We start from the raw sequence: 72089 nt of genomic DNA, 5'->3' as shown, positions 1-72089 counted from the left end.
CAGACGAACCATACATTCAATGATGTCTCCTTCAGGCGATTGTAGCACAATGCCGGCCCCTGCAGCTTGTCTGTTGGACAATCTGTCCGTATATATGCTCCATTGAGGGGACTCTGTTGCTCCCTTGCCTTCGTCATGAGTGAATTCAGCTATAAAGTCGGCGACAATCTGTCCCTTGATGGCGGTCCGTGGTTGGTACTGAATATCAAACTCGCTCAGCTCTATGGCCCATAACGCCAATCGTCCTGCGGCCTCGAGACTACTCATTGCCCGCCGTAAGGGTTTGTCAGTCAGGACATTCACCGTATGAGCTTGGAAGTATGGTTTGAGCTTGCGGGCTGCCACAACTAATGCAAAGGCAAGTTTCTCCATGGGCGGGTATCTTTCTTCGGCACCATGAAGCGCTCGGCTTGCGTAGTACACGGGCTTTTGTATTTTCTCTTCTTCTCTGACCAAGGCGCGCTAACGGCTGCAGGAGAGACGGCTAGATAGAGAAAAAGCTCTTCTCCCGGCTGCGACGGGCTTCGTAATGGTGGGGATGAGAGGTAAGCCTTCAATTCTTCGAATGCTTGCTGGCATTCGTCAGTCCACTCAAAGGATTTCTTCAATGTTCGGAAGAAGGGTAAACACTTGTCCGTGGCCCTTGATACGAACCTGTTTAGTGCCACTATCTTTCCGTTAAGGCTTTGCACCTCCTTCACATTTCTTGGTGGTGCCATATCCAAGATGGCTCGGATCTTGTCCGGATTTGCTTCGATGCCCCTCTGAGACACCATGAATCCTAAGAATTTTCCTGCCGTTACTCCAAAGGCACACTTTCCTGGATTGAGCTTCATATTGTAGGAGCGAAGTGTGTCAAATGTTTCTTTGAGATCTCCTAAATGATCTTCCTCCCTTCGGCTCTTTACCAACATGTCGTCCACATAGACTTGGACATTCCTCCCAATCTGCTGCGCGAACATTTTGTTCATGAGTCTCTGGTACGTTGCGCCTGCATTCTTTAGGCCGAATGGCATCACCTTGTAACAGAAGAGGCCTTGGCTAGTTACGAACGACGTTTTCTCTTGATCGGCTTCATGCATTCGGATTTGGTTGTACCCCGAGAAAGCGTCCATGAAGCTCAGCAGCTGGTGTCGAGCCGTAGAGTCTACTAGGACATCGACCCTCGGGAGGGGGTAGCTATCCTTGGGGCAGGCTTTGTTGAGATCGATGAAGTCCACACACATCCGCCATTTCCCGCTCGCTTTTTTGACCATTACTACATTTGCTAACCAGTCGGGATAGTATACTTCCCTAATGAAGCTCGCTTCCTGTAGCTTTCTGACTTCCTCTGCTATGGCTCGTTCTCGCTCGGGGGCAAACACCCTTTTTTTTTGTCTGATAGGCGGAAAGGCGTGCGATACATTCAACCTGTGCACCATGACTGAAGGATCTACTCCCGGCATATCTTCGTGACCCCATGCGAATTCGTCTCTATTGCATCTGAGGAAGGTTATGAGCTCCTGACGGACCGTGGGGCTAGCGATCGTTCCAATTTTGGTCGTTCGGCCAGGATCGGAACTGTCCAGGGGTATTTCTTCTAACTTCTCAACCGGCTCCATCACCGTCCGATGCTCTTCTATGCTTAAAGCCTGAACCTGATCCTCCATTTCCATCATGGCTACGTAGCATTCACGCGCGGCCATCTGACTCCCGCGTAGCTCCCCTACTCCGTATTCAGTTGGGAATTTGATCATCAGGTGGTAAGTTGACGTTACCGCCTTCCACGAGTTGAGCGTAGGTCGTCCAAGGATAGCATTGTAGGCGGACGAGCAATCAACCACCAAGAATGTCATGTCCCTGGTGATCTGTTGGGGGTGATCTCCTACTGTCACCGATAACGTGACCGCGCCCAAAGGGAATACCCTACTCCCTTCGAAACCAACGAGTGGGGCGTTTGTCGGTATTAGCTGCTCCCTGTCAATCCTCATTTGCTGGAACGCCGGATAGTACAAGATATCGGCCAAGCTGCCGTTGTCGACCAGCACTCGGTGCATGTTGTAGTCTAGTGCCCGTATGCTGACGACGAGGGCATCATCGTGTGGATGGTGTAGGCGCCGTGCATCCTCTTCCGAGAACCCGATAATGGGGCCTTCCCTTCTTGCTATCTTTGGCACGGTGCCCGTCAACTGGACATTCTGTACCATCCGAAGGTATGTTTTGCGAGCCTTTTTGGCAGATCCTGCCGCAGCTGTCCCTCCGATTATCATCCTTATGTCCCCTAATGGGGGTCTTGGTCGCTCGTTTTCTTGGCGGGGGTGTTGCTCTTGTGGGGGTTAATCCGTTCTCTCCTTGCTGACGAACTTCTACAGCTTTCCTTGCCGGATAAGGGCTTCGATTTGCTACTTCAAGTCGTAGCAATCGGCCGTGTTGTGACCATGGTCACGGTGGAAGCGGTAATATTTGTCCCTGGATCTTTTGTTGGGATCACTCTTCAGCTTTCCCGGAAACGTCAGGGCCCCTTCGTCCTTAATCTGCATTAGGACTTGGTCTATCGGAGCGGTTAGCGGGGTGAAACTTGTGAACCTTCCGCCCATGGGTTTTGGACGTCTCTCTTCCCTTCGGTCTCCCATCCTACCTTTCTTCCGCTCCTGGTCCTGTCGAGGTTCTTCTTGTCTGTCTCTTTTCTTGGATCTATCTTCTCGGGCTAATAGCGCGTCTTCAGCGTTCATGTATTTGGTGGCCCTGTAAAGCACCTCTGACATGGTCTTTGGGTCGTTCTTGTATAGGGAGAACAAAAACTTGCCTCCCTTCAGCCCATTCGTGAATGCTGCTACCAGTATCTTGTCGTCGGCTTCGTCGATCGAGAGCGCTTCCTTGTTGAAGTGTGATATGTAGGCCCTTAACGTCTCCTCCTCTCGCTGCTTGATATTCATTAAACAAGCGGTGGACTTCTTTTACCGATGTCCCCCAATGAAGTGCGTAGTAAATTGAGAGCTTAGCTCCTTGAAGGTGCTGATGGAGTTGGGTGCTAGCCGGCTGAACCAAATCCGTGCCGCGCCCTTTAGGGTTGTAGGAAAGGCCCTGCACATAATCGCGTATGCCACTCCCTGAAGGTGCATCAGGGTCTTGAAGGTCTCTAGGTGATCTAGAGGGTCCTTGACTCCGTCATAACTATCCATATTCGGCATGCAGAACTTACTCGGTAGGGGGAAGGAGTTGACGGTTGTCGTAAATGGCGAGTCAGTCCGGTTGACAAGGTCGTCAAGATCACTGGATACTCGCCCCTTGAGAGCGTTCATCATCACTTCCATCTGTTCCTTCATCGCCTGCATCTCCGCGATGATGGGTGGTGGAGCCGTTTCTGTCAGGGAAGGGATGCTAGTGTCCCGTCGCACTGGTCTGCTCGGGGCGTTGCTCTCCTGTGGTCCATCGTGATTCCTCCTTTCAGCGCTGGTTTCTTCTTGATCCGCTCCTTGGTTATTGACCGCCGCATTTTTCTGGTTCAGCTGCTCTTCTAGATCGTGGTTTCGTTTGGTGAAGCGCTCCACGGCTGTGGCGAGCGTCCTTACCTATCTCTCAAGAGCAGTCGTAGGTGCTTCTTCTTCTTGAACGTCGTTAGTGGTCGCCATTGAGCGAGTGAGTACCATGTAACTCTTGTGTCTAGGAAGCGAGGACGTGCTACATTTCCCACATACAGCGCCAACTGATGATGCCGAAAATAAATACCACCAGTGAGTCACACGTTCCTCGTACGATCGCGAATGGCACCTGCACAACGAAAAGGAATAACCTAGCAAAGAGTACCGGTGTGGTACCGGCCAAACACCCTCCGAAGGTCAAGTTAGAACTATTCTCACTGTTCTAGAGTGCTAGAGAGGGTAAATTATGCGTACCTCGGTTTGTGAGAGTGCTTGGGTTTTTATACTAGTAGAGGGTTAACCTCTTTTCCTTGGAGTAAAAGTCTTTTCCTTATAGGAGTCCTCTTGAGCGTATTTTACGGGATCTTTTCCTTATGGGGATTCCTTGAATATTATCTAGCGTGGGAAGCAAGACTTTTCCTAATCCGTAGCGTGGGTAGCAAGTAACCTTATTCCCAGTCCGTCAGCCTCAATTTACCTCCTTCACCTTTTTGGGTGACGGTCTAGTGATGCCGTCAGCATTGGAGCCGGCTGACCATATGACCGTCAGCCTAATCACCGTCTGTCACGCCCGAAGGAATTGCATTAGACCGTCAGTTTTATGTCCGTGTGGTTAGGTTCTCCTTTTATCCTCATCATATTTTATAATATTTTTATAAATTATTGATGTGGTAAATTTTTACTAGTTTTTAGCTAAGCCCACTATTAACATTACATTTTTACTTATCAATAATCACTCATTTTGTTAACAATTCATAAAAAAGGTTTGTAACTTTAGTATTCTCCTCTAAACAATAAACAATGCTATAAAGTCCGATTTTGTGCAATTTACAAACCCTAGACAAGTTACGAAAAACCATAGAAATGAAGAACAACAATCATGATGGATAAAGGTAATGGTATTATTTGATCAAACTAATTGCCGAATAATTAGTTGTTCTTTTGACTCTTTTTCTACCATGTCTATGGGAATTGAACCTCTCTGTCAAAAATTGGTCCCAAAAAAAAAAATCATTTAGCAATTTCTTGTGCTAGCGTCTCCTACCAAAAAAATCTCTTTAATTGGGCTCCTGTTTAGCTAGCAGAATCAAAATTTTAAAATAAAAAAATAATAAATAAACAGGAAAGATGGAAAATATTTTAACTCTCTTCTATGTGTGTTTGATACAAACGATGAAAGATTGGAATGATAGAAATTAAATTGCTATTGTGTCATTATTATAATTTGAAACAATGAGAGTAATTTGGGTAATTTTGTAATTCTCTTGCTCAAGCCCGTTCCCCCAACTTTCTCTCCTTTTTGAAAAGGAAAAAAATGATGGACCTGAGTGAAAATTTCCCGCACACCCCATTATCTTCTCTATCTATACAAAGACAAAAGTTCATCCCTTTTTTCATCCTTTCCTTTTTCACCCCAACCAAACACAATATAACTGCTATTGGTATTAAGTTGCTTGTCAACTTGTTTGAGTTTCTTTTTTTAGTATAATATTCAAATTACTAACTTTTGAATTTAAAAAAAAAATAATTCAAATGATTTTTTATTTAGCATTTTTGTTATTTTCTATTTAGGATTCAAAGTTTAAAAGATTGAAACTTTGAAATTCATTCACTATGAAGGATATTGGATTCAAGAATGAAATTCATTTAAATTTAAACACTAAATTGACAGAAAATTATTTTTGGGGCAACCAAAACCAATTTCATTCACTATGAAGGATATCAAAATACGCAACAGCATTTCAATAATGCAGAGATATAGCTGAGATTACCATGATTAATTTGATCATTGATACAGGGAAAAGTGTCCTCTACCTTGATTTTTTCTTCTTCACCATGCTTAGCACAATTAATAGTTGGGGAACTAGATTGATACAATCATTAATTAGTTAGGGATTAAATTTAACCATACCTTATAATTGCATGACTAGATTAATAATTTAACCAAACTTATATATCATGGTAATATTTAGTCATAATAGATGCAAAGTTTAATATTAAGCCAAATTCCAATATGTTTAACTCTTTTATTAACTAGACTAAAAACATGAAAAATGAAAAAAATGAGTGGGGGCCAATTTGGACCCATTTTGGTCGTCTAATTTTAGTCACAATTCAGCAGGATGCATGAACAAAAGTCTTACATGAGCCCCAAAAAAATTATTTCAAAACGCGTTGACAGTATATAAATTCTTTACCGTCAAAAAAAAGAAGCACAAAAGTTTGGAAGAGAGAGCTAAGACCAGTTTGATAGGGACATAAAAAGACCAGTTTTCTTATTATTATGAGTTGAAAAGATTGAGATCGTCGCTTATGATTGGATTATTTTAGAGTCGAAAGAGAGAGCAAAGACTTGTTAAGAATATTATTTTACTTTTAGATGCGTGACGTAAAGTAATTAATGGCGGCACGCATATATAAATCGATGAAGATGAAGATGAAGACGAAGAAGATGATCTTTATCCGCGTTCTGGTGCTGACGTTTTAATTTTATGCTTACGTTTGAGGTGACGCATAGGTGATTTAAAAGAAGAAACTTCGATTGAGGTTCATTTTACTTTTACTTTTACTATTACATCTTTGATTTGAATCTAATTGTGATTGTGATACCCTCACTTGCACGCGTTGACCATTTTCTACTCTCTTTTATTTTATTTTTTCTTTTTTTTCTTTTTTTGCTGAGAAATTAACCACTCTCTACTCTCTATTCCTTTCCGATATGACATGGAGAGTTGTGTCGCCTCTTCTATGCTCTAGAGGTTAACCAAAGGACTAATAATAGTACACTACGTACGTACATGGATCACGAATGGTGACACTGATTCTCAAAAAAATAAGAAGAATGGTGACTCTGGACACCTCTAGTTTCATCGATTATTCATATTAATATGTAATTTGTGTATATTCATAAGTACAATTGAAAAAAATCACAATTATATAGTTTAAATTATATTTTTTTAATATTAAAATTATACATTGTATTAACTTATATATTTTTTAAACTATAAAATTTTAAAATACATAATGGTATCTTATTATTCATATATATATATATATATATATGATTTATAATTTAATTAGATTTTGACTATTTGATTTTTGTACTCAATAATTAATTTGTTATAAAAATTAAAAGATTAGATGAATATGTGGCACAAAATTGGACTCAAATTAAAATCTAATTTAGAATCTAATTAGATTTGGACTTTTCGATTTTTACACTTGTAGGGGCGGTTTTTGGGGCCTAGGTCCAGCAAGTAAGTGGTTCTGACCCAAAAGTCCCCAGACAATGAATTTATAGAGAGCGGGTTATAGAACTAGGGTTAGACGAAGTGAAAGTCAGTTAGATGTATGCCATGCAGCATATTGGATGTGAGAATATTTCATTTTTGTTCACAGGATATTGATCCGAAGAGACGTATAAGTGCACCTTTTGCTCTGGTTACAGTCTACAGAATTCTTTCACTTCTCTCTCTCTCTCTCTCTCTCTTTTTCCTCAATTCCCCGATCCCCTCTTCATGGGGATCTCCTTCTCTTATATAGCACCCTCAAATTGATAAGAGTCTTACACTTGTTAACCATTTGGACTTTCACTTGAGTGCCTGTCCCATCGGACATCCACCTTATCTTTCTGTGAGTTGCACTGGCCAAGATAACACTTTTCACCTGTCTTCTCTACATTAATGCGGCTGGAAAAGTAGCTTCTTTGCATTTAATGCGGCAGCTGTGGTTGCCTCCTGGACGTCTAACATTTTCCTCTTGCTTGGGATGGTTCCTCACTGTGTGCAGGGTGTACGTTGGACTCCCATTTGGTGCGTCCGAGGAGGCACTCCTCCTCGGACGCCCCTTAAATAAGTCCGGCCCAACAGGATTGGGCTGGGAATCTTCTGGCCCCGTTTTCCCTTCTTGTCAAGGCTAGACTTCGCGCGGGGCCCAAAGCCCACTGTTGACTTGTAAATTTCACCCCTACAACACTCAATAATTCACTTAACAAAAAAAATTAAAAATTAACATTAGTTGGAACACATGGTGCACAATTGGACTCCATTTGAAATTCAATTCGGTTTTTAATTTGATTTTCTTTTAACTTCGGCTTTTAATATATATATATATATATATATTATTTTTTTTAATCATCAGTTATTCATATTATGTGAGTAAGATGTGAAAAATATTAATAGTTTGTTGGTACCCATAGCAAGACTAGTCATGAATTCAAGTCCCTTTGGCAAAGTGAACGGTTTGAACCTTTTGACTTGATATTGGACCCTGTTCACATATTTTTGCAGTTCTTCATTTAACGTGTACGTACATGGATGTGTAATATTTTCCCCCTTTTCATTAGCTTCACAAATATTTTAAACAAAAGTAATATTGTTACAATTACAAACTATTTTACAATATTTTTACAAATTATTGGTGTGGTAAATTTTTACTGGTTATTATCTATACCCACCACTAACATTACATTTTTACTTATCAACAATCACTCATTATGTCAACAATTTGTAAAAAAAAAGTTTGTGAATTTAGCATTTTCCTTTAAACAATAAACAATGCTATAAAGACCGACTTTGTGCAATTTACAAACCCTAGGCAGGTTACTAAAAACCATAGAAATGAAGAACAACAATCATGATGGAAAAAGGTAATGGTATTATTTGATCAAACTAATTGCCGAATAATTAATTGTTCTTTTGATTCTTTTCCTACCATGCCTATGGGAATCGAACCTCTCTGCCATACCCCATACAATAACACTATTGATACAACTTTTTTAACAACTCTTTTGACAAATTGAGATTTTTAATTATAAATTGTGAACACTTATTTTCAGATTTTCTCATCATTACCATTGTCACAATAAGCTTAAGGACTCAAAAAATTTCATTATTTTTCTTTTTAAAATTGTTAACGTGATTTGTTGTAATTGTTTGCATAATAAAATTGTTAACGTGATTTGTTGTGAGTGTTTACATAATAAAAATAGTACTATGAATAATGAGTCAATAAAAAATTGATGTAACACCAATCATAATTTACTATTAAAAACATTATAAAAAATTCTGAAAATAGATATATTTAACAGTAGTCAACATATTATGAGAAAGAGATAGTGTGCCAAAGATTTGACTTGCACTATTGCCTATGGCACATTCCTTAAAGTCTAATAAAAAGTTTTGACTAATTGATGTGGAAGAATATAGGCAAAAGTAAATAAAAGTGAATTAACTTTTTTTTTTTAAGCAAAAAAGAGAAGAAAAAAAAATTGTGCACGAGACAAGGGGTCATGCACCCCTAAAATTTTTCCCTCGATATCAAAAATTGGTCCCAAAAAAAATTTAAAATAGTCATTTAGCAATTTCTTGTGCTGGCGTCTCCTACCAAAAATAATCTCATTTAATTGGGCTCCTGTTTGGCCAGCAGAATAGAAAATTTAAAAATAAATAAACGGGGAAGACGGAAAATATTTTAACTCTCTACCATGTGTGTTTGACAAAAACAATGAAATAATGGAACGATAGAAATTAAATTGTTATTGTGCCATTATTATGGTTTGAAACAATGGGAGTAATTTGAGTAATTTTGTAATTTCATTGCTCAAGTCAGTTTCCCCAATTTTCTCACCTTTTTGGAAAGGAAAAAAATACTTGACCTGAGTGAAAATTTTCCGCACACCCCACTTTTTACTCTCAAAAAAGATAGAAATTTATCCTTTATTTCATCTTCTCCTTTTTCACCCCAACCAAACACAATATAAGTGCTATTGGTATTAAGTTGTTTGTCAACTTGTTTGACTTTCTTTTTTTAATATTCAAAGTACTAACTTTTGAAATTGAAAAAAAAAAAAAAAAAACAAATGATTGTTTATTTAGCATTTTTTTTTTTTTAATATTTAGGATTCAAAGTTTAAAAGATTGGGTCCATTTGTTACTATTATTTAAACAACAATTTTCAGTGTTTAAACAACATTAATTAGACCTATTTTTACACATTTTTCACTCACAAGTATTTTTAAAAAATACAAATAACGTTATTAGAAATTTCTTACCAAACGGGCTTTGAAACTTTGAAATTTGTGTGTAAAATGTTTTGGAAAATATAGCTAAATAAACAAGTTTTGATTCAACAATACAAACCCTAAAAAAAATTAGCAATGACAAAAATAAATAGATAGAGTTGGAAAGATCTCACAAACTATAGAATTATGCAAAATGTGTTGTCTTTAAAAGTTGATTCATGCCACCCGGAGTAGAACTTGGTGTGAATGACTCTCTTGGCCGAACAATCCCCCAAGATTAGACTATAATGATTTCTTCAAATTGATCACACACTCAAACAAGAAGAACTAGGAACAACCTTAATTGCCTTTCCTTAAAACTAAAAACTTAGAAGCTGAAATTTTGTGGAGATGAGCAGAAAATTTAGAGCTGAATAGAGGAGGGAGAGTGGCGGCAGCAAGGTAAAAAAAAAAATACTAAAGAGAAAGAAGTGAAAACAGGATTTAATATATATAAACTCAGGAAGACAAGTGGGCTACCTAAATGGACTAGGCGTCTAATGGTTACAGTGTAGATTTGATGCCCAACGGGCTGCTCATATACTCACCAACGGCTACATCAAAACCAAATTTGGGTTAAAAGAAAGAAAGGGAAAAGGTGAGACCCAAGAATGATATAACAAACCTAAGTCTAAGCCCAAACCAACACCAAGCCATGGTGTTCCAACTTACTACTTAAGATGTGCAAAGTCTTATAAACTTATAACAATGTTTATTCCTGATCAATGTGGGACACAAAGCAAAGGTTAAGTGTTTGAAACACACTTACTCCAACAAAATGTGAGACACATGACATTCATCTGTGTGGTTTAAGAAAAAATTACTTTATATCTTTTATTTTATTTGTACCACGTTAATGCCAAAGAGTTATAGCTCTGAATTTTTATATATTAATTTAATTTTGAATCTTACTATATTTCTTGAATATAAATTTCTTTATTCATATTTTGAATTTGTTATCTCAAAAATAAAATATTGGGTATTGCACTTGAAGTGAGATGTGGCGGGTCGTGATTTTATTATATAGAATAGAGAAAGTTGGCCTTTAAAAAATTGATTTTTTTGGGCCTACTATCCATTTATTTTATTTCATTTTTGTGAAATAAGAGTTGAAATTGATTTTTTTTGGATGAAGATGAAATTAATTTAAGTTAATTAGATATTTTTATACTTTTTTCAAAAAATCATAATTTATTCTCCATTGCTCACATTAACTAGATTCTTAAAAACTCAAATGGATAGTGGATTCAAGAATGAAATTCATTTAAATTTAAAAAATATAAACACTAAATTGACAGAATATTTTTTTTTTTTGGGGGCAACCAAAACCAATTTCATTCACTATGAAGGGTATCAAAATACATACCAGCATTTCAATTATGCAGGGAAATAGCTGAGCTTACCATGATTGATTTGATCATTGATATAGGGAAGAGTATCCTCTACCTAGACTTTTCTTCTTCACCATGCTTAGGACAATTAATAGTTGGGGAACTAGATTGATACAATCATTAATTACTTAGGGATTAAATTTAACCATACCTTATAATTGCATGACTAGATTAATAATTTAACCAAACTAATATATCATGGTAATATTTAGTCATAATAGATGCAAAGTTTAATATTAAGCCAAATTCCAATATGTTTAACTCTTTTATTAACTAGACTAAAAACATGAAAAATGAAAAAAAATGAGTGCGGGCCAATTTGGTCGTCTAATTTTTAGTCACAATTCAGCAGCATGCATGAATAACAGTCTTACATGAGCCCAAAAAAAATTATTTCAAAACGCGTTGACTGTACATAAATTCTTTACCGTCAAAAAAAAGAAGCACAAAAGTTTGGAAGAGAGAGCTAAGACCGGTTTGATAGGGACATAAAAAGACCAGTTTTCTTATTATTATGAGTTGAAAAGATTGAGATCGTCACTTATGATTGGATTATTTTAGATTTGAAAGAGAGAGCTAAGACTTGTTTGAATATCATTTTACTCGTTGACGCAAATTTGCAAACCTCATGCGTGACATAAGTAATGACGGCACCCATATGAGTAAATCTAGACTCACAAATTTCTTCACAACTTTGCTACATGGCAATTGGTGAGCGGTAAAAATAAAATAGTGGATCATTAATTTTACCATTTATGAGTTACCACGTAGTAAAGTTGTAATAAAATTGTGAAAAAGCTTGTGTCACTAGAAGTAAGTAATGGCAGCACCCAAGTCTAGTGTTACAAACTTTTTTACACTTTTGTAATAACTACGTAGCGACTCGTGGGTGGTAAAATTAAAATAATGGATCCATCATTTTGTCATTAATGAGTTGTCGCATAGCAAAATTATAATAAAATTGTAGAAAAATTTGTGTCATTTTATATATGTGATTGTGTGTGTATATATATATAGGGCGTTTGGATTCAATTTAATCTTACGTCTATGTTTTGCAACACGTTTTCAGTCTTCTCATTTTTTTCCATGCATAAACAGTGATTTTATTATTTAGGAGACAATTTTTACTGTTTACACACTGTTTCATCATTGTTCACGTACTGTTTATCACTGTAGTAGTATTGTTTATACATTAAAAATATTAAAAATGAGCCCCACGACACTATTTACATATTTAAAAATTATTTTATTACATTGTTTTCAGTTTTCAATTTTCAGTTTCAGCAATAATAAGTTTAATCCAAACGGACACATAGATGGTAATGATTATCTTTATACGCGTTCTGGCGCTGACGTTATGAGAGGGTGACGCAACGTTTTTGATGCTTACGTTTGTGGTGACGCATAGGTGCAGGACCAGGGGAATTAGATTTAGAAGAAGAAACCACGATTGAGGTTCCTTTTTTTTTTTTGATGAACCGATTGAGGTTCCTTTTACTTTTACATCTTGATTTGAATCTGATTGTGATACCCTCACTTGCACGTGTTGACCATTTACTATTCTATACTGTCCACTCTCTACTTCTTTGCGATGTGATATGGAGAGTTGTGTTGCCTCTTCTATGCTCCAATGTTAACCAAAGTACTAGTAATAGTACACTACGTACATACATGGCTCGTGAACGGGGACCCTGGACACATAGTTTCATCAATTACTCATATTAGTATGTAATCTGTGTATATAAACTGGTACAATAAAAAAAAATTATAATTATATGGTTTAAATTATATTTATTTTAATATTAAAATTATTCATAATATTAACTTACAAATTTTTTAAATCATAATTTTTTAAAATTTTTAATGGTTTTTCATTATTCATATATATATATATATATGATTTAGAATTTAATTTGATTTTTACTTTTCGATTTTTATACTTAATAATTTACTTGTCACAAAAATTAAAAGATTAGATGGATATGTAGCGTAAAATTAAACTCTAATTGAAACCTAATTAGATTTGGACTCTTCGATTTTTACACTTAATAATTCACTTAGCACAAAAATTAAAAATTAGTTGAAATACATGGTGCACAATTAAACTCTAATTGAAATTCAATTTGGATTCTAATTTGATTTATATATGTATATATAATCATCAATTATTCGTATTATGTGAGTAAGATGTGAAAAATGTTAATAGTTTGTTGTACCCATAGATGGCAAAGTGAACGATTTGAACCTTTTGACTTGAAATTATTACTGCATGGAATTGAGTAAAAGGGGACTCAATCAAGAGTAAAGACTACTTTGAATTCCTTTTTGTGTTGGGATTTTATTTTTGTTCCCACCTATGTAAACTTTCTAGCTCATACCAAAAAAAAAAGTAAGGCCTAATTTTTTGCTTATATTGGACCAATATCACATATTTTTGCAGTTCTTCATTTAATGTGTATATGGACGTGTCACTTTTTTCCCCTTTTCATTAGCTTCCGAATATTTTTAAAACAATAGTAATAGTAATATTGTTACAGTTACAGACTATTTTATAATATTTTTACAAATTATTGACATGGTAAATTTTTATTGGTTTTTATTTAGGCCCATTACTAACATTATATTTTTACTTATCAATAATCACTCATCATGTTAGCAATTTGTAAAAAAAGTTTGTAAGTAAAGCATTTTCTTTTAAACAATAAACAACACCATAAAGATCGATTTTGTGCAATTTACAAACCCTAGACAAGTTACTAAAAACCATTGAAATGAAGAACAACAATCATGATGGTTAAAGGTAATGGTATTATTTGATCAAACTAAATGCTGAATAATTAGTTGTTCTTTTGACTCTTTTTCTACCATGCCTATGGGAATTGAACCTCTGTCATACAATAACACTATTGATACAAAATTTTTAACAGCTTTTTTGACAAATCAAGGTGTTTTAACTATAAATTTTGAACACTTATTTTCACATTTGCTCATCATTATCATTGTCACAATAGGCTCAAGAACACAAAAAGAATCATTATTTTTCTTTTTAAAAATGTTAACGTGATTTGTTGTGATTGTTTGCATAATAAAATTGTTAATGTGATTTGTTGTGAGTGTTTACATAATAAAAACAGTATTATGAATAATGAGTCAATAAAAAATTGACATTACACCAATCATAATTTACTGTTAAAAACATTATAAAAATTGTGAAAATAAATAAGTTTAGCAAGTCAACATATTATGAAAAAGAGATAGTGTGCCTAAGATTTGAATGGCACTATTGCCTATGTCACATTCCTAAAGTGTAATAGAAAGTTTTGACTAATCAATGTGGAAGAATATAGGCAAAAGTAACGTAAAAGTGAATTAAAAAAATTAAAGCAAAAAAGAGAAAAAAAAAAAATGGTGTTTGCACGGGACAAGGGGTCATGTCTAAGAAGTTATCTTTTATGCCCCGCGTATGCAACTTATGTGAGACTGACATGTGGGTCCTACAACATGTCAACCTCACATGAGTTGTATACAGCCTGACATGTACAAGATTTTTTCATCATGCACCTCTAAAATTTTTCCATCAATATCAAAAATTGGTCCAAAAAAATTAAAATAGTCATCTAGCAATTTCTTGTGCTGGCATCTCCTACCAAAAAAAAAAATCTCATTTAATTGGGCTCATGTTTAGCTAGCAGAATGGAAAATTTTAAAAGTAAATAAACAAGGAAAATGGAAAAGATTTTAACTCTCTCCCATGTGTGTTTGATACAAAGGATGAAAGATTGGAATGATAGAATATATATTGCTATTGTGCTACTATTATAGTTTGAAACAATGGGAGTAATTTGGATAATTTTGTAATTTTATTGCTCAAGTCAGTTCTCCCAATTTTCTCTCTATTTTGGAAAGGAAAAAAAAATGATGGACTTGAGTGAAAATTTTCTACACGCCCCATTATCTTTTTAGTCTATTTTTACTCCCAACAAAGATAGAAATTCATCCCTCTTTTTTATCCTCTCATTTTTACCCTAACCAAACACAATATAAGTGCTATTGGTATTAAGTTGTTTGTCAACTTGTTTGAGTTTCTTTTTTTAATATTCAAATTACTAACTTCTGAATTTTAAAAAAATAATAATAATTCAAATGTTTTTTTATTTAGCATTTTTGTTCTTTTCTATTTAGGATTAAAAGTTTAAAAGATTGAGTGCCCATTTGTTTGCTCTTTCCTCTTGCAAAAAGCACTTTTTGAAACCAAACAAATAATATAAGCGTTTGGTGAAGTTTCAAAATGCAACCTTTTCAAAACGCAGCTTTTGAAATGTGAAGGGGAATGCGCGTTCTCAGAAAGTAGCTCTTCAAAGCCTTTTCCAAAAGCCCATGCGTGTTCATAAATATTACTGTTGGACTCTGTGTTCAATTACCAAATTGTCCTTCACATTTTATTGAAAACCCAATTCAATAAAAAATTTCCCAATCCAAACACAAAAAAATCTATAACCAATTCCCAAATCAGCTAAGGAAAAAAAAAAAAAAGTCAATCCCTTGTAGTAATAGTTTGAACTCCGTCTCTATAGGCGATTATACAAACCAGAGTAGCGACTAATGAAGCTAGAATCATCAGTCAGAATGTTCGTCCAAAGATAAAGTCGTCCATAGCCAACAAGTTCCTGTAAAGGCAAATGAAGAATGGAAGAAGTGTAGGTCATTGGTATGGTACTTGCCACAAAGCCTTCGATGGTAAAGTCAGAATGGCTAAAAAAGAAAAGAAAGTTCAATACTAGAACATGGGAGTCTATTAGCTAAAGTTTCAATACTTCCTCAGGTCTTGGGGTGTTGGTATATATATATATATATATATATATATATGCGCTTGTTTCTTCCTTCTAGTCGTTGGTGGTGCTTTAATGGTTGTTTCAATGTGGTATCTGTAATGCCCTTGTAGGGTGTTAATGATAAGATATTTGTCTCTCCAACACTACGGAGACTCATTATTGTCATGTAACACTTCGTCATTGATTGTGGGTGAATGACCTCATCTTTGCCTGGCACGCACCATGGGATGGACGAAGATTGATGTTGCTCTCGTCCACAGTCTTTTCTATGGATGAGGATATAATTGAGACTATCAGCGACGACGAAGTCGAAGCCAACGGAAGAGAGATTGTGAGACAAGAGCAAAGGAATGTCATCGTTAAACTCCGTCTCTACACCGTAGAAGTGGGATTCCTTGTCCCCTGACCTTTCACCTAGCAACATTTTCTTTGGGTTTGCCAAGATCTCTCTATTTTTCATTTTGATCTTTCTCTTAGTTCTCACTCTCTCCCCTTTGATGAAGTAATAGTTTAGAGGATGTGAAACAGAGTTAGAGAGAGAGAGAGGTGTTGAAACTTGAAAGAAGACAAAATGTGAAGAAGTGTGTGGAGGAAAATAAAGAAGACAAAAGGTGAAGAAGATGTGGTTGAGAAAAAAAGGTTTTGTGTTGGTTATACATGTGGTGTGGGGCACAAGATGAACAACACCTTTTTTTTTTTAAGTAAACTTATGAAAAAAAATTATATTAGAGAAATGCTATCTTAAAAGTATTTGTACAACAAATTTTAGTTAATAATAAATTATTATTGTTATTATTATTATTATTAAGTAATTTTTTTCTAAGTAAGTATTATTAAGTAGTTGGTTTAATTATGAAATAAACTCTCTTATATGTACATTGTCCTTTTTGATAATTTATAACTCAAACCGTCACTTTTATAAGTACTAGCCAAACAATTAGTTTTTTCAATAAGAACTTTTTAATAGTTTTTACCAAACACTTAACTTTTTAAAAAAGTCTAGTTTCATACAGCACTTTTTGAAACTCCCACTTTTTCAAAAATCCTAATTTCGAAAAATTGAATCAAACTCACCCTAAAACTTTAAAATTTGTGTGTAGAATGTGAGACACATGACATTTAAGAAAAAATTACTTTACATATTTTCTTTTGTTTTACCATGTTAATACAGGAAAGTAATTACTTTGAATTTTTATATATTAATTTAATTTTGAATCTTATTATATTTCTTGAATATAAATTTCTTTTTATTCATTATTTTGAATTTGTTATCTCAAAAATAAAATATTAGGTTATAGTACTTGAAGTGTGATGTGGCGGGTCGTGCTTTTATTATTATCATATAGAATAGAGAAAGTTGGCCTTTAAAAAATTTGAAGGGCAATATTTAATTGAGACTTTTCAAAATTGTGCACGAGAAATATAAGACGCACATGGGTTCAAACTTCGAAACAACAATTAAGATAGTCCCACTCGGACCCCGCGTTAGCTAAGTACTCCTCTCACTCTGGAGCCCACCACGTGTACACTCTTCTTCTTACACTTTTGCGGCTTCTTCCTTAATCAAAGCTAACGCGCATATAGGAGTGTTGACTCCTTAGAAACACACGCCACTACCTATATATATATACTACTCCACACAAAAACTTCCTCAGCAAACATCGAACTCATTCCTCTTCACTCTTCAGCAAAATCCCAACTTTGTCTACTACTACTTGTCGAAAAACTCAAACTCAAACTCGAAATCGAACTCGAACTCGAACTCAAAGCCAATTCAGAAACACATGGTGAAGCAGAACATTGAGAAGCCGACAAAGACAGCAACGATCGAGGAACAGCGAAGTGAGTCGAATTCTAAGTTCAAAGGTGTCCGGAAGCGAAAGTGGGGGAAGTATGTTTCTGAAATTCGTCTGCCCAACAGTCGGCAGAGGATTTGGTTGGGTTCCTACGATTCTGCCGAGAAGGCGGCGCGTGCTTTCGACGCGGCCCTCTTCTGCTTGCGTGGCCGCGCTGCCAAGTTCAATTTTCCTAATAACCCACCTGAAATCCCCGGCGGAAGGTCGCTCAGGGCGGCGGAGATTCAAGCCGCGGCGGCCAAGTTCGCCAATTCGGAGTCGTCGGAGCCTCCCAAAAGTGAGAGCAATTCGGGTCATCACTTGGAGATGATGAATAATAATAATAATAATAACAATTCGTCTTCTTCATTTGCACCGTCTCCCTCGGTGTCGGAAGCGACTGTGGAGACTGTTCAGATAGACAGTGATTCGATTTCGACCAACAATTTAGATGGGTCGTTCTTCGATTTGGATTTAGATTTGGATTTTTTAAAGACGATGGGCTTGAGTAATTACGGGTCGGATTATGGGATATTTCCGGGTTTTGATGATCTTACAAACGGGTTATTTTCACAGCCCTTGCCTAATGTGGATTATGGAGAAGAAAATCTTGATGGGATTGCATCTCAGGAATCATATAATTCATTCCTGTGGAATTTCTAGAGGATCGCTCTCGGGTGGTTCAGTGACCTGGACAAGTTTTAGTTCCCGGAGTTACTGAAGCTATTTTTCTACCCGGATGTTGAATTTGTATATGGATGGACCAATTTTAGCACGGCCATCCTGGTAATATTTTTTTCGGTACTACAAATTCTTTTGAGTCTGATCTAGATAATTCATTTGTGAATTAGAATGTAAAGTGTGTCATAGATTGATGTAATTTTTGTCACTCATTCAAATGAATGCAAATAGTATTTCAATCATTTTTAACATTTACAATGCTCGTGAGATTGGGACCCGGGTTCAAAAAGGACCAGCATTTTAAGCACGTTTAATGCATTGGCTCACTGATTCTCTTCTCTATTTTGCACATGATCTTACAAAGCTTATCGTCAGATAAAGCAATTTATCTGCCGATAAGCTTTGTAAGATCTGGGCCCAAAGATTTGAATTCAAAGATCTTGCACGCGCTGCCTTCCCTACTACCCAAAGATAAAACTTATAGCACAATTGCTCAAGTCTTTTGAGCTGATAAACTTTGAAGTTTTGCCATTTCTGTTTAAAATTAGCTTATTTTGTTGAAACTGAAAACTTTTTATTGAAAGTGTTATAGATAAAGGTACAGTGAAACTCATGAATAATACCAAAAAATGCTAGTAAAATAAGCTAGTTTTTTAAGTTGGAGCCAAACGCACAAGAAGACGTTCATAATACAAATCTCATATTCTCCAACTATTTAATTATCAAGCATATAAAATATTTTGTCACTAAATATAATGAACACGCTTGTGTATCTTACAAGAGTTCCCTGTCCGCACAATTTGGTATTGTTTTCAATGCAACACTCCAAAAATTAATGAAACAACCAAAAAAGGTTTGTCCTTTGCTTATGCACAATAGTTTATCTGTCAAGTGTCAACTGCTTGTGAATATCACTGACATCACTCTTATCATTTTACGAGGTTCTTGGCTACAATATCTAGAGAGTTAATTTGAACCACAATTATATTACCACTTGTGACCATGTTATGAAAAAAGTTGTTTTAACGAGATATTTGTTGTCACTAAATCACAACACAGCTGATTTTAAAATTTTTAAAAAAAAAAAAAATTACAACAATCATTTGTAGAAAAACTTGTGTTTTTGGTGTTACCAAAATTTTCCTATCAAGGCATGAAATGTCGCCATATAGCCACTCAAAGTCGCCACTACAAATATGCTCATCATTGTAAATTAAGTCATCATATTATGAGGAAGCTCAATGGCAAGTGAGTCAAAGAACCACGAACGAGTGTGGTGTGCTGATTGTAAAATAGCGGATTCTTATCTATTGGTTTTGGTATGGATGGTGATGCTACATCCTGTTGTAAAAGCGGAAGATTTAATACCAATTTGTTGAGAATAACGGGAACGTAAATATCTATTTGTTGTGTATATATCTAAATAACATTGGGTTTATACAAAATAGAAATAGAAAGATAAAAGAAACAATCACATGGAGAATACAAAAATTTAGGGGGTTTGGCTTTTGGCCTAGCTACGTCCATAGGCAGTGTTGAGGAAAAAGTTTCACTAATAAAAGAAAGAAATTATAAAGGTAGTACCAAAACACTCTCACAAAACCCAAACTCCAAATACACCTAAAAAGCTCTTAATCACCAAAAGCATGTGACTAAAAAAACCTGAAATTTTCTAGAACAAAGTCACGCCTTAGAACTCTATACAAGATGCGGCTCTAGAACAAAGTCACACCTTAGAACTCTATACAATATGCGGCTCTTAACAAATAACAAATTCCACATATATATACTGTTGCTTGTGTATTAGGGTTGTTGCAAGATACCACTATGTTGGCTAATTAATGTTGAGCCGTAGTGTACGATAATAGATTCCAAGTTGGACTTGGATTTCCTAAGTCGGCAAAGTAAACCAACAAGGACTTGGTTTACAAATCCTTCCAAGACAAGGACTATGCACTCCCACATGCACCATTCAAGCCACCAATCATAACACATCCAAATTAGGTATGGCTTACTTCTAGTAAAAATTTTACAAGATATATCATTTTGTCTTAAACATAAGCCGTCACACCGCCCACTAATAAACCAATGGTGAAGATTAAAATCCAATGCCACCTCATTAAATTTCAAGCAAAAACTAACAAAGCCCACCCACAAGACTAATGCAGCTTCTAACGTATGCTACTACTGTGAATGTTAACATTTAAATTTTAACCAACGCATCATTGTCTTCACAGCACAACAATATCATCCTCATTGTAGCACATCAGTGAATTGAAGAATGCTACTAGCGTGGGTTTCTTAATCTTCAACCACATTATCTTTGTAGCAGGCCAAGAAAGCACTGACGCAGCTACAGGGGTGCCACACTGGAGTCCAATGCGGGATGCGGTGGGTGACACCATTGCCCGTGCGTAGGTGCGGCGTCACTACTTTTTTTTTTTTTTGGTTTTTGTTTTCGGATTCACGCCAAATCAAGTCGAATCAGTTCATATTGGCCGGCCGAAACCAACCGATTCAAGCTGTATCGGCCAATTAAGTCCGATACTGGCCGGTTCAGGCCCATGGGGCTTTATTTCCCTCTTTACAACAGTAAACTTTCTTGAAGTCACCACGCCATCTTTTTTTCTTTTATTGCACCATCCTTTATGAATACTAAATCCAGAATTTCCTCCACACTCATTATAGAAGCCATATGCCTCTTGTTCAAAACCGAATTCAATGCCAAGTTTTGGAATATAATCAGTACCCAATTTTTCATTATCATCATTGTTTTCCCTACCATGTAACTGTTAAATATAAATCAAAATGTACAAGCAACGTGAATTCCCACTAAAAAATGAAAATAATGAATGATGGCAAAACTTTTGTAATCTTATACAATATTTGCCTAAATTCATTAACAATGACAGAAAATCCCACAGATTTAATAATATTTAGCCTAAATTTAATCTTTTAATTAGTTTGACATCTCATAAACATAGGATTGAATAAGAAATCAAAAGTAAAGATGAAAATACCTTCTCTGATACTCTGGTGGTTTGGAAAGAAATTTCTTCTTCTTCTTCACACTTTTTTCTAAAGATTACACCAAATAGTTTTAAAATATGATTTGCCAGGCTGGAAAAAAGAAAAATAAATAAAAAGAGAGGAGAATTGGGGCAGCAAAACATATTTTTCTTATTGCTAGTTTTCTATTTTGGAGCTAAGTTTTAAAATTGAAGAGTTGATAATGTAAAACAAAAAAAAGTAACTTTGGTTTATTAGTGGGTGATGTGGCAACTTTTATTTAAAATAAAAGTAGATATCCTGTTAAATTTTTAGAAAAGGTAAGCCAGAAGCCATGCAAATTAAGTTGGGATTGGACTGAATCAGCCATAATTGCAAATATTCATCAAATTGTTTATAAATGTTGCGGTTGGTGTGTCTTAAAAAAGATCATGAAATAAGTTTGGCACATTATGTTTAAACACTGAAAACTGTTGTTTGAAATCCCTTACCAAAATTCAGTTCCTCTAGATCAAACCAGCCTTGTCCTTCTCCAAAAAAAAGAAAAAAAGAAAAAGAAAAATAAAACATAGTTTACCCCGTTATAAGATTTAGCAGACCAAATCAGTGTATTTGTTGCAACATAAAATTCAAATATACATCACTAGCGCTCGTACGTGAGCTCACCTAGCCAAGCAAAATTTTATGGATCACGCCATAGCAATTCTTATTACAATTTACAAGAACAGGAAAAGGATAACAAAAAAAGGAAGACCTCCTTCTCTTATCAACGACAGCGTTGATTTCTTCGTTAATTACAAACAGCTTGCACTAGTAGTCTCTTACTGGTTTTGCCACATGCGCTTGATCCAAATTTAGCCTCTGAGGCTTCGAAAGAACAATTCGTTTTTCCAACACAGGCCTACATGACAAAATTATTATTAAAAGAAAAAAAAGCTTAAAAGTGATGTATTTTCACTGGCTTCAAATTAGTTTGGAGTTATCTTTCTCCAACCCACTATGTTGTGACTGAAGGGATCATCTATGTATATAGTTTTATTCACATAGTTTTCTAAATGAATCATGTAATTTGCTTAAATAGTATATACATGAATAATCTTATAAACCGTCTGTTATGGTTTAGACAACACTAAAAAGGAGATTGCATTGCACATGGATAAGAGTATAAGAAGATAAGGGTGTTGGTTTTCAAGTTGAATTCAAATACAGCTTGTCATCACTAATTGGCTAAACTATCAATTTGTTTTTTTGGCTGAATACTAAACTATCAATTTATATTTTTAATTTTCTAGTTTACAACACCGTCATATAGTAGTTTGGAGCTAAATTTGGTCCTTTCACATATGTTATTATATCTTTGGTAATTAACAAAGTTTAACTACAAACTTGGTTGAATCTTTACGTTACAACTAACAATAAAAATATGACATGTGTCACTGTCATATGCATTGTACATAACTTACTAAGCACTTAAGTGATTGTATACAATCATTTTAAATAACTCACGTGCATTGTACATGACAGAATAATGAAACATATGATTGATTGTAGCGTAAACATCTAACCAAGTTTGTAGCAATGCAACACTAAGAATATATATATGTTTAATTGATTACCTTTTGTATAGCAGATAGGCTATTGGCGGCCTCACAATAACCCTTCTTGAATGATCCGCATGTGCCTTGTGGGTCTCCAAAGCTAGCAAATTGGATTTCAGAAATTGTGTGTCCCGTTTGACATGACATTTCTAACAAGTTACCTTCATATGCACTCCCACATAAAGTTCCAGTCACGACTATCTGGAAAGACACTGGTAAAGGAGTTCCGCCTATCTCCTCAAACAAAATCAATGTGTTTTTATCATTATTGAGGAATGATCTTGGGATGTGGTACCTGAGACAAATAATAAATATGAAATTATTATTAATTAATAGGTTTTATTAATGTATGCTCTTAGGATACACATTAATAAACTATTTTTAAAAACTTTTTATGTAAAAATGAAAAAGTTACTAACGTTTTGTCTTTTTTTATTGCTTTTTCTTTTCTCCATTAAATATTTCTAAAAATGGATGATTAATGTGTGCCTTAAAGACACACATTAAAAACAAAAATGGATTTTTGTTTTTCTATCTCATTGGTAAAGCTAGAGTTTGTAAAAGTTATGTTATATACCATCTTTGAGTAGGATGAGCACAATTTGACATGCAATTGCCCGTGTGATATCGTCCTCGATAATCACATGTTTGGCTACATCCTGTCTTATCGGCAACGTATGCAGGCCAAAAACGCCCAATGCTTTGTCCATTCACCCATGCCTGTCCTTTACCCATGCCTTTCAAGTCCACCACCACACAGGGTCTGTGCCCGAAGGTGCCCTGAACTCGGTCTGAACACAACACAATAGATAAAACATACAAATTAACATGCCACCAATCACCGAAAGACAATTCAAACATTCATTTCCTATTCAAATGCACTCTTAAGCCAATGAGATGGAGTAATAACCTTGTACCACGTCATAGGTACACGCTTTGGAAGTCTATTATTTAGAGTCCAGTTGCTGCCAGATGGTGAGTGCACATCATAGAGTCGTCGGTCCTCACCATTCAACCCAACCTTTATTGAAAAAAAAAAAAAAAGTCAATTAATTAATGTTGACTAATCATAAAAATTAGTAAAAAGCCATGCAGCTCAAAAACCATTCTCTACAAAATGTACCTTGTAAGACCATTGATTTGATGATAAATCTTTTACAACATTTCCCTTTCCAATCAATTGAACTGGGCCTCCAGCGATCCCAGTTGGCGTCAAATCAAAAAATGAACCATAATTCTGCCCATATAAATATGTTAAAACTTGCCCACGTACATATTTATGTTTTAGCTATTCATATTCATGTCAAAGGTATAATGTGTGAGCTATATGATTCATTAGTCTACGAATAGATCAATGAGGAAACTATGTAAATTTATAAACTCGATATCATTTAAAGGAAGGTTGCCTCATTATCTTCATCATATTATGTCAACAACTGAGTTAAAAACATGCCTGCAGACCGACTGTGGCACTGAGGAGACTTATAATATTAGTCCCAGATTTCAGGGTGACAGGTTGCTCAAATACGAAACGAAAATTGCCTCTAGCTTCCCATTGTGAACCTGACATCGAGATTAAAAATAAAAGATTAAATAAGTATTAATTAAGCAGCAAAAATGTGAACTATCAATCATACAAATTGAAATGCATTTTACCAAATCGGAAGTACCTATCAGCTGTTGATTAACATAGGCATGAAGTACATGGCCTGTTGTGTTCACATGCAATTTTGCATCGGTCCATTGCGTCTCATTATCTATGTCAACACTGTGTCATAAAGATTTAGGAAGTCATTTTTTTTTTTCCTTGTTCCTCAAAAAAAAAAAAAAAAAAACGGAAGTCATTTTTTTTTTCTCTTTATGTGTTCTTACAAATTTTTTTTAAAGTTTCAATCTTTTTTAGGTAAAGCTGTATTTTTGTTTACTTGCCAATGATCTTTAGGTCTAGCATATACCATTTTTTGATGTTTCAAAGCAGATACAATCTGAATTAAAATCTTACCTAGTCATGTACCACAAGTAATCACTCACATCAACAGTAGCTGCCTTTTGTTCAAGAAGCTTTGTGTCTGTAAAGCTTCCCTTTCCTGAGAGGGTGTCGTTCATGGATTCTGGTACCCAACTCCAAGAGAGTTTTGTAGAATTCTCAGCCCCATCTGATTTATTTTCCATCAAAGAGGTCTGCGTGTTAACCTGTAGAGAATAACATACATAATTAGAATGGTTACGTACTTGAAAGACTTGTGGGACAAATAGAATTCACTAGACAAAAAGCTAGTCAATCCCTTTCTTTCACCTTTGCAGTGTTGTAAATTTCCTTGTTGCAACCATCAAGAATGCTAACAGACCAAGCAGGCACAAGATACTTGCCATCTTTTTGTAAATCAACATTAGCATCTTCCAGGTTCACATTGCTTAGGAAACAAAATTTTTGCCCAGTAGAATTGCTAACGTACGTAGTTAGCTGATAACAAAATTAATGTATCAATATTACTCCTTTTACTTTGGATATAAAATGATTAGTGAAATGAGTTTCAGTTCAATCCGGTGACCTACATCAGTTCCATTACCAATCTGCTTGGTTGATGGGGAGCTATTTGTGAGAACCTTCTCTCCCGATTTAATAGCTGCATGAAGTTGCTTAAGATGTCCCCACTTGGGCTGATTTAAATCCCCTGAAATTTTTTTAAATGAGCATGAACAGTCTATTGTGCAGACATAGTGATAATTGACTTCAAATCACTATTAATATTCATTTAGTTTTGGAGTTAAAGTGTCTCAAAGAAAAGATTGACCTTGATGCAAATTAAAAATGCTGTTATACTTATTTAGTGCTGGAATGAGAAAATTTATCTTTGGTTTATTTGAAATAAAAAATAAGATGGAAAAATATTTTGTTTTATTTGGTTCTTTGATTACCAAATTCATCAAGTGGTGCATGATATTCGTATGATGTTACAATGAATGGCCCTCCTGATGTGCGTCCAAAGTTGGTGCCTCCATGATACTGAAGTGAAGGAAGTAAAAGAATGTGTCAATAAATTGAACTTAAAACTGCTCATTATAGAATCTCAACTGCAAGATACAAAGGTGCGAGAGTTTTGAGTTTGGATTAACAGAGTAATCAACCATGTAATAATTTTGAAAGACCCCTCCAGCTTGGAAAAAGCGTGCTACAGCAAATGCCACGTCTTCAGCAGCTCGATAGGGATCATTGCCACCCCATGTCTTGTACCTTAAAGGAATTTACATACTAATTGAGCTCTGGTAGTACATCCAGGGAAAAAAAAAATGTAAAGCAAGAAGATTTACCATCCAGTCCAGTTTTCTGTCCACATTTTGGGACTTTTTGGGTTGTTTGGCTTAAAGTCATCGCAGTAGAACCCATTGCATGTGTTTATCTGTAAGAGGGAACAGGAAAATTTTGTTTTATTTTTTTTATGAAATAAGTTACATCAACCTTTTCAACAGTTTTTCTAAGTTTGATGTTATATACTACGAGATATGTTTCAATGAAGATAGAAAAATGAAATACCATGGATTGCGGAGCAACACTCTGCTGGCACATAATCCAAGGGACACCTATGTTGAGGGATAGAGCCATATTTGCACACCATTGAATGTATGATTTCCCTGCTTCTCCATAAGGTTTCATAATATTTCCATATTCGTTCTCAATCTGTGATGTTTGAAATTGAATTCAAATTCAGGAAAAAGGTTTATGCTAATTAGTATCAATGTTCTCCATTGGAATAGGAGAATAAAAGAATAATCGCGTCGCTATAATTAGGTGATATTACAAATTTTATTACGTAAGTCACCAACCACAAAAATGTAACTGCCTGAGTTTGTAAACTTGTCTACTAAAATTGATAGTAGATTTAGCATTATTCTTAGATGAAACCTGTGCAAATATTATGGGACCTCCTTGTGGTGCAAACAGCTTTGCTTCTTTGCACAAGTCCACTATCTTGGTAGTGAAAGTTTGCATTTCATCCTGCATGTTAAAAAAACATAGAATTTAGATTCTTGCTACCAAAATTCAATATTATTATTTCCATGGAACCAAGTAAGAACAAATATGAGGCAAATTTATTAAAGTCTTAACCTTGAAAATTTTATTGTCTGTCCTCAGTTGAATACCCGGCAAATTATGTAGCCACACTGGGAAACCTCTGGTGAGCAAAAATGAAAGATGTTTATTTAAGTGACACTCTTTATTAGGTACTTATAAAATTTACAAGTCGCACAAAAGGTTTACCCATAATTCCATTCAGCACAAACATAGGGACCAATTCGCAGAAAGGCATATAGTCCAGCTTCTTGAACCAGCTTGAAAAACTTTATGAAGTCTAGTTTTCCGGAGAAATCGTACTAGGCCATAGCAAAAAACGAATATCAGAACAAATGGCTGGGCTTGAAAGTTTATTTCCTTGAGATAAAATTGGTGTTTAAAAGCTAAAACTTAAAACCAATGCTAACCTTTCGACGCTGGGGCTCATGCTGGTCCCAGAACACGTATGTTTCAATTGCATCAAGTCCACCTTCTTTTGCCTTTTGAATGAAATCCGGCCACATCTGTAACCAGCGTGGAGATTGTATATATTATGTTGTACAAAGTATATGGAAACATCTTTACCCACACCACACATTGGAAGAGCAAGCTTAAGTTACTTTCCGTAGCTACATAGTTTATAGGTGTAGAAGTGTAACAAATGAAATCCTATAATTTTGAAACTATAGGGTTAAATTTGATACATCAATATCAATTGCATCAAATTTACCTTCAATCAAACTACTTGAGCAAAAAGTCTAAAAACACACTCTTGCACATACTTTGTCATAATTAGTACACATGTCAAGTAATGATTAGATTGACTTTTACAAGTATCAGTGGTAGTTCTCATGTGTAAGTAATGTAATACAATCACATATTGACAAATGTGTAAGTTGTGTTAAAGTGTGTTGGCAAAATGTGTGTCCATATAAAAACCAATATATATGTCGAGTTCTGAACAGAAAATAAGAACAGTAATTCATTCGGGTTTTCCAAGACAATGTCATTTTAGAATTTACTTCAAAAATTATAGAGAAATTTAGGATACCTCTGGGGTGCTGCGTGTATAATGAATTGAACCAGAAAAAATAACTCGCCTTTCACCATTGATAATAATGGCACTTGAATCATAGGAAACACTTGTGCCTGCTGCTAATACTGAAAGACATGAGCATAGCAAGGCTAAAATAGGTAGAAGATTATTGTTAATCCAAATGCATTGCATTTTGATCCCTGACTATAACTACACCAAATATGTGTAGCTGAGACCAGATATTTATATCACAAGCAAATGTCTATATAAGGAGAAATTATTAAGTCTGTCAAGAGAGTTGCTAAAGTGGTCCTTTTGGTACTTCTAACCAATAAAACACTATTTATGAAAATATACATCACTTAGTGGGTTTTTATTTATAACTCTTCTTCTGATTAAGAATCTAGCTCACGCATTTGTATAAATGGCATTATTTCAGTTATTAGGAGGACCACTTCAACGACCCTCCCGGAGGAGAACAAGTGTAGGTGAAAGTTGATTGAACACAATTCAAGGATAGCCAATGACTCGTTCAGAGGTTTTAAATTTCAATTCAACCAAGCAAAACTGTGTAGTTCTTGCGTAATAGACTCCACCCACATGGTTAAAAATTGCATTGTACCGTGGTCAAGGACTAGATTTATGTTGCCTTGCTTCCATGAATCTTAGAATTACAAGAAATGTCTCCCACTTGTAATATTGTATTGATTAAAAAAAAAAACTTTTTTGGTTAAAGAATGAGGCCAATATCTTTGAGAAATTTATTTATCAAATGAGAAAGTTTTGCTACAAACTTGATTGTAGTCAATAGTTATAACTTCACTTATATTTTTTATATTAGATGTGAATATTGATAAATCAAACATTGGATTTCATTTTCTTCTTATATCTTTCATGCTAGTAAAATTTCCAAAAAATCAAAAATTAATAGTTATATCATCAATCAAATATTTAAATTTCAAGTTTTTGTTGTCTAAAATTATGCATAAAAAATAAGTTTATGGATTGAATAGTAAATAACATCTAATTGACACAAAATTTGACATGCGCATTAAGAATATAAAAAATATATAATCTAATGATTAGATTTTCAAAATATATAATCATATTAATGTTTTAAGTGAGAGTTATAATCACTAGTTACAACCCTTTTTTTTTTTGGGAAGAGTTACAACCAATTGAACCAAGTTTGTATACAAACTTTTTCCATTATCAAATTTGAGCGGTATTAATTTCACAATTTTGATCCACAAATTTAGCATCATAATCTTCCTTAGCAAAATCTTTGACAACATATATATCCAGAGAAATACAACAATGATTTGAAGTCTTTTTTATTATTCCATAAAGTAATTTGTAAAATATGTGGCTAAATAGTTATGGAATTTCATGCTTTGAGAAATTTTTCCATTAGAGTTATGAGTGTGGTTAATTTTTTTTTTTTTTTTTTTTAAAAGTGTTTGATTGAATCACAAAGATGATATCACTTTCAACCATTAAATTTGAGGGTAAATTTAATGGTATTTTTGACTCTTGCATCTCAAAATAGATTTTTTTACTTTCCAATAATGATTAAGAAAGTTAAATTACAAATTATATCGTTTAACTTTAACATGTTTCATTTTTTGTCCCTATAGAATTTTATTTTTTCATTTCAATGGAATCCTTGTTGATACCTCATTTTATACCAAGTTATGATTTAGGTTTCTATATTTAATGTAGACATTCTAATTCTATTTTGTACTGATCTATATCAGAATTTTGTGATCCTATCTACGAAAAACCTCAATTTTTACCATAATAATTTCGGCTCGATGACAAGCCCAACTGTTCAGTTCCTAAGACTCAAAGCCCATTTCAAGCCCAATCCCTGATTTCCTAAAACTGCTAAAGGTAATAGGAAGCTGCTGTGATACTGTAATTTTTGTAAGGGAAATGAAGTAGAAAACCAATTAATGGAAAATTATTTACCCTGTTGAAAACTCCAATACCCTTTTGTAGAAGAATAATTTCGTGAAGACCTCTATTAGTTTGATCATATTTAACAATGATTATATTTTAATTGGGGTCACTGACTCTTTGTGTTATATTTGTCTGATAAATTGTAAAATAAATTACTGCAACTACATCAGAAAAAATCTTGTTTTAAGATAAATTAAGTGATATAGGTAATTTTCATATTGCAGAGGAAAAAAAAATCCCACAAGAAATATAACACATAAAAACGATTTCAATTACTAATTTATTTAACAAAGTAAACAGTACTAAATGAGGAAATTGAACTCCCTAACCCTAACTACCAAACAAAACCACATAATTTATGACCCAAGACCCTTTTTTTTTCCTGAGAAAACTCAAGACCTAAAACTAAAAACTTAAATAAAAAATTTAGCACACAGCCTCCACAGCTAGTCTTTTGGGGACTCCACCACAATCTACTGTTCCAAATGTCTCTTCAGAAACCTCAATTGAGCAAGTGTTTTTACCAACACATGCCTACAAAATTAAAACAAAAATTTGGTTAATATTATATAAACTTCACATGAAAATGAATATATATATATATATATATATAAGTAAAAGATAATAAAAATAAACATCTAAAAAATTTACATACACTTTGGGGGATAGACAATGCATCTTTTGTTGCTTCACAGCTACCTTTCTGAAACGATCCACAGGTACCTTGTGGAGTACCAAAACTAGCAAATTTAATTGATGAAATTGGACGTTCATTGCATGACAATTCCAATGTATTATTACTCTCATATGCATTGCCACACACACTTCCAATTGTGGTTGTTTGAAAATTGACAAATGATGGGTTACCACCAAATTCCTCAAACAATACCAATGTATTTTCATCATCTTTAATTAATGATTGTGGAACATGATACCTATAACCAAAAAAATTTACATGTTAAAATTTAGAAAAAAAAAAAAAAAAAAATTCAATTTTCAAAATCTCAAAATATAAAAATTATATATATAAAAAAAAATAAAAAATAAAAAATAAACTCTCACCATCTTTGTGAAGCTTGGCCACAACTGGTTAAACATTTTGAGCTAATTTCTTCGATTTGGTTGGGTTCCTACGATTCGGCTGAGAAGGCGGCGCGTGCTTTCGACGCGGCCCTCTTCTGCTTGCGTGGCCGCGCTGCCAGGTTCAATTTTCCTAATAACCCACCTGAAATCCCCGGCGGAAGGTCGCTCAAGGCGGCGGAGATTCAAGCCGCGGCGGCCAAGTTCGCCAATTCGGAGTCGGACCCTCCCAAAAGTGAGAGCGATTTGGGTCATCACTTGGAGATGATGAACAATAATAATAATAATAACAATTCGTCTTCTTCATTTACACCGTCTCCCTCGGTGTCGGAAGCGACGGTGGAGACTGTTCAGATAGACAGTGATTCGATTTCGACCAACATTTTAGATGGGTCGTTCTTCGATTTGGATTTAGATTTGGATTTTTTAAAGACGATGGGCTTGAGTAATTACGGGTCGGATTATGGGATATTTCCGGGCTTTGATGATCTTACAAACGGGTTATTTTCACAGCCCTTGCCTAATGTGGATTATGGAGAAGAAAATCTTGATGGGATTGCATCTCAGGAATCATATAATTCATTCCTGTGGAATTTCTAGAGGATCGCTCTCGGGTGGTTCAGTGACCTGGACAAGTTTTAGTTCCCGGAGTTACTGAAGCTATTTTTTTACCCGGATGTTGAATTTGTATATGGATGGACCAATTTTAGCACGGCCATCCTGGTAATATTTTTTTCGGTACTACAAATTCTTTTGAGTCTGATCTAGATAATTCATTTGTGAATTAGAATGTAAAGTGTGTCATAGATTGATGTAATTTTTGTCACTCATTCAAATGAATGCAAATAGTATTTCAATCATTTTTGACATTTACAATGCTCGTGAGATTGGGACCCGGATTCAAAAAGGACCAGCATTTTAAGCACGTTTAATACATTTGCTCACTGATTCTCTTCTTTATTTTGCACAAGATCTTACAAAGCTTATCGGCAGATAAAGCAATTTATCCGCTGATAAACTTTTTAAGATCTGGGCCCAAAGATTTGAATTCAAAGATCTTGCACGCGCCGCCTTCCCAACTACCCAAAGATAAAACTTATGGCACAATTGCTCGAGTCTTTTGAGCTGATAAACTTTGAAGTTTTGCCATTTCTGTTTGAAAACTTTTTACTGGAAGTGCTGTAGATAAAGATACAGTGAGACTTATAAATAATATAAAAAAATATAGTGAGACTTATAAATAATACCAAAAATAAACTGAATAATAAAATAAACTAGTTTTTTAAGTTGAAACCAAAAGCACACGAATTCATTCATAATACAAATCTCATATTCTCCATCTATTTAATTATCAAGCATATAAAATATTTTTTCACTAAATATAATAAACACGCTTGTGTATCTTACAAGAGTTCCTGTCCACACAATTTGGTATTGTTTTCAATGCAAGACTCCAAAAATTAAGGAAACAACAAAAAAAAAGGTTTGTCCTTTGCTTATGCACAATAGTTTCGCTGTCAACTGTCCTTCTTCTTCTTCTTCTTCTTCTTCTTTTTTTTTTTTTTTTTTTTTTTTTTTTTTTTTTTTTTTTTTTTTTTTCAGTAATGCTTTAGTTTGTAAATATTGGTATATAATAAAATCTGAAATATCACTGATATCACTCTTATTATTTTAAGAGGTTCTTGGCTACAATGTCTAGAGAGTTAATTTGAACCACAATTATATTACCACTTGTGACCATGTTATGAAAAAAGTTGTTTTAACGAGATATTTGTTGTCACTAAATCACAACACAGCTGATTTTAAAAATTAAAAAAAAAAAAAAAATTACAACAATCATTTGTAGAAAAACTGTTGTTTTTGGTGTTACCAAAATTTTCCTGTTAAGGCATGAAATGTCGCCATATAGCCACTCAAAGTCGCCACTACAAATATGCTCATCATTGTAAATTAAGTCATCCTATTATGAGGAAGCTCAATGGCAAGTGAGTCAAAGAACCACGAACGAGTGTAGTGTGCTGATTGTAAAACAGCAGATTCTTATCTATTGGTTTTGGTATGGATGGTGATGTTACATCCTGTTATAAAAGCGGAAGCTTTAATACCAATTTGTTAATAATAGCGAAAATGTAAATATCTATTTATTGTATATGTATCCAAATAACAGTGGATATATGCAAAATAGAAATAGAAGGATAAAAAGAAACAATCACACAGAAAATACAAAGATTTAGGTGGTGGCCTACGGCCACAAAGCCAAACCACGTGACTAAAAAGTAAGTTTTACTAATAAAAGAAAGAGATTATAAAGGTAATACCAAACACTCTCACAAAGTTCAAACTCCAAATACATCCAAAGAGCTCTTAATCACCAAAAGCACGTGACTAGAGAAACCTGAAAATTTCTAGAACAAAGTCACGCCTTTAAACTCTATACAACATGCGGCTCTAGAACAAAGTCACGCCTTGTTGCAAGATAACACTATGTTGGCTAATTAATGTTGAGCCATGGTGTAAAATAATAGATTCCAAGTTGGACTTGGATTTCTTAAGTCGGCAAAGCAAACCAAGGACTTGGTTTACAGATCCTTCCAAAACAAGGACTATGAAGTCCCACATACACTATTCAAGCCACCAATCATAACACATCTAAATTGGATCTAGCTTACTTCCAGTAAAAATTTAAAAGGATATTTCATTTTGTCTAAAACATGAGTTGCCCTATCACCCACTAATAAACCAATGGTGAAGATTAAAATCCAATGCCATCTCATTAAATTTCAAGCAAAAACTAACAAAGCCCACACACAAGATTAACACTACTTCTAGCGTTTGCTGCTACAGTGAATGTTAACGTTTAAATAAATTTTAACCAACGCATTGTCCTCTTCACAACACAGTAGCATCATCCTCTTTGCAGCACGTCAGTGAAAAAAAAGAATGCTATTGGCGTGGGTTTCTTAATCTTCAACCACATTATCTTCGCGGCAGACTTTATTTTGTTCAAACTTTTACGCTAATCTCCACCAATAGATGAAGAAACCAGAATATGGGATGTACTGAGAATTTGAGACCTTCTTAAATATCAAATTTATGACATTGTGATGTACGAGCAATTGAGAACCAAAACATGGGATAGTCTTGTAACTTTGTAGTTTTTCATGATGACTACCTTAATTGTTTGTAATGAGGAGGTATGCTTTTTGAATGGATAGTTTTTATTTTGGGTTTAAAAAGAAGACATGCCAAGTGCTTGAGAAAAGTTCCCAAAAATTTTCAAATAGGGCCAAGGCCAACTAGCATAAACTGTGAAGAAAGTATTGTATTTGAAGGAAGCATGCCAGGGCCAACTAGCAAACTGAAGCGGCAGATTGTTGTGTTATCTGGTTTTTGTATTTTTGTTTTTAAGTTTCTTTGGAGAAGAAAAAAAGACAAATGTATCTCATGAAAATGCTTTGTTAGCAACTACAGTGGATTCACTTATGTCAAAAGTTCAGTTAGATATATTTACCTCTTTGTCAATATACTTTTTAGATCAATAAAAAAATTTTCATTAATGTTGGAAGTCTCTTCATGGAAAACATAGTTCAAGGATACAGAGGATGCAAATTACAAATAATCCAGCTTGGTGTACAAGCATATTTGAGGTTAATAAAGCTTTAAAAAAAAATTTGATAGAATAGTTCTTGGAATAGTCTTAATGGTAAGATGTAGCTACGACACTTGCACCAGTTATGCAGTAGTTACAGCATTGCACCAGGAACCTATTAGAGATTTTATAACAGCAACAACATAGATTAATATATATTTATATATATTTTTATATTCTTCCTCCAAGCCAATAGCACATCAACATGCTTTTCTTCCTTCAAAAAGAAATTATTCTTCTAATTTGCATAAATTGTTTGCTACAAAGTAGCATTAAAGATAAAAATAACTTTGACCATTACAAACTTTGAGCTCCAACAAAATAGCATAAAATATTAGTTCCACAATTACAATCTTCAAGCTCCAAAAAATAAAACAAAACATAAACTATGAGCTCCAAAAAGTACAATAAATTGTTAGCTCCAACAATTAAAAACAATGGTTATTTACAATCATTCAAAACTAAGAATTCATTGCATCCATTCAAAGATAGGTAGAAAAAGGTTCAATTCTACCAATTGTAGACTTTGTAAGCAAAGAAAGAAAGGATTCTCGTTCCTTAGTTTCTGAAAGTACTTAAATAAATTCCCTGTCTCACCACATTTCTGTTCTTGTTGTCATTTACTAAAATGGTAATTCTTTTGATCTTGCTTGTGTAACCAAGAGCATGTAAACTTTAAATTCTTTATGTTGTTAAGCATTCAACAACTACTTTAACTTTATGATCTAGAACTATCATGGATTTCACATTGATATAAAACACAATAAAATAGTCATGAGACTTACCTAGATCCATTGATGCAATTCCCTTGAGATCCAGATAATAATAATTCTCTGTAGGATTGGTTTTTCTCTCTTCACCCTTTTTGTTGTTACGCTTAATCCAGTTAGATTCAATCTACGAGGGGAAAAACTAAATACCTTAAATGGGTAGAGAGAGGACCAATTTCCTAGTTTACTTAATCTCCACTTCACCATCAAAGTTGGAGTCACATTACGAAACCACTTCACAAATTGACCAATTAGATAAGACACTAACGGATATGCCTTTATATCCCATTAAACCTCTAACTTATCATATGTGCCTTATCATGTGGGCCACCAAATCAATTAATAAATTAAATTAGACTTACAGAGCATCTCTACCACCAACTTGCCTAGCCATGAACTCATATGAATTCTTCAATTTTATACCACTATCATAAGCCAAATCAATTTCTATTGCTTGTGCTTTTGAGACCTTTAGTTGGGATGGCATCATGTGAGCACATTGTGGAATATGGACAATATGATTATGGTTGAGCTCAAGACTATGTATAAAATATTTCCCCTTCTTTTTATCAAGCCAAATTATCATATGAGCATTGCAACCTGTCCTTGTTTTGGCCGAATCATACTTATTTTCACCATCTCTCTCCCATGGGGTTTTATTTCCCCCTTTACAACAAGTATACTTTCTTGAAATCACCATGCCATCCTTTTTTTCTTTTATTGCACCATTCTTTATGAATATTAAATCCATAATTTCTTCCACACTCATTATAGAAGTCATATGCCTCATGTTCAAAACCAAATTCAATGCCAAGTTTTGGAATATAATCAGTACCCAATTTTTACTATCATCATTGTTTTCCTCTTCCATGTAACTGTTAAATATAAATCAAAATGTACTAGCAACATGAATTACCACTGAAAAATGAAGTAAATGAATGAATGATGGCAAAACTTTTGTAAGCTTATACAGTATTTGCCTAAATTCATTAACAATGACAGAAAAACCCACAAATTTAATAATATTTAGCCTAAATTTAATCTTTTAATTATTTTGACATCTCATAAACATAGGATTGAATAAGAAATCAAAAGTAAAGATGGAAATACCTTTTCTGATACTCTGATGGTTTGGAAAGAAATTTCTTCTTATTCTTCACTCTTTTTTCTAAACATTTACACCAAATAGTTTTAAAATCTGATTTGGCAGGCTGGAAAAAAGAAAAATAAATAAAAAGAGAGGAGAACTTGAGCATTGGGGTTTAATCTCCACCGTTGTTTTATTAGTAGGTGTTGTGGTAACTTCTGTTTAAAATAAAAGTGGATATCTTATTAAATTTTTACTGGATCGAGGTAAGTAAGCTGGGATTTGCTGAATCAGCCACATATAATTGCAAATATTCATCAAATTGTTTATAAATGTTACGGTTGGTGTGTCTTAAAAAAAAAAGATCATGAAATAAGTTTGGGACATTGTCCTTCTCAAAAAAAAAAAAAAAAACATTGTTATTACCTCGTTATAAGATTTAGCAGACCAAATCAGTGTATTTATTGCAACTTAAAATTCAAATATACAATCACTAGCGCTCGTACGTGAGCTCTCCTAGCCAAGCAAAATTTTATGGATCACGCCATAGCAATTCTTATTACAATTTACAAGAACAGGAAAAGGATAACAAAAAAAAGGAAGACCTCCTTCTCTTATCAACGACAGCGTTGATTTCTTCGTTAATTACAAACAGCTTGCACTAGTAGTCTCTTACTGGTTTTGCCACATGTGCTTGATCCAAATTTAGCCTCCGAGGCTTCGAAAGAACAATTCGTTTTTCCAACACAGGCCTACATGACAAAATTATTATTAAAAAAAAAAAAAAAAAGCTTAAAAGTGATGTATTTTCACTGGCTTCAAATTAGTTTGGAGTTATCTTTCTCCAACCCGCTATGTTGTGACTGAAGCGATCATCTATGTATATAGTTTTATTCACATGGTTTTCTAAATGAATCATGTAATTTGCTTAAATAATATACACATGAATAATCTTATAAACCGTCTCTTTTGATTTAGACAACACAAAAAAGGAGATTGCATTGTCCGTGGATAAGAGTAAAGATAAGGGTGTTGGTTTTCAAGTTGAATTCAAATACAGCTTGTCATTACTAATTGGCTAAACTATCAATTTTTTTTTTTTTTTTTTTTGGCTGAATACTAAACTATCAGTTTATATTTTTAATTTTCCAGTTTACAACACCGTCACATAGTAGTTTGGAGCTAAATTTGGTCCTTTCACATATGTTATTATATCTTTGGTAATTAACAAAGTTTAACTACAAACTTAGTTGAATCTTTACGTTACAACTAACAATTAAATAATGACATGTGTCTCTGTTATGTGCATTGTACATAACTTACTAAACACTTAAGTGATTGTATACAATCATTTTAAATAATTCACGTGCATTGTACATGACAGAATTATGAAACATATGATTGATTGTAGCGTAAGGATCTAACCAAGTTTGTAGCAATGCAACACTAAGAATATATACGTTTAATTGATTACCTTTTGTATAGCAGATAGGCTATTGGCGGCCTCACAAGTACCCTTCTTGAATGATCCGCATGTGCCTTGTGGGTCTCCAAAGCTAGCAAATTGGATTTCAGAAATTGTGTGTCCCGTTTGACATGACATTTCTAACATGTTACCTTCATATGCACTCCCACATAAAGTTCCAATCGTGACTGTCTGGAAAGATACTGGTGAAGGAGTTCCACCTATCTCCTCAAACAAAATCAATGTGTTTTCATCTTTATTGAGGAATGATCTTGGGATGTGGTACCTGAGACAAGTAATAAATATGAATATTCTATTAATTAATTGGGATTTTTGTTTTGCTATTTCATTGGCAAAGCTAGAGATTGTTGAAGTTATGTTATATACCATCTTTGAGTAGGATGAGCACAATTTGACATGCAATTGCCTGTGTGATATCGTCCTCGATAATCACATGTTTGGCTACATCCTGTCTTATCGGCAATGTATGCAGGCCAAAAACGCCCAATGCTTTGTCCATTCACCCATGCCTGCCCTTTACCCATGCCTTTCAAGTCCACCGCCACGGGGTCTGTGCCTGAAGGTGCCTTGAACTCGGTCTGAACACAACACAATAGATAAAACTTACAAATTAACATGCCACCAATCACCGAAAGACAATTCAAACATTCATTTCCTATTCAAATGCACTCTTAAGCCAATGAGATGGAGTAATAACCTTGTACCACATCATAGGTACACGCTTTGGAAGTCTATTATTTAGAGTCCAGTTGCTGCCAGATGGTGAGTGCACATCATAGAGTCGTCGGTCCTCACCATTCAACCCAACCTTTATTGAAAAAAAAAGTCAAGTAATTAATGTTGACTAATCATAAAAATTAGTAAAAAGCCATGCAGCTCAAAAACCATTCTCTACAAAATGTACCTTGTAAGACCATTGATTTGATGATAAATCTTTTACAACATTTCCCTTTCCAATCAATTGAACTGGGCCTCCAGCGATCCCAGTTGGCGTCAAATCAAGAAATGAACCATAATTCTGCCCATATAAATATGTTAAAACTTGCCCACGTACATATTTATGTTTTAGCTATTCAATAATTCATGTCAAAGGTATAATGTGTGAGCTATATGATTCTTTAGTCTACGAATAGATCAATGAGGAAACTACGTAAATTTATAAACTCGATATCATTTAAAGGAAGGTTGCCTCATTATCTTCATCATATTATGTCAACAACTGAGTTAAAAACATGCCTGCAGACCAACTGTGGCACTGAGGAGACTTATAGTATTAGTCCCAGATTTCAGGGTGACAGGTTGCTCAAATACGAAACGAAAATTGCCTCTAGCTTCCCATTGTGAACCTGACATCGAGATTAAGAATAAAAGATTAAATAAGTATTAATTAAGCAGCAAAAATGTGAACTATCTATCATACAAATTGAAATGAATTTTACCAAATCGGAAGTACCTATCAGCTGTTGATTAACATAGGCATGAAGTACATGGCCTGTTGTGTTCACATGCAATTTTGCATCGGTCCATTGCGTCACATTATCAATGTCAACACTGTGTCATAAAGATTTAGGAAGTCATTTTTTTTTATGTGTTCTTATAAATTTTTTTTAAAGTTTCAATCTTTTTTAGGTATAGCTGTATTTTTGTTTACTTGCCAATGATCTTTAGGTCTAGCATATAGCATTTTTTTTATGTTTCAAAGCAGATAAAATCTGAATTAAAATCTTACCTAGTCATGTACCACAAGTAGTCACTCACATCAACAGTAGCTGCCTTTTGTTCAAGAAGCTTTGTGTCTGTAAAGCTTCCCTTTCCTGAGAGGGTGTCGTTCATGGACTCTGGTACCCAACTCCAAGAGAGTTTTGTAGAATTCTCAGCCCCATCTGATTTCTTTTCCATCAAAGAGGTCTGCGTGTTAACCTGTAGAGAATAACATACATAATTAGTATGGTTACGTACTTGAAAGACTTGTGGGACAAATAGAATTCACTAGACAAAAAGCTAGTCAATCCCTTTCTTTCACCTTTGCAGTGTTGTAAATTTCCTTGTTGCAACCATCAAGAATGCTAACAGACCAAGCAGGCACAAGATACTTGCCATCTTTTTGCAAATCAACATTAGCATCTTCCAGGTTCACATTGCTTAGGAAACAAAATTTTTGCCCGGTAGAATTGCTAACGTACGTAGTTAGCTGATAACAAAATTAATGTATCAGTGTTACTCCTTTTACTTGGGATATAAAAAGATTAGAGAAACGAGTTTTAGTTCAATTCGGTCACCTACATCAGTTCCATTACCAATCTGCTTGGTTGATGAGGTGCTATTTGTGAGAACCTTCTCTCCCGATTTAATAGCTGCATGAAGTTGCTTAAGATGTCCCCACTTGGGCTGGTTTAAATTCCCTGAAATTTTTTTAAATGAGTATGAACAATCTATTGTGCAGACATGGTGATAATTGACTTCAAATCACTATTAATATTCATTTAGTTTAGGAGTTAAAAGTGTCTCAAAGAAAAGATTGACCTTGATGCAAATTAAAAATGCTGATATACTTATTTAGTGCTGGAATGAGAAAATTTGTCTTCTTTGGTTCATTTGAAATAAAAAATAAGATGGAAAAATATTTTGTTTTATTTAATTCTTTGATTACCAAATTCATCAAGTGGTGCATGATATTCATATGATGTTACAATGAATGGCCCTCCTGATGTGCGTCCAAAGTTGGTGCCTCCATGATACTGAAGTGAAGGAAGTAAAAGAATGTGTCAATAAATTGAACTTAAAACTGCTCATTATAGAATCTCAACTGCAAGATACAAAGGTGCGAGAGTTTTGAGTTTGGATTAATAGAGTAATCAACCATGTAATAATTTTGAAAGACCCCTCCAGCTTGGAAAAAGCGTGCTACAGCAAATGCCACGTCTTCAGCAGCTCGATAGGGATCCTTGCCACCCCATGTCTTGTACCTAAAAGGAATTTACATACTAATTGAGCTCTGGTAGTACATCCAGGAAAAAAAAATGTAAAGCAAGAAGATTTACCATCCAGTCCAGTTTTCTGTCCACATTTTGGGACTTTTTGGATTGTTTGGCTTAAAGCCATCGCAGTAGAACCCATTGCATGTGTTTATCTGTAAGAGGGAACAGGAAAATTATGTTTTTTTTTTTTATGAAATAAGTTACATCAACCTTTTCAACAGTTTTTCTAAGTTTGATGCTATATACTACTAGATATGTTTCAATGAAGATAGAAAAATGAAATACCATGGATTGCGGAGCATCACTCTGCTGGCACATAATCCAAGGGACACCTATGTTGAGGGATAGAGCCATATTTGCACACCATTGAATGTATGATTTCCCTGCTTCTCCATAAGGTTTCATAATATTTCCATATTCGTTCTCAATCTGTGATGTTTGAAATTGAATTCAAATTCAGGAAAAAGGTTTATGCTAATTAGTATCAATGTTCTCCATTGGAATAGGAGAAAAGAAGAATAAACGCGTTGCTATAATTAGGTGATATTACAAAATTTATTACGTAAGTCACCAATCACAAAAATGTAACTGCATGAGTTTGTAAACTTGTCTAAAATTGATAGTAGATTTAGCATTATTCTTAGATGAAACCTGTGCAAATATTATGGGACCTCCTTGTGGTGCAAACAGCTTTGCTTCTTTGCACAAGTCCACTATCTTGGTAGTGAAAGTTTGCATTTCATCCTGCATGTTAAAAAAACATAGAATTTAGATTCTTGCTACCAAAATTCAATATTATTATTTCCATGGAACCAAGTAAGAACAAATATGAGGCAAATTTATTAAAGTCTTAACCTTGAAAATTTTATTGTCTGTCCTCAGTTGAATGCCCGGCAAATTATGTAGCCACACGGGGAAACCTCTGGTGAGCAAAAATTAAAGATGTGTATTTAAGTGACACTTCTTTATTAGGTACTTAGTAAAGTTAGAAAATTTACAAGACGCACAAAAGGTTTACCCATAATTCCATTCAGCACAAACATAGGGACCAATTCGCAGAAAGGCATATAGTCCAGCTTCTTGAACCAGCTTGAAAAACTTTATGAAGTCTAGTTTTCCCGAGAAATCGTACTAGGACATAGCGAAAAACGAATATCAGAACAAATGGTTGGGCTTGAAAGTTTATTTCCTTGAGATAAAATTGGTGTTTAAAAGCTAAAACTTAAAACCAATGCCAACCTTTCGGCGCTGGGGCTCATGCTGGTCCCAGAACACATATGTTTCAATTGCATCAAGTCCACCTTCTTTTGCCTTTTGAATCAAATCCGGCCACATCTGTAACCAGCATGGAGATTGTATATATTATGTTGTAAAAAGTATATGGAAACATCTTTCCCACACCACACATTGGCAAAGCAAGCTTAAGTTTCTTTCCGTAGCTACATAGTTTATAGGTGTAAGTGTAACAAATGAAATCCTATACTTTTGAAACTATGAGGTTAAATTTGATACATGATCAATTTCAATTGCATCAAGTTTACCTTCTATCAAACCACTTCAGCAAAAAGTCTAAAAACACACACTCTTGCACATACTTTGTCATAATTAGTACACATGTCAAGTAATGATTAGATTGACTTTTACAAGTATCAATGGTGGTTCTCATGTGTAAGTGATGTAATACAATCACATATTGAGAAATGTGTAAGTTGTGTTAAAATGTGTTGGCAAAATGTGTGTCCATATAAAAACCGATATATAAGTCGAGTTCTGAAAAGAAAATAGAAACAGTAATTCATTCGGGTTTTCCAAGACAATGTCATTCTAGAATTTACTCCAAAAATAATAGAGAAATTTAGGATACCTCTGGGGTGCTGCGTGTATAATGAATTGAACCAGAAAAAATAACTCGCCTTTCACCATTGATAATAATGGCACTTGAATCATAGGAAACACTTGTGCCTGCTGCTAATACTGAAAGACATGAGCATAGCAAGGCTAAAATAGGTAGAAGCTTATTGTTAATCCAAATGCATTGCATTTTGATCCCTGACTATAACTACACCAAAAATGTGTAGCTGAGACCAGATATTTATATCACAAGCAAATGTTTATATAAGGAGAAATTATTAGGTCCGTCAAGAGAGTTACTAAAGTGGTTCTCTTGGTACTTCTAACCAATAAAACACTCTATTTATGCAAATATACATCACTTAGTGGTTCTTTATTTATAACTCTTGTTCTGCTTAAGAATCTAATTCACGCATTTGTATAAATGGCATTATTTCAGTGATTAGGAGGACCACTTCAACGACCCTCTCGGAGGAGAACAAGTGTAGGTGAAAGCTGATTGAACACAATTCAAGGATAGCCAATGACTCGTTCAAAGTTTTTAAATTTCAATTCAACCAAGCAAAACTGTGTAGTTCTTGCGTAATAGACTCCACCCACATGGTTAAAAATTGCATTGGACCGTGGTCAAGGACTAGATTTATGTTGCCTTGCTTCCATGAATCACAGCTTTAGAATTACAAGAATTGTTTCCCACTTGTAATATTGTATTGATTAAAAAAAAAAAAATGGTTAAAGAATGAGGCCAATATCTTTGAGAAATTTATTTTTCAAATGAGAAAGTTTTGCTACAAACTTGATTGTAGCCAATAGTTATAACTCCACTTATATTTTTTATATTAGATGTGAATATTGATAAATCAACCATTGGAATTCATTTTCTTCTTATATCCTTCTTGCTAGTAAAATTTCCAAAAAATAAAAAATTAATAGTGATATCATCAATCAAATATTTAAATTTTAAGTTTTTGTTATCTAAAATTATGCATAAAAAATAAGTTTATGGATTGAATAGTAAATAACATCCAATTGACACAAAATTTGGCATGCGCATTAAGAATATAAAAAATATATAATCTAATGATTAGATTTTCAAAATATATAATCATATTAATGTTTTAAGTGAGAGTTATAATCACTAGTTACAACCATTTTTTTTTTTTTTTTTTGGGAAGAGTTACAACCAACTGAACCAAGTTTGTATACAAACTTTTTCCATTATCAAATTTGAGCGGTATTAATTTCACAATTTTTATCCACAAATTTAGCATCATAATCTTCCTTAGCAAAATCTTTGACAACATATATATCCAGAGAAATACAACAATGATTAGAAGTCTTTTTTATTATTCCATAAAGTTATTTGTAAAATATGTGGCTAAATAGTTATGGAATTTCATGCTTTGAGAAATTTTTCCATTAGAGTTATGAGTGTGGTTAATTTTTTTTTCTTTTTTTTTAAAAAGGATTTGATTGAATCACAAAGATGATAAAGTACCTCCAAATGTATCACTTTCAACCATTAAATTTAAGGGTAAATTTAATGGTATTTTTGACTCTTGCATCTCAAAATAGATTTTTTTACTTTCCAATAATGATTAAGAAAGTTAAATTACAAATTATATCGTTTAACTTTAACATGTTTCATTTTTTGTCCCTATAGAATTTTATTTTTTTCATTTCAATGGAATCCTTATTGATACCTCATTTTATACCAACTTATGATTTAGGTTTCTATATTTAATGTAGACATTCTAATTCTAGTTTGTACTGATCTATATCAGAGTTTTGTGATCCTATCTACAAAAAACCCCAATTTTTACCATAATAATTTTGGCTCGATGACAAGCCCAACTGTTCAGTTCCTAAGACTTAAAGCCCATTTCAAGCCCAATCCCTGATTTCCTAAAATTGCTAAAGGTAATAGGAAGCTGCTGTGATACTGTAATTTTTGTAAGGGAAATAAAGTAGAAAACCAATTAATGGAAAATTATTTACCCTGTTGAAAACTCCAATACCCTTTTGTAGAAGAATAATTTCGTGAAGACCTCTATTAGTTTGATCATATTTAACAATGATTATATTTTAATTGGGGTCACTGACTCTTTGTGTTACATTTGCCTGATAAATTGTAAAATAAATTACTGCAACTGCATCAGAAAAAATCTTGTTTTAAGATAAATCAAGTGATATAGGTAATTTTCATATTGCAGAGGGGGAAAAAATCCCACAAGAAATATAACACATAAAAACGATTTCAATTACTAATTTATTTAACAAAGTAAACAGTACTAAATGAGGAAATTGAACTCCCTAACCATAACACCCTAACCCTAACTACCAAACAAAACCACATAATTTATGACCCAAGACCCTTTTTTTTTTTTGAGAAAACCCAAGACCTAAAATTAAAAACTTAAATAAAAAATTTAGCACACAGCCTCCACAGCTAGTCTTTTGGGGACTCCACCACAATCTACTGTTCCAAATGTCTCTTCAGAAACCTCAATTGAGCAAGTGTTCTTACCAACACATGCCTACAAAATTAAAACAAAAATTTGGTTAATATTATATAAACTTCACATGAAAATGAATATATATATATATATATATATATAAAAGTAAAAGATAATAAAAATAAACATCTAAAAAATTTACATACATTTTGGAGGATAGACAATGCATCTTTTGTTGCTTCACAACTACCTTTCTGAAACGATCCACAGGTACCTTGTGGAGTACCAAAACTAGCAAATTTAATTGATGAAATTGGACGTTCATTGCATGACAATTCCAATGTATTATTACTCTCATATGCATTGCCACACACACTTCCAATTGTGATTGTTTGAAAATTGACAAATGATGGGTTACCACCAAATTCCTCAAACAATACCAATGTATTCTCATCATCTTTAATTAATGATCGTGGAACATGATACCTATAACCAAAAAAAATTACATGTTAAAATTTAGAAAGAAAAAAAAAATCAATTTTCAAAATCTCAAAATATAAAAATATAAAAATTATATATATATATATATATAAAATAAAAAATAAAAAATAAAAAATAAAAAAAAAACCTAAAATCTCTCACCATCTTTGTGTAGCTTGGCCACAATTGGTTAAACATTTTGAGCTACCATATGTACCACGATAATCACAAACTTCAACATCACAACCATCCGCATCGGCAAGATAGGTTGGCCAATATCGCCCAATATTAAAGCCATTAACCCAAGCAAAACCTTTACCCATTCCTTGTAAATCTAAAACTATTGGATCTGTGCCCAAAGGAGCTTTAAATGTGGCCTGAAAAAATATATATATATATATATATAAAAGTAAATAACTTGAATAATACAACAATAAAACAAGTAAATAGTAGTTTTTTTTTTGTTTTTTTATTGTACAATTACCTTGTACCAAGTAAAATTCCTATTGATGGGAAATTGTTGGGCTTGCCATTTCGAAGCTTGGTATGAATCCAAATCATAAACCTTATCTTCCAACCCATTCAATCCAACCTTGTAAGTCCATTTATATGAAGATAAATCTTTAATAATTGTCTCATCTCCTTTTTGTACTACCAATTGAACAGGTCCAGGAAGGCCAGTTTGTATCATATCAAACATTGGCCCATAATTCTGTTTACATTAAAATTATTAAATTAAATTAAACAAAGAGATGGTTTCTCAAAAAAAAAAAAAAAAATTAAACAAAGAGACACCAAAAATCAAACTTTAATCCATATAAAAAATTTATAAAATAAAAAATCAAACTTACTGCTAGACCGACAGTAACACTAAGCAACGCAATTTGATTTCTTCCTGGATTTAGTTGCACCTTTTGCTCAAATACAGAATTAGAAACTCCATACTTGGCCCATTCAGATCCTAATTTCAATAAAATTAAAATAAATAACCATTAAACTCGCAATTAAAAGTTGAAATATTAAAAATAGTTAAAGAATTGAATCACTTATTACCAATATATTTTCCATTTACATATGCATGAATGATTTGTCCGCTGCCATTTACTTTGAGGGACATTTCAAGACTCCAAATTGGATCATATTCTTTAATATCCACACTATTAATTTAAAAAAAAAAAAAAAAAAAAAAAAAAAAAAAAAAAAAAAATTAATAAAAAAATTGATTAATAAATGAAAAAATAAATAAATAAAAGTTAAGTCGTTTACCTTGTAATGTACCACAAATAATCACTAGTGTCATTAGTAGCAGCTTTTTGATCAATGAGTTGGTGTGCAGAAACATATCGTTTTCTTTGAAATATGGTATCCTTAAGAATCTCAGGCCTCCACGACCAACTAAGAGTTGCACCTTCATTCTCAGCTTTGTTTGCTGCCTTTACCATCACTGAAGTTTGAGTATTCACCTATAATATAATTATTATTCTATGTTAGTTAATCACAAATATTATTCTTTTACTATATCATAAACACTTTATAATAAATAAATAAAAGACAAGTATAGTATATATTATATATAAATTACCTTTGCTGTATTGTATACTTCATTTTTACAATCTGGAAGGATGGTAACAGACCAAGCTGGAACCATAAATTGATTCCCTTGAAAATTGATTGTAGCATCGGTGGTACTGTTTGCATTGCCCAAAAAACAACTTGAAGATTCATTGGTTGCATATATAGTGGCCTAATTCAGATATATAATATGTCAAATTTTTATACAAAAATACATATTTTTATAGAGCATTCATTAGCATGACTCATTTTTATATTGAATAAATAAAACGGTACTTGTGTCTTACCGAAACAGAATCATTAAAGTCAATGGTAGAAACATTCCCATGAGTAAGAGTCATCTCCATTGACTTCAAAACTGCATGCAATTGTTTCAAGTGCCCCCATTTTGGTTGATTTAAATTTCCTGTGATTTTGATAAATTAAGAATTATATAATTTATTTAAAACTATATATGTATAAAAATTGAAATCTTAATGTAAAATAAAATATATAATTACCATATTCATCAAGAGGAGCATCATAATCATATGAAGTGGTAATGTAGGGGCCACCAGCTGTGCGACCAAAATTAGTGCCACCATGGTACTAAAGAAAAACAACAATCATTTTCATCAGTTGATAGTTCATTAATTTGTAATAAATAAATGAACATATTCATTCGAAATTTCAAACTCAATAATTAATAATAAGTACTAACCATATAATAATTTTGAAGTGTGCCTCCATTTTGGAAAAATCTTGCTACAGCAAAAGCAACATCCTCAGCGGTTCTGTGTGGATCTTTGTCACCCCAACTCTTAAACCTATAATTAATTCATAAGAAAATTTTAAAAATATATTTTAATTAATCACATTAATACATGAAAATTATTATTATTATTTAACTAAATACATAGTATAATACTCACCAGCCAGTCCAATTCTCAGTCCAGATTTTGGGACTATTAGGATTATTTGGAGTGAATGAATCACAGTAGAATCCATTGCATGTATTGATCTAATAAATGACAAAGTTAATTAGTAAATTCTAAAACTACTATATAGTTATTTATAATATATAAAAAATACAATAAATACTACCATTGGTTGTGGGGCATCGCTTTGTTGACACATAACCCATGGAACTCCTATTTGAAGTGATTCAGCCATATTTGCACACCAATCAATGTATGCTTTTCCAGCATCCCCATAAGATGTCATTACATTTCCATATTCATTCTCAATCTAAATAAAATTAAAAATGAAAACAAATTTTAGTACAACAAATAATTGGATCACCGGAAGAGAAACCATAAGATGAATGGTAAATATTCATATCTCATGGAGAGAAAAACTAAAATAACTAAATTCAGATATATACCTGAGCAAGAATGATTGGACCTCCTTGTGATGCAAAAAGCTTCTCGTTTTTAACCATATTAACTATCATGGTTGTAAAATTTTGCATCTCATTCTATTTATTAAAAAAAAAAACATATATATTAGAAAGTACACACAAAATTAATCATAACAATAATCCAATAAGAATTATAGAAGTTACCATAAATACACTATTTGCAGTCCGGAGCTCAATACCAGGCATGTTATGCAACCAAACAGGTAACCCTCTAGGAAATTATTAAATCCATATTAGAAAATTTTAATTATCACAAGAATAATAAAAGATGTTATGACGTTAAAAAAAGAAAATTAAAATATACCCATAGTTCCATTCGCCACAAATGTAAGGGCCAATACGAAGAAAAACATAAAGTCCTTCATCTTGAATGGTTTTGAGAAACCTTATGAAATCAAGATTTCCAGAAAAATCATACTCGCGACGAGATGGCTCATGGGCATTCCAAAACACATAAGTCTCAATCATATCTAGTTCACCTTCTTTTGCTTTCTTTATTAGGTCGGGCCACATCTAAAAAGTCACAAATAAAGTAAATGTTAGAATCATAATCGGTAAAAAAAATTTTATAAAACAACCCAAAACTAAAAATTCACAAGGATATTACTAATGTTATTCATATCATATATGTATTAGCCATTCATGATAGTAAACAAAATAAAATAAAATAGTACCCCAGGAGTGCTTCGAGGGTAATGAATTGAGCCAGAAATCAAAACCCTACGTGCGCCGTCAATGGTGATTGCTCTTCCATCATGAGAAACCTCATAGGCAGAAGTGCAAAGAGCGAGGAGGAAAAAACAAAAGCAGATAGCAGAGAAATTTTTTTGTGAAGCAGCCATGTTGCTGTGAACGATTGACTGCTATGATTGATTCATGAATCACCTATTATATTTATAGTGGCCTAGGAGGAAAATCTTAACAGAAGAATCCTAGTGTAACTGATCTATTGTTATTATCCAATATCCATAATATTATCCAGCTAAGATATGATAAATAAATTTCCCCCTAAATCTCGTTTCAATTAAGTACGGTAACAAATTTTATAAGTTGATAAAAAAAAAATTTAATTTGTTTCAATCCACATTCTTCATCTAATCGTACTCTAACGTTTTCTCATATTGTCACCTAATTAATTGTCATGCATATATTTTAGGTTTTTTCGTTCACTATACCTTTTAGTTGATAGAGAGTTTAACTTAAACCCAAGCCTTCCACAACTCTCATATCGTACGTAAGTTATTTTTTTATTAAAAAAAGAAAAAAGAAAGAAAAAAAAAAGGAAGTTTAGTATGGTTACAAAGTTATCCCATAAAAGCTTTCTCAAAACAAAATAAAAAAGCTTATCCCGTAAAAAACTATAAATATACGTGAAGTTTGAAAACAAATTGATATCATCAACAATTAAGCTTTTGTAGTATTTTTAACAAAAAGAACCTCTTTAAATAAATCTTCTTAAAAAAAAAAACTTATTTAAATAAAATAAACATAAGTTGTTTTGTTATTATCAACTTATTTAAATAAAGTAACAATAAGTAGTTGTTTATATCAAATTCTTCTTTTTTGGATAAATAACAAACTAAGCTGCGAACATTAGTTTTAGATAAAGTAATAATAAGTATCAAATTTTTATGTTTTATGTTTTTTTTAATTTTTTTTATTATTGTTATTTTTTTAAAAAAATATGTATCCTACTTGGTTTGTGCCATACAAACCAGCCAAAATTACGTTTTGTTCGATCAATCTCATATTGCTCTCTCCTTTAGAATCGTTCTCAAATTGCTTTTTTTCTTTTTCTTTTTCTTTTTTTTAATATTCTCAAATTGCTCATAATATTAAGCCCTATGTATATCACTATATTCTACTTGAATTTGATCACAATTGAAATACTAATCCGCATCAAATACAACTTCCAAAACTAATTAGATAAAGCGTGAATACAAAAAATTCTAATTAAAATGAATTACAAGGACAGCTAATTTGATAAAACCTAAAACACCTAAACAAAAAAGAGAATACGCATAAAAGGGAGAAGATAATTTTATTACAATTGAAACACCATCTGCATCAAATAGATCTTCTAGGTATTAATGTTTTAGCTGTTATATATTTATTTATTTTTCAAACAAATTCTCTCTCTCGATTTGAAAACAAAAAATTAAACTTTCTCACTCCCTCTCCAAGAAGCGGTGTGACATGGAAGAAATCACCACCACTGCAGGCAAGTATTTTTTTTACACTTTACATGCACTTGATTGTCTTTCAAATATGCATACGGTTAATTTGGTCGTATATTTTATAATCATTTGCAAGATTAAAATGAAATCTATTATGAATTTATGCCTATCAAGATCTGTAGATTCAACCAACAAAAGACAAATAAACACTATTTTTGCAAACAAATCATATAAGCAATGAACAATTGAAGGTAACCAATAATGTCATACATTTATTTTGCACAGTAAATTTGTATCAATCTGCTTCAATTGTGTTCATTTATTTTATAATTAGTTTCCAAGTAAAATTAATCTTCTTGGTGAATACTTCAATAAACTAGGATACTAATGTTGTTACGAGAATTACCTAGCAAAATCCTTGAAGACATACCTAATATCAAGACTGAGTCTTCAAAATAAAATTGGATCAATTGATAAAAGTAAGCATACAAGGTCAGTAGTTTGGGAGGGTTATCGTAGCCTTGCAGATATGATGAAAAACTATATAATATCATATAAAAAGCCTTCAAATTTCAGAACGACAATTTTTGCATGATTACATGTTAATTATAGTAATTATATATATAAAATATTATCACAATTAATATTTTTATTTACAAATAATTAAAAATGTATTGTTTATTTTATGTAGTTTTGTACACTATTGAATTCCTAAAAAGAGGATTGCCCCATGCACATATTTTGATTTGGCTTCACAAATGAAGCAGTAGCTCAATTCATGATGCATGCATGGATCATGTGGTGTAGCAATTAAAAACTCATTATTCATTTCTTTATAATAATTATTTATTTTGTTGTTTTTATTCAAGTACAATATATATATTATAAGATTATAATAAAATCATGCCACAGGGGCCTTTAACTAGTATATATATATGTATATATTATTTAAAAAAAAAAATTGGATTGTTCTTCATTATTGAATTGAGGGTTTTCATATACTCTTTTATTTTAATTTTTTATTGGATTTTTTTTAGTTATTGAATTTAGAGGATGTTATGGTGATTGGTAAGGATTAAAGCAATATTTAGTGACATAAATATAGAATTAAGAATGCAGAGATATTAGTATATTACACTAGATGAAAATTTTGAGATGTATGCAATAATAATTCATTTAGCTAATTGTTTCTCAATAAAATTATATGTTTTATGTATTTATGATCATAATTTTATCACACACAAGGCATTAACTAATTGTACAATTGAAATATATATATAGATATATTCTTTTAACCAAATAATGGCCTCTTATTCTCTTTGGTAATACTAGCAAGAGTTAGAACGGCACAAATACATCATAAAGGAAGAAACAAAAGATATACTAACAAAATGTGAAACAATTCCAAAGTATTTGCATGTAAAGCCATTTATATGTATGCTATAAATAAGCCGAGTTTAAACTCATCACCAAATAAGATTATATGTTCAAACTTTGTTTATTTACATGTTGAATAAGCTCGAGCTTGTTTATGAGTTACTTGATTAACTTATTATTTTCCTATATATAGTAAACCCATGACTAAAAAATGTTTTACTCCTTCACAAATATATGAGGTTTTACTACATATAGATTGTTTATGTTATGAATAAACTACAAATAATAATTTTATATCGTATGAACTAATTAACAATCTTATAAAACTCGATTTCAAGTCTATATAAACATATTTTTAAACGATTATACAAATAATATATAGTATTATATATATAGTTAATTCGAGCCCTCATATTCATGAACATATTAATATGTTTGAGTTTGACTCATTTAATAATCAAGTCTAAAGTTGGGCTTGAGTTTGACTTGTTTACTAAATAAACAAACATAAATAAGCTTTTTCTTGAGCGAACTTGAGCTAGTGAAGGAGCCTAAATCAACCCCCTTCTTTCTTATATTTTTTCCAAAAAAGAAAGCAATACAAAGAGATTAGACTCTCAAATGACCTATTTTGATTGACACTGAAAACTCATCTAAAATGGAACCTAGTTTAAGCTATTAAACAAATTAGAACGGAAAAGTAAGAAAAATAACTAGTAGGGATATAAATGGAGTCTTTGTTCATTTACAGCCCTATTTATATGTTAATTAAAGATGACAGTTTATTTGCAATTCTAGACTTGCAAAATTTGAAAGAAAGAACATTTTATAATTAACATTTGAATAAAAAATTAAACTTTAGAATGATATTTTCGTATCAAATGGCCCTGACTTACTTTAACTTAATCTTCAACGAGGTGGTTGCTTTTTGTAGGATCTTCTTATTAATTATTAAGAATTCAAATGCAGCATCAAACAATTAACTTAAGCATCTTGGATTGTTGGAGAAAATTTTATATGTTGCAATGTAAAACAAAACATCACATAAACAAATGTTATCGTTGATCTTGTTAGATTTGATTGATTATAATAATCTGTCACTATCTAAGTTTGGAAATAGTTTAGAAGACCTGATGAAAGCCACACCTGTGACCTGGACAACGTACCTCTAGTCAAATGAAAGCTTTATTTTACCTTCTATTTTGCGAAACCAAAAAATAATAATTTTTTAATAAAATTAAACCTATTTAATAGAATGAAATTCAATGTATAATTTGTTTGTTCCAAAAATCTTACTTGCAATGAACTTTTTTTTCCCATGAATTTAAGTTGTATGAGACTTTGAATAATTTTTTTTAATGAATAAATAATTCTAGATTTTGATTCTTAGTAGTATAATTTTTTTTGAGAAGGTAGTAGTATAACTGTATAAGTTGATTGGTACCTTTCTCTTCCTTGACCACGGAGACTCCATAATTTTACTTAAAATTCTCCAAATAGGGCTACAATTTTTATTACGTTAGTCTTATAAATTGACGTATCTCCAATTAGAAAGAGACAATTCAAAATTCAGTTATAAGTGGTTGAAATCCACCAATTACATTCATTACCATATCAATTTGTAAGTGTTATATAATAAAACTTGTAATACCTTTAGTGATGGTACTCTCATCTTATAGCAGTATTGACATTATATCAATATTAACATTCAAAATTTTAGCAATAGCAGAATTGGTCAAAAGCTAAGTTGATCGAGAACATGGTTATTAGTATCCCAATCTGGATCTTAAGATGCTAACATCCTTACAACGTCCTAATAAGATCTTTACTGGGAGGAAATCCATGTGAAATGTTGATCTTGTAGTGATGCTAAAGATCCTATGCTATGAAAGAAAATTCAATTATCTTTTTCAGGTTGAACTTTAAAAATAAATTATATATATATATATAAAGATTTGCTTAACGGCCCTAGTTCAAATTGATTAAAAAATCATTAAAACAATGCAAAAAAAATAAAAAAATTCATGTCTCATGTCACCTTAAGGCCTTAACCTAATCAATAAAATCATAGAAGACAGAAGAGAAGAGAAGATAAGAGACTAGAGTGTAGTGAGCGAGTGAGAGCATGATGGCGCCATTTTGAGAGAAACTATTGACACCTACAATGGTTTCTTTTTTTTTGTAATTCTAATGTTGATTAGTTACTTAGTTGCCTAACATAGAAACTCACTAATTATACTTTTTCAACAAACACTCACTGATTATAGTTTCCCAATGTTAGAAAGATTATTTGATAAATCTTACTATCTTGGTAACCGTTTAATGGAATTGTTAGTTGTTTTGTGTTGTTTATGTGAGACATTAAGTATTGCTATTTGTTTTTTGTTGTTTATGTGAGACATTATGTATATTTGTGTGTTAGAATTTAGAATTTGGTACTTGTGAGTTGTAACTTTTGAACTTTGTTTATGTATTTGTAATTTGATACTTTTTCCTTTTATTAGTAATTTGTGTCAAAAAATTACTTTTTTTCAATTTTTCATTATGAATTATAATTATATGTATTTTTTAGTTTTTTTTTTTTTAATTAGAAAGTAGGATCTTATGATTCTCATGCCAATTCTATGATCCAATTCCCAAACCATCTCAGTTATCCTGTGTAGGATCTTGAACCTGATAACTTTGATCGAGAAAATGAAATCTAATCTTACTTAAATTAGACAAAATGTTCAGATGAAAATAATTAGAATTAAACTCGAATACTTAAAAAAAATATATTGATTAACAAGATACCCTAAAACCTTTATTGCTTAAAGAACAAGCAATTTATTTAATCATCCACCAATTATTGCCATAATTTATTGATGACATTGACAAATATAAGACTAATTCAGAGGCTGATTAGGTGTCTTATATTATCCCCCATATATATATATATATATATGGAATTTCATATAATAGTTATGAATTTCATATTTTAAGAAAGTCTGCCATTTCATCAAGTAAAAGTTACGGAATTTTATACTTTGAGAAACTCTGTCAGTTGATCAAATCCAAATATGTTAAATTTAGCTTCAATTTATTCTCCCAAAAAAAAAAAAAAATACTTCAATTTTTATAGAGATAGTATTAGGATAATCCAAGGCTTGACAATAATAATGGTACATATAATAATAGTTGTATATGGTGACATCATCATCTCTTTATCTTAGATTACATTACACGTTTACATCTCTGAAAACCACAAAAAAAATTTTATTGTGTTTTAGATAAATTTTGGCCGTGAACGGATGGGGCTTAGGATGAGTTTGGTTCAGCTTTTAGAAATTGAGCTTTTTGAAATAGTGGAGTTTTTAAAAAGTACTTTATGAAATTGGACTTTTTGTAAAAGTTGAGTGTTTGGTAAAAACTATTAAAAAGTGTTTTTTGAAAAAGCTGAATGTTTTGCTAAAATTAATAAAAGTGACGGTTTGAGTTGTAAATTACCAAAAATGACAATGTATATATACGGGGGTTTATTTCATACTTAAATCAACTACTTAGTAATACTTACTAAAAAAAAACTACTTAATAATAATAATAATTGTAGGGACACGATTTGCAGCCTAAACCCAAAATGTATGGGATCTTGGCCCAATGAGCCCAATACAATAAATTTATAAAGAGTGGGTCAAAGAACTAGGCCCTAGTGAGTTGAACAACAGGTAGTACTGAATTGAATGGCAATCAAACACAAATAAGAGATTTTGATATCAATGGACTTTCAGTCCGAGGAGGTCACACTTGTATATATTGATCACAATTAGATACAAAGACAATTTAGATTGCTACAGTCTTATTTCTCTATTTTTCCCGATCATTTTCTTATAAAGGGTCTCTCACATTATATAACTCCCTGTGGAACATCTTGATTCTACATTTGTTGATCATCTGAGCCTCCACTTGAGTATCTGTCCCATCAGATACCCTCTCTGGCTTTCTGTGAGTTGTGGTAACCAAGGTAACACTGTTCAGAGGTCTTCTCCACATAAATGCGGCCAGAAAAGTAGCTGCAATGCATTTAATGCGGTGACAGCAGCTTTTCCCTAGATATTTTTGCGTTTCCTTCCTTCTTGTATGTTCATGAGACATGTTCCTATCATTGTAGCTTCTTGGAGGGTCATTCTAATTACTGGAATACATATTTGAGTGCATAAACCACATCCGATGAGTAATTCCTCCTCGGACCACCTTCCATTTGTTCCTTACTCATGAGACTTTAAATTGGGATTCTAAATAACTATTTACCCCTCCTCGGACCATTCAACGTCCTCAGAAAAAATCTCAAGACCCAACATATTATTCTGGACATTTATCCCTACAATAATAATAATAACAACAATAATAATTTATTGTTAACTAAAATTTGTTTTAAAAATATTTTTACAATATTTTTACAACAAATCATACATGATAAGTTGTTACTGATTTTAATTTGTACACACCACTTAAATTATTTTTTCACTAGTATTAGGTAATAACAACCCACCACTTAAGATTTATTCTGAAAATATTGTAAAAATATTACAGTAGCATTTCTTAATTTTATTTTTTTATTCTTTATTTTATTTTTTTCTTTATCTCTTTTTCTTTCATCCGCACGTTTATTTATATATTTTTTTTATCTTTTTTTCTCCTCCACACATGTATTCTTTATTTCTCCCTATCTCCACTTTTGACTTTTCTTTATACTTTTCTTCTTCACCAGAACACACCAGAAGATACTTTTCAAAAAAAAAAAAAAAAAAAAAAGAACACACCAGAAGATCAAGCTTCTAGAATTTGTCCACTCTCATTCTAGAACATACCATTTCTTTTTTCTCTTTCTCTACTTTCCTCCACACATTCAGCCACATAGCCCACACCCACGCACTTCTTCATCTTGATCTTCACAGGTAATTTGGGAAGAAGACAAAGAAGAAAGAAGAAGAAGACAAAGAAGACCAGTCTGGATCGGTAAGAGAAACATTTACCTGCAGCAACACGGTTCGAATTGTGTAGCAGCACGGAGGAAAGTCTTGTTCTTGAATATGAGATGAGAGGAAGCCGTGACTTTCTAGCTACATACCTTGATTTATCAAAAGGCAAAATTGGGTTTTCAATCAAAATTGTTGGGCAATTTGGTAATTGAAGAGAGCTTCTCAACGGTAACATTTATCAACGCGCATTAGCTTTTACAAAAGCTCGCATGTGTTGTGTCAAAGCCACGATTTGTTCACATTTCAAAAAGCCACGTTTTAGAAAAAGCAAAATGTTTGTGTCTTACCAAACGGGCAGATAGAAAAAGTGATTTGAAAAAGCACTTTTTGCACTTCAAAAGTGCAAACAAACAGGCACTTAAGATTTATTTATCATCATACATATTTTAATTGGAGTTTTGAGTTAAACTTTCTGAATTTGCATATATTGTGTAAAACATAGAGTTTGAGTTTGAGTTTGATTAAATATCTAACTAATAATAATTTAAAAAAAAAAAAGGTTTGATTTACCAAGGTAATCATGTAACTCCAAATATATCATAAAAAAAATAATAATAATAAAAAAAGACCACCAAATATATCACTTTCAAGTTTCAGCTATTAATGAAAAATTAAGTAAAAGAAAAGAAGCCGATGTTTTTGAATCTTGACAGTAGAATATATATTTTTTAACCTTTTAAAAGTTAGCCCAAAAAAAGAGATTTGATTCACTAAAAGATAATAAGTACCTCCAAATATATCGTCAAAAAAATACCACCAAATATATCACTTTCAGCCATTAATGAAAAATTAAGTGAAAGAACCCGATTGATTCTTGACACCTAAAAAGTTTTTTTTTTTTTTTTTACCCTTTAAAAATAGAGTGTTTTGGCCGAATATTGCTAAATCCGGAGTTTATTTGCGTTATAGGTACTATTCCAAGTTATTTAAGGAAATGAGGAAAGAGAGTGAATTTCGGCAACAGTGTTGCCGAAATTCAACAAAAGTATGAGAGAGAAAAAGAAAAAGTGGGAGAGAGAAAATTTTGAATTACAGTAATCACATTACCGAAATTCCTGCTACCCATACCTGCTGACCGAAAACCAATTGTGGCAATGCCATTGCCAAAATAGGGGGAAAAAAATTTTGTGGCAATGCCATTGCCGAAAATGGGAGGAAAAAATAAATAAATAAATAATGGTTGTCGAATTCTGGGAAGGAATAAAAAAAATGCTACGTCCACAATATTTTTATAACATTTTCACAACAAATCATAGATGATTAGTTATTATTAGTTCAAATTTGAATTTAACACTGAGATTACTTTTTTAATCCAATAATAACAACCTGCCACTTAAAATTTGTTGTAAAAATATTGTAAAAATTGTGTGTACATATCATTTCTTAAAAAAAAAAAAAAAAGTGGAATGGATTTGTGGCAATGGCATTGCCGAAATAGGAGGGAATTTTTTTTTCCTCTCCTATTTCGGCAATGCCATTGCCATAAATACATTCCACTTTTTTTTTTTTTTAAGAAATGATATGTGCACACAATTTTTACAATATTTTTACAACAAATTTTAAGTGGCAGGTTGTTATTATTGGATTAAAAAAGTAATCTCAGTGTTAAATTCAAATTTGAACTAATAATAACTAATCACCTATGATTTGTTGTGAAAATGTTATAAAAATATTTTACATAAATAACAATATTTTATTGGTTGGAAGGTTAGTGAGAACCACGTCAGCAGTCCTCCTAGTATACCTAATAATTTCTGGTGAATTGCACCCTTGATCCCACCAAAAATTACTTAATGGCCTATTTGGAAAATAAAAAAAGGAGGGGGAATAGAGTAGAGGGAGGGAGAGTAATTCAATTACCTTGTTTTGAAGTTTTTTAGGGGAGGAGTTTAAGGGGGTTTCAACCACCTCTAACCCCTCATTTTTAATTCCTCCAAATTTGAGAGGTTTAGAGGGAGAGTAGAGTAAATAAATTATTGACTAGATAAATTTCCTAATTTACCATTTCTAAATTAATAATAAACCAATGTTGCAAGTCCATTTCAAATAAGGGTAAATTTGTCTATTTTAATCATTTCCTCTCATCTCCATCCTAATTTTTAAAACATCCAAACTAGAGGAAGGGCTAATTATTCTCTTCCCCCTTACTAATTTTAAAAACATCCAAACAAGGTAGAGGGGAACCATTCCCCTCTACTCTCCTCTACTCTCCTCCCTCTCTAAACTTCCAAATAGGCCATAAATAACTTGGTTTTTTAGTTAATTTGCCCCCTTCCCGATCTTAAAATTTGAACTTTCCTATTATTTTCTCTAATTTTTATGAATTTTATTTAATTTTTTTATTTTATATAATAATTAATGGATTTTTTTTATGTCGTAAAAGTAAAATAAAAATACTTCCTATCTTATCAATGCCTCTTAAGTTAAAGGGTTCAAAAACCTATAAAATGACAACAAGGGTTAGGGAAGTAAAAAAAAAAAATGGTCTAATATTTTAATCCTGAGGAGGGGAAAAGAACATTATTATTATATTTAAAGTGATAAAATAAAATAAAAAAGAAGCTCAAATCCTTAATGTAATAACTTATCACTCTCTAAGAAAATTTGTATATAAGTAATAAAATATAAGAATAATTATATAATGAAAACTCGAAAATGTGTTAAAACACAAGAGTTGTTTAAACCCCCAAATTAAAGATTACAGCTCAATTGATTTAAACTCCTAAAATTAATATTGTTTTAAGGTTAAACAAATAAAAATAATAATATTATCAATAAATGACACTTCAATTCTATTCTATTTTGTATGAAAATGTATAGGAAAATGAATAGAAAAAAAAATTATCTTTAAAGTTATAAGAAAATGATATACAAAATAGGTCAAATTTCTTAATTTAATAATTTGTCATCTTCGTAGAAAATTTGTTGTAAGGACACAATTCTCTAGCGGCCCAATAAGGATGTTGGGCTCGCGCATGAAAGATCCCTCACAATATGATTTGTAGAGAGTGGGCTTGAAAAGCTAGCCGTTGGTCACGGGGAGGTGCCCGGTCAAAGGATTTGGGCTTGAACGTTTAAGCCCTACAGCATCGCATCCTAGGGGATGGGCCTCCTCGGACTTGATCCGAGGACCACTGGGGTCTTACCCCGGTTACCCGACGATGAGTTTTTTCTGTAATCTCAGGTGTTGTTGAGATGTTCTCATCCAGATCCTCTCCCTTTCTTGGAGGTGGGATCGAGCGTCCTCTTCTAGGTTCACTTACTTTTTCTTTTATACTAGCTTACGTCCGCTGTCCTTCGTCCACGTGTAGGGCCGATCTTTTATTAGACTGATATTTGTCCCATCAGTCTAGTCCCAGAATTGTGGGGGATGGTTGATAAAGCTGAAGAATACAGCTCTTGTTAGGTGCAGAGCCTTATCTGGGAAGGGTAGTGTAGGGATAATTCTCCCCAGATATTTTAGATCTCCTTCCATATTTATCCCTTTATTATTATTATTATTATTATTATTATTATTATTATTATTATTATTATTATATTTTTTTACCCCTACCCTCAATGGGGCTTTGGGTCTGCCGAGGACGAAACTGTGCTTGGCTGCATCTCCGGGCCATTACTTTTTTTCGGCTTGGGCCTTTAGACTCCCCACGGGCAAGTGGACCTGGCCCATAAATTATTGGGCCCCACATTTGTATATAAGTAATAAAATATAAGAATAATTACATAATAAAATCCTCAATTTAATATTATTTTAAAGTTTCAAGTGCATATATGTCCACAATATATATTTTTTTAAATGTTACAATTTGGTCATTTGTTTAGGTTTATATTAATTAATATATTGGAATTTACATGAGTTATACCTCAATCTAGCAATAAATTTTGAATTAATAAAAAAATCACAAAATGGCAAAGTAATTTTCCAACTTAACCTCTACATTAGTGGAGAATATATTTGGTATCAAATGATACCGCTGACGTGGTATCATTCAAGGTTTTAAAAACTGATCCAACCAGTTGAGCCAGGAACTGGAGACTAGTCCAATTTGAAAAAATGCCTAAAACCAGTTAACAACTGAAAACCAGAAGCAAATCTGATTTTATCCTAGTCTAGTTTTTAAAACCATGGTATCATTTGATATAAAATATTTTTTCACATTAAAGGCGTGCTCCCAAGCCCATAGCAAGAGTGTGCCCACACTAGCAAATTGAAAGAAATCCATTCATATGACAAACCGTGTTAGTCACGTCTTAAAGGCACACAATTCTTAGGGCACATATTAATCATCTATTTTAGAAAAAAAAAATTATAGAAAATTGAAAAAGATGACAAAAAAGTATATCACTTTTTTCATTTTCCTATAAAAAGCTCACTAAAATAATTTACTAATGTATATCTTAAGCGCACATTAGTAAGACCGGATTGAAAAATTAAACCTATAATGGTAAAAGGAAATAAAAATTAAAAACTAAAGGATGTTATGCCAAAACAAATAAAAAGACCCTCCAAAAAATTAATAATGGAAGGTGTCAACATCTTGAAGTTGAACCCTACACACAACCCCATCAAAAATGACGCGGAGGTCTTTATCATTGGGTGAACTCGTCACTCGTCCAGCGTGGTAACTCAGTTCACGTGGTATTAATAGATCCAACCAATCAGAGGTTGACACCTGTGACTTCACACGGAAGTGGGCCCAGCACTGCTTGGTTATTATTGGAACGTGGGCCCCTGGTTTTGAAGATCGAGTTCTTAAAGCAACAATTCCGTGTGCTACCGCTTGTTTGTAAACCCAAAATGACTCTAATGCCCCTGCTTGAACAGTTCTATGTCAGTAATGTCCTTATTCACATTTCACATCACATAACTTCAATCACTTCGTCTGTCCCCACTCCCTAGGAATCACTGAAATTTAGAATACAATTTTAAAGACCGTAGTTTTACTTTTTTGGCTTCGTTCTTGGAAAGTTTTTATTAATAAAAGAGATGCTTTTGTCTGCATGCATTATTCACTATTGTTCAATGAAAATGATACTTTTGTATGATAGTGAGTTTGAATTAGAACACTACATAATATTTTTCTTAATAACTTTAACATAAATATCATGTGATGTAAATCATGTTCTTCGTGGTCGCAATTCTCCACTCCAAAAGAAAATCAAAAAATTAATCAAGAAGAAGTGATTATTACTAATTACTATTAAATATTTTCTTACTAACTTTAACATAAATATCATGTGATATGAATCATGTTCTTCGTGGTTGCGATTCTCCACTCCAAAAGAAAATCAAAAAAATAATTTAGAGAAGTGATTATTACTAATTACTATTAAGAAAGGAAAAAAGTACAAGGATAAGAACTACAACTTCGATTTTTTTTTGTTGGGTTTCAATTAACTTAATTTGTAAAAAAAAATTATTGTCAAATAAGAAATTAAAATTCAACCCCTACTTACACAAAAAATCGGTCTTGACTAAAACATATATTTACATAAGATTAAATTTAATTTATGGCCTCGACTAAAGCATTCACAATGGTTTCAACACCTTAAGTACCCAAAAAAAAAAAAAATTTGATCTACATCCAATAAGCTATATCTAATTTTTGTTAGCGTATAGTAGCAATTTATTATAGCACCAAGCTAAACATTAAAAACCATTTTTTATTCTATTTTATGTAGTGGTAAAAAAATAGAGTATAAAATGTATGATTCCATTATATATTGTGGTATACTAAAATAAATAAATAAATAAAAGTAAATTTTTAATGTGTTAAATGCTAAATTACTAGCAAACCAAACATACACAATTAGCAAAGTATGTAAGATATTATAATACCACTTATTTTGATGAAAACTGAAAATTTAATACTAAAAACACTATAGTAAAATAATTTTTAAACAATAAATAGTGTTGTGGGACCCATATCTACTGCTCATGCGCATTTTTTTCAAATTTAATTAGGTTGTGAATAGTATCATAGGACCCAATTAAAAATGTAAAATGCAAAATAATTTATAGACAAACACACTCATAGTATATGGTATAATAAAAAAATGTAACTTTTTAGTGTGGAGAGAGAGAGAGAGAGATTAAAGGGTATTTTAGTCATTAGGAAAGGCAAAAGCAACCTTTAGAGTACGGGACTGAGGAGTGGGTAGGCCTTAGCCACATCGCTTTCTATATTGACAAAACAAAACATGGGCAGGACTCCATTGTTTTCCAGTGGGCTCAGTGGTTTCAGTAATCATTGCTTCTCCACCTTCCCTAGATCTCTGCCACCTGCCCCTCCATCCAACGGTGCCTATTCACCCGGAATCTTTTTCACTCACAAAAACACGACCGTTGGGGCCACATCCCAACGCTTGGGTCCCAATCATTGGACATAGACATCTTATGAACATTGTCCCACTGATAGTGACCTTTACTAAAATCAACTATGGGAATCCTTCTTAATAATACTACTATACTTTAACAATATATTATTATATGTTGTGCACTTTATTATTATAATTAATTAAAGTCACATAATTACAAAACCAAACCATGGGCTTAGTCCAACCACTCCTATAATAAAATTTGGTAGCCTAATATTTATAAAGTCACCTATTATCATATCTCCCACACAAACATAATCTTTTTTTCATCTCTATCTCTTTTCTTGATACAAATCAAAAATTTTCCAATCATGATAAGCAAAAGACCTCGTCCCATGATCGGAAAGCTCTCTGAATTATTGGTTGCCGGCAACCGTGCCGGGTTTTCGGACATGGTCACGAGTCCTAGAGGTCCATTGGAGCTGAATTATAAGTTGCAATCACCTAGAGGTTTAAAGAACTATGACCTTGGTGGGGTTGGATTGGGTATTGTTGCTGCTCTTGAGAAGTCTAGGGAAGGTTGTGGACGTGAAATTTTGGCCAAATATGCTGTTGCCACTTCCAATTTGAACCGATCAAGTCCTATTCCAGTTGATTCTAGCAAAAGGACCAGTACTTGTGATAGGTATAGTAATAAAGGTTGTGAGGAACTACTTCAAGGCGATAATTGTGAGGAAGATTATACTTACGTGACTTGTCATGGCCAAGGCAAGTCCATAACTAGGGTGTTTTATGAGGAAGATGATTGTAGAACAAGTGGGCATCAAAGAAATGGTCTCCAAAGATGTAATAAACTCAGTGCTGTTACTGTTAAGGAATCGAGGCCAAGATACGAGGAAGATTTTTCACCGTACCCAACTTCATATTTTCTCAGTTCATGTCACTTGTGCGGGAAAAAACTCCATGGCAAAGACATATACATGTATAGGTACAAATTCAAACACTTTCTCATTCTTTTCTTAGTCAAAGTTTTGAAACTAAGGTCTTGTTATTGTTGTTGTTGTTGTTATATAGAGTTTGTGAATGAATTATGAGACTAAGAATTGGTGTTTATGTATGATATTTGCAGAGGAGAGAAAGCATTTTGTAGCCCGGAGTGTCGGTCAAGGCAAATAATGATGGACGAGAGAAAAGAACAACAGTGCAGATCAGAAGCACCAAGATCTGCAGACGTTTCAAGTTCATCATACACAAGAGGCCAAATTTTCTTAACTGGGATCGTAGCAATTTAGCTTTTTTGGCCAAAACAAAGATGACCACACACCAAAATCAGTGGTGGTCATGACCCAGATGCATGGTGATAAACAGTCCTAGAGTATATGTATATACAATATACGGCTATTATATACATACGAGAGTTAATCAGATTATTGTTGGGATGGGAATTAAGGATGAAGGAAATATATTTTTGATATGATGCAAGTATAGAGAGCATATATATATATATATATATATATATATGTATATGCTTTGATGATGAGAATCGTATACTTTGAATGAAAAGGGAACCCACGAAAGAACTACCAACTTTGATGCGGAATTCTTCTTCTCTCTTTTCCTTTCTTTTATGCTGGTAGTATATGAATAATAAGTGGATTAATCTCGACTATGAACATGGTTAACGAAATCGATAGACGAACAAAACACCACACCCTTTTTACTTTGAAATTCGAATCAAAAGTTTTGATTGAGTTCTAGCAAAAGATAACCATCTGACCACCGCTCACGTTAGGCAAGTTGGTACTTCCCCAAAGCCTTAAAGGCTTGACGGATTTATGGACACGGGTTCAAGTGGTTCCAATATGAGGATGCATACATTTAAAACACCTTGTATTTTCTTCTAGAGTGGAGAGAGGCGGAACCGTGGATAGTGTTGATTGTCAAAAATTTTAAAAAAAATAAAAAATAAAAGAAGATAATTATCAGTGTGATTTTTTTTTTTTTTTAATACAAGAAAATTGATGGAAATAAATGCTTGTAACTCGAGAAGTAGTACAATTTTTTTTTTTTTCCTTTTTTTTTGTGTGTTAATAAGTGGGAGAAGAGACTAGAATCTAAATTCTCACATTTCCACTAAGTTATAACTTATAAGTCAGTTGATTTAGACGACTTCAAATATATTGCATACTATTATTTTTTTTCTTGATATCTTGACTATAATCACCTACTCGTTGTCATAGTCATGTTATCTCATCGTTTTTATTACTTGTGTAATGATTAAATGCAATCCATTGAGAATTTATGAACACTCTTTGGAACACCCAAGAGCCCGTTGGTACGTGTGTTTAAACAACAGTTTTCAGTTTTTTTGGAAATATATGTGAGTGAAAAAGTGTATAGAAATGTTTAAAAACTGAAAACATGTGTTTAAAATCATTTACCAAACAGGGCCCAAAAGTCAAAAATTCATCATTGGAAAGCTACTCATCTTTAATTATAAAGTCATTCTCGGATCATCCAAGACGGAACTCTCGCAATTTTACTTTTTAGATCCTTACTCCAATTCAATATTGCACTTTATATGACTTCCTTTCTTTACATTTCTTTTTAAACTTGCAACAAGTAATATATATGTTATTACACTAAAGAAAGAGTAATGCTTGGGGAATTATATTATCCTATCATTACTCTTAAAAAAAAGTAACAACACAATATCGTGCGATTAATTTTCTTTTTTTTTTTTTTTAAGAGAGAATCAACCGTACCATTGATTATTGATATGACGATCATGAATTGAAAGAAGCTTTTCCTAATTGTCATCATGATGCAAAAATGGGATAATATCTTAGGTATCTCTCCCATATAACTGTTGGTTTCATTAATTAAATTCATGGTGGGATTCATAATAATTGTGGGTTTCATTAATTAAATTCATGATAAGATTCATAATTCATGTGAGATGAGAACAGTATGTCCAGAATATTCTATAATTTTCCTAGCTTCATAACCAAAATTCAAGCTTTTTTTTTTCCCATAATCATCTTTATTAAGCAGAAGGGTCAAGAGGACCACAGAGCCCAACCTCTTCACGCCCTTGTAGAAAATACATGTATGCCGCATGATGAAACCTAGGGTTGATCAAGCCCGCTTGGGCCTCACCTAATTAACATGTTCGACCTAGAATAATCTTATAGAACTGGACGATCAAGGCCGAGTGATCTCTCTCTATCTCTCACTCGATAATGACAAAGCAGTGAAGCAGTGTGTGGGGGAGCCACTAAAAAAAAAAAAAAAAAAACCCTTACAACCATATACTTCCCATAAGCCCCTACAACCACATCTCTCTATAAAAGGAAGATCATTTGGTTTAGGAACTCTCTGAGAACTCTCTGACTTTCTTGAGGGCTCTGACTCGCCCAAGGATACCCTACCGAGGACTCTCTCCTCTCGTCCATCTCCATCTCTCTCTCTCTCTCTCTCTCTCTCTCTCTCTCTCTCTCTATTTGACCCTAATCTCCTCATGCTTTTCACATTGTACCTAGCTTCAACAGAGCCTCCTTCAATCAATAAATTCCTTGTAGGATTGTCAATTGAACCAGATTTGGACCCACTAAACGCCGTACAAAACAATATATAATCTGTAAATCTGTAATCGTAATCTTATCTTAAGACTTCTGGCTGAAAAAAGACAAAATATATTTATCCAGGACTTCCTTGAAATCACTCTCTTAAACAAAGAAAAGCTGTAAAAGGGATAGTGCTTAGCTGAGTCGGATCATCATATCCCCAAAGAAAAATAGTATAATCTATCGCACACAACAGGTATCAAATAGAAATATAGCAAGCTAACCAGTACTAATGACAAGGGATTTTTTTTTTTTTTAAAAGGTAAAACATACTAGTCTTTAAGATGATTAACCCCCTGGCAAAGGTATAATGGGAGTTTTCAATTTATAATTTACTGGTAGTACATGAGATGCTGGGTTGTTGCAACATTCTGGAAGCCACCATCATATACAGCCTGATTAGCTCCAGCGGCACCAATTCCCATGGCTGCCTGCTTAAGCGCATATTGGCCTTGTGGATGCATAAGGGCTTGTGCACTTGCCATTTTGCTTAATGCAATATTTCGTTCATAGACTGCAAGGTCAGCGGCTGAAAAACCTGGTATATGTGCAGCGGCTGGTGGAGGTAGAGGGTTGGAGCTTGTTCCCGGTGGAGTAGGCTTGCTACCCCATGAGCACTGCAAGACAAAATGTAAATCCAACAATGAAGCCAATTCTTCCCCCCCAAAAAAAAAAGGTCAAGCCAACAATCACATCAAGACATCTTCACCACAGACATTTTTGCTTATTACAAGCTGAGAATTCAAGGTTCTCCACCTAAAGCCACTAGACTAGGCTCCCTCCCATATCATAACTTCAACAAATCAAGCAAAAGTACTTGGGCCTTTATATTAAATTTTTCAAGAAACTATCAAACATCATTGAAGTGTAATAAAACCATTTTAAATATGCAGCAAAAAGCATGGATGCCAAATAAACGCATTTATAAACTATGGCCTATGGGGGTTCAAAACCCGCCTAGGGAAAGTCCCTCGCCTTAATAAAAAATTAATAAGCCTATTTGATTTCCCACTTCTATTTAGTATTTACAGAGTTCTGGTGATCTGCATATAATTTAAAACAATGACTTGAGTTGAAATACATGTCAGTTCTGATAATATTTTGTTCATAAGGTTATATGTCCCAATTCACTAACAAATAATCAAACAAAGAATTGAGGTCAACAATACTTCATCCTACCAATAACTAAATCTAGTAGGCCAGCTTTATATCCAAAAATATACTCCCAAATAAAGAATGTACCTTTATTGGTTTGCCACAGAGGAACCGAGTATTCCCTATCTGAATAGCCAGAGCAGCTTCAGCATGTGTACTGTATCTCACAAAACCAAAACCTTTATCTCTTTGCACACGAATATCTTCAATGGTTCCAGCACCAAGAGCATGGAAATGACGGTGGAGATCAACTGAAGTGACCTGTAGGTAAATGAGAAAGTCAAAAATCCAAACAGTGCATCAAGAATATTTGTAATATCAGCATGATTTTCAGAATCCGGATGCTGGATCTTAAAATCCTAAGATCCCCTAAGATCCTACCTCATAAAAACGATCCAGATTGATGTATAATCTTTCATGGGGTAGGATTTACATGGGATCACAATCTTGGATTATGGAATGTAAGACCTATGATCCTACTCTATAGAATCCTTACGATCCTATCCCATAGAATCAATTTGGACCAGTGTAGGATTGTTCATATAGCCTCTAAACTGACATCCAATAAAGTTATTATAATAATTTGTAATTATGTCTCACTATGGTGAGATTAAGATTGTCCATCCCTATTGATCAAGTAATGGGTTCTGAGGGACTTGACATTTCTCATTATCTTAATACAATTAAAACAATTGCAAAATCTTTGTAACATTGGAATTGGGATGATTTTCTTTTTGTAGCCAATGAAAGATTTGTTTGTTAATTTGGAACTTTACATATATTTTTGCTGTTGGAACTTGGAACTTGTAAGTTTGAAATTTGAAGTTTGTCATTTATTCATGCATTGGTAATTTGGTACTGAGTATTTAGTATCTTTTATGAGTAATTTGTCACATTTACTTTTTTTTTCTTATGATTCTTTAACATATATTCTCAGTACTGATGAATTTTTCATTATGTTTTTTGTTACAGAAAGTATAATCTTACGATTCTTTATCCGATTTCACGATCCAATCCACGAAACCTCTCACCATTCCCACATAGGATACCAATCCTCACTGCCTTGACTATGTGGTAAAGTTGTTGCTACATGGTCAAGGAGATGAATCCAAGAAGGCTAAGATAGTCCACAGCCACTTAAAAAATATAGATCTAGAAAATTATATGCTAAAAATCATGAGTTAAGGCTTAACCCATCAGGGGTGAAGACCCCGGATTACATGGCAACTAGTTATGGAGGGTTGGGTTAGTTGGGCATAGGTTTTACTGGCTAGAGGCCAGCTTAAAGGGCTCTTCTCCAGAAAGGTCCCCATGTTATCAAAGAAAAATAATAATAATGAGTCAATGAAACAAATACTTGCCTCTGGAGCAAGATTGCCCACATAAACGGTGGTATATTGAGGATTGTTCTCTGGAGCATCATCGTTACTCTTCTCCTGACCATCGTCTGCACAAGGAAATATGTTATGGTTGTAATCTCTAAAACAACATAAATAAATATATGTAAAAATCATATCTCAAGCCTTTATACAAGACACTGGTTCCAACACATGCACACAAAAAGGGGAGAATAAATTATGCAAGTGAGACAACACAACTAGATTTCCTTTCTTTTTCTTTTTTTTAAATTGTTAGTAAGCTATACATGCACCCAATGGGTCTCAAATGCATGACCTCACCCTACACTTAGCACCTAGGGAGGAGGTGTCAGTTGAGATAGAGCTAATTTGCTAGAATATATATATATATATATATATATATAAGAACTTCAATTCTCAAGCTTAGCTCACCTGATGTTCCACTTGTAAGCTCCACAACACTCTTCGAGTCTACGCTCTGCTTTTCATCATTGTTAGTAGCACCTTTTGCAGCCCAATTACACCGAATTTGTCTACTTCCAAGCCACTTTCCTGTAATATCAAACCAAGGACTTTAATTTATAGGAGATGGAAATGTTAAAGGACTCACATGCATTATAAGATAAATTGGGTATTTCTACTAGTACAAATCTACAAATTAAAGAAGAACTTTATATTTCCTATGGAAATGTTTCAATAGTAGTCTTAAAGCACTAAACACGTTTCTTAGAATGCTAGCAAAATATTTCCTCCCCCCCCCCCCCCCTACAGGCTTACAGCTAATAATTCAAGAAATTTCTTATATAGTTTATCGTAACTATATGTTAAAAACCTATGACCTATATGTTTGCAAGATATATCTCAATAAAACTTTAAGCCTTTCTACTTATTTCATATGATTTAAGCGTATACATTTCAAATTCTTTAAAAATTATCCATCTGAATTTCCCACTTCTTTCCCATGTCATATCTTCAGTTTCTACACAGCCGATGATGGTCCATTCAGCAGAAGATAGAGTACTAAATAATAATTTACTCTAGAAATTAATTTTTTGAAGCATATGAGGAACAGGTATTTCCAATAATCACTCAGAAACTACGAAGCCACACCTAAATTTCAATGTTTTATTACTTCTTCATATGCTGATATTTCAAAAGAACAATACAAAGCAAAAAGAAGACTTAAATTAAAAATAATAAATAAAGGAGTATAAGAAAAGGAAAACAAGTCAAGGCAAAGAAATGTTACCATTTAAGTCATTTATTGCACCTTGGGCTTCCTGATAAAAATAAGATCAAAATACAATCATGAAATGAGGATTTTCTTCTTCTTCTTTTTTGGGGGGGGGGGGGGGGGTAAATAAACACATTTTTTTCCAATAAAATAATTTTACTACCTGCTGATTCCTAAAAGAAACAAATCCAAATCCCCTTGAACGCCCAGTTTTTTGATCCCACATCACCCTTGCATCACTGTAACCAGTGAACAGGTCAAATTAGTACCAAATATGCCAACTGTCAAGCATAAAATTTAAATGGAATACCACCAAAATTGCCATTGCCAATAAGTCATTATGATAAAATAATATTGTATAATAAATAAAGGACCAGAATACAGTGCTTACGAACAACTGGGATAGACAGAAAAGCATGCAAATAATGTAGCATCAGTAACTTCAGGGCTAAGATCACCAACGAAAACATTGAAGTGACCTGATTGACAAAAAACAGTATCAAAAGCTGTCAAAAATGATAGACACAACACCATCACTCAAAGGATAAAAAGGCTAATATATATATATATATATAAAAATATAAACCTGAGGTGTCCTCTCTCTGACTACTTGCATATGCCCAATTAACTTTAATAGGCTGCCCTGACCTGTACAAACATCCATTGAGAAATAGAACAGGAAAGTGTTAACCAACATTGAAAATTGAAGGAAGGTTAATACTTACAGAAGCCTCCCATTGAGAGTCACAATAGCAACTGCAGCTGATCTACGATCAAAGTAATCCACAAAACCATAGGATGACTGCATAAGAAAAAAAAAAAAGTAAGTTGAGAAAGTAGGAAAGAAACCCATAGAAACATCTATGATGCAAATTGATATAAAAAAAAAGGTTGGTAAAACAAAGGCACTAGACTTAAGCAGCTCAATTATTTCCCAGA

The 72089-nt window shown here is 33.1% G+C and overlaps 5 protein-coding genes and 1 pseudogene across 6 annotated transcripts in view; 2 read left to right on the top strand and 4 right to left on the bottom strand.

Annotated features, from left to right (window-relative positions):
* Positions 1–17540: 17540 nt before the first annotated feature.
* Positions 17541–32028, top strand: LOC115967884 (ethylene-responsive transcription factor ERF017). 2 transcript variants are annotated; one of them, XM_031087035.1, is made up of 2 exons: positions 17541–17868; positions 31229–32028. In XM_031087035.1, exons 1-2 carry the CDS (start codon positions 17689–17691, stop codon positions 31757–31759), a joined length of 711 nt encoding a protein of 236 aa, XP_030942895.1. In that variant the 5' UTR covers positions 17541–17688; the 3' UTR covers positions 31760–32028. The 2 variants fall into 2 exon arrangements, with proteins under 2 accessions (XP_030942895.1, XP_030942894.1); XM_031087034.1 differs by lacking the exon at positions 31229–32028 and having other exon boundaries at positions 17541–18654.
* Positions 22168–28444, bottom strand: LOC115967885 (annotated as a pseudogene).
* Positions 32029–37103: 5075 nt separating the features above from the next.
* LOC115967883 (beta-galactosidase 15-like) lies at positions 37104–43323 on the bottom strand. The gene is made up of 19 exons (XM_031087033.1): positions 42994–43323; positions 42369–42464; positions 42148–42260; positions 41985–42051; positions 41781–41873; positions 41415–41558; positions 41193–41281; positions 41012–41117; positions 40802–40889; positions 40435–40553; positions 40175–40342; positions 39881–40071; positions 39605–39702; positions 39388–39497; positions 39056–39169; positions 38849–38959; positions 38518–38729; positions 38140–38416; positions 37104–37417 (listed from the first exon to the last, which is right to left on the bottom strand). The coding sequence occupies exons 1-19, from the start codon at positions 43168–43170 to the stop codon at positions 37307–37309; spliced, it is 2484 nt and encodes an 827-aa protein (XP_030942893.1). The 5' UTR covers positions 43171–43323; the 3' UTR covers positions 37104–37306.
* A 1889-nt stretch (positions 43324–45212) lies between these two features.
* Positions 45213–49741, bottom strand: LOC115967881 (beta-galactosidase 15-like). Its single transcript, XM_031087032.1, has 17 exons — positions 49562–49741; positions 49192–49400; positions 49032–49098; positions 48852–48944; positions 48572–48715; positions 48400–48488; positions 48189–48294; positions 47989–48076; positions 47776–47894; positions 47499–47660; positions 47183–47379; positions 46970–47073; positions 46768–46877; positions 46401–46628; positions 46079–46293; positions 45643–45922; positions 45213–45517 (listed from the first exon to the last, which is right to left on the bottom strand). The coding sequence occupies exons 1-17, from the start codon at positions 49727–49729 to the stop codon at positions 45410–45412; spliced, it is 2487 nt and encodes an 828-aa protein (XP_030942892.1). The 5' UTR covers positions 49730–49741; the 3' UTR covers positions 45213–45409.
* Positions 49742–64003: 14262 nt separating this feature from the next.
* Positions 64004–65251, top strand: LOC115967507 (FCS-Like Zinc finger 13). Its single transcript, XM_031086617.1, has 2 exons — positions 64004–64765; positions 64907–65251. Exons 1-2 carry the CDS (start codon positions 64149–64151, stop codon positions 65067–65069), a joined length of 780 nt encoding a protein of 259 aa, XP_030942477.1. The 5' UTR covers positions 64004–64148; the 3' UTR covers positions 65070–65251.
* Positions 65252–67456: 2205 nt separating this feature from the next.
* LOC115968418 (oligouridylate-binding protein 1-like) overlaps positions 67457–72089 on the bottom strand; it is a 6611-nt gene continuing 1978 nt past the window's right edge. Inside the window, exons 4-12 of the mRNA XM_031087816.1 lie at positions 71876–71952; positions 71737–71798; positions 71542–71629; positions 71314–71389; positions 71166–71196; positions 70349–70468; positions 69920–70005; positions 68646–68819; positions 67457–68020 (exon numbers count right to left, since the gene is read on the bottom strand). Of these exons, the coding sequence (XP_030943676.1) occupies positions 67736–68020; positions 68646–68819; positions 69920–70005; positions 70349–70468; positions 71166–71196; positions 71314–71389; positions 71542–71629; positions 71737–71798; positions 71876–71952 (999 nt within the window). The 3' untranslated portion in view covers positions 67457–67735. The remainder of the gene's footprint in view (positions 68021–68645; positions 68820–69919; positions 70006–70348; positions 70469–71165; positions 71197–71313; positions 71390–71541; positions 71630–71736; positions 71799–71875; positions 71953–72089) is intronic.

Source organism: Quercus lobata, chromosome 11 (genome assembly GCF_001633185.2).
Source record: "Quercus lobata isolate SW786 chromosome 11, ValleyOak3.0 Primary Assembly, whole genome shotgun sequence".
NCBI lineage: Eukaryota > Viridiplantae > Streptophyta > Magnoliopsida > Fagales > Fagaceae > Quercus > Quercus lobata.
Note: the sequence above shows the minus strand (reverse complement) of the source record. Positions and strands in the feature narration are given on the sequence as shown.

What these genes read in the sequence shown, in the direction of transcription:
- LOC115967881 (XM_031087032.1), bottom strand. Translation starts at nt 49,729, where the DNA reads ATGGCTGCTTCACAAAAAAATTTCTCTGCTATCTGCTTTTGTTTTTTC. An exon ending in CTGCAAATAGTGTATTTATG is followed by an intron (nt 48,945 to 49,031) that starts GTAACTTCTATA and finishes TTTAATAAATAG; the next exon opens with AATGAGATGCAAAATTTTAC. An exon ending in TGTAAATGGAAAATATATTG is followed by an intron (nt 46,878 to 46,969) that starts GTAATAAGTGAT and finishes TATTGAAATTAG; the next exon opens with GATCTGAATGGGCCAAGTAT.
- LOC115967507 (XM_031086617.1), top strand. Translation starts at nt 64,149, where the DNA reads ATGATAAGCAAAAGACCTCGTCCCATGATCGGAAAGCTCTCTGAATTA. An exon ending in AAAGACATATACATGTATAG is followed by an intron (nt 64,766 to 64,906) that starts GTACAAATTCAA and finishes TGATATTTGCAG; the next exon opens with AGGAGAGAAAGCATTTTGTA.
- LOC115967883 (XM_031087033.1), bottom strand. Translation starts at nt 43,170, where the DNA reads ATGCAATGCATTTGGATTAACAATAAGCTTCTACCTATTTTAGCCTTG. An exon ending in ACAGAAAACTGGACTGGATG is followed by an intron (nt 41,118 to 41,192) that starts GTAAATCTTCTT and finishes AATTCCTTTTAG; the next exon opens with GTACAAGACATGGGGTGGCA. An exon ending in AAATTTACAACACTGCAAAG is followed by an intron (nt 40,072 to 40,174) that starts GTGAAAGAAAGG and finishes TATTCTCTACAG; the next exon opens with GTTAACACGCAGACCTCTTT.
- LOC115967884 (XM_031087034.1), top strand. Translation starts at nt 17,689, where the DNA reads ATGGTGAAGCAGAACATTGAGAAGCCGACAAAGACAGCAACGATCGAG.